The sequence below is a fragment of the Aphelocoma coerulescens genome, chromosome 3 (genome assembly GCF_041296385.1).
Source record: "Aphelocoma coerulescens isolate FSJ_1873_10779 chromosome 3, UR_Acoe_1.0, whole genome shotgun sequence".
Taxonomy (NCBI): domain Eukaryota; kingdom Metazoa; phylum Chordata; class Aves; order Passeriformes; family Corvidae; genus Aphelocoma; species Aphelocoma coerulescens.
The window spans coordinates 76,550,669-76,622,757 of NC_091016.1; the positions used below are offsets into that span (position 1 = coordinate 76,550,669).

The 72,089-nt window shown below is 37.8% G+C and overlaps 1 long non-coding RNA gene across 1 annotated transcript; it reads right to left on the reverse strand.

The window, feature by feature from the left end:
• Positions 1 to 21,540: 21,540 nt before the first annotated feature.
• On the reverse strand, positions 21,541 to 28,212 carry LOC138107309 (uncharacterized). The gene is made up of 3 exons (XR_011149395.1): positions 28,087 to 28,212; positions 24,648 to 24,772; positions 21,541 to 22,024 (listed from the first exon to the last, which is right to left on the reverse strand). It is a non-coding gene; the product is annotated as an uncharacterized lncRNA (long non-coding RNA).
• Between the last annotated feature and the right edge of the window lie 43,877 nt (positions 28,213 to 72,089).

Genomic DNA, 72,089 nt, shown 5'->3' on the forward strand with positions numbered 1-72,089 from the left:
AATGTAAGATTTAATAAGAGCTGCAGCTGAACAGAACAAAATTACCGCACTCTCTAATATTGCAAACATAATTAACTTTGAATTATGTGAATTAACCATGCCTGAAAAATTATCATTCAGCTCTGAAATTAAATTCTTTCATACCATTAGATTTGTTTGTTAAGCTCAAGTAGGCAAAAGTAGTATTTAATAAAGTAATAGTGATGCTCTGCTGAGAGTGTTTTTGAGATATATATGGATTTATCCAAAATAAATCATGGAAGTGCTATTATTAGTTCACTTGCAGATACTGTATAAAGCTGGATCTGCATAATAATATTATAGAAAAGTTTTATGTCACTACAGGTTACTCCATGTCTATCAAACTTATTTTTCTGGTTATCTCTTTATTGATCTGGTAAAACCTCTGTTTATCCATGCACGCAATGCACAGTATAAATATGTTCAACACAGCACAGCATCAGCTCCTGAAGTAGTTATAATCTGAAATAGTTTGGCAATGTTTTACTACTTCAGAGTTATTTCTAACACTATGCTGCATGGAATTGCAGTCCCATAGGTTTTGGCTATATAATTTTTCACCCTCTACCTTCAAACTGACATTTTGATGGTTATCATGTTCCTCCTTCTTCCTCACTGAACTAATATTCATGAGAGAGAATCTTTGCAGTGTTTTGGAAACTTACATCTCAGAAGGATGAAACCAGGACAAACAAGAAGGTTAGAATTCTAATATATCTTCTGAAGGATTCTGATAAGCCTTCTAGATTTACTTACTAAGCCAAACACCAATTTAACCCAACAAGATCCTTTCACAGTAAGATTTTCCATATTCATTCAGTAACAGTCTTGTAGAAAGAAGATGTAGAAGGTGTAGAAAAAGCTAACTGGTGGCATTACAAATGTAATATCTCTTCACTTTGAAGAGTTTCTGATATCAAACTCAAATTAGTAAATTTCCTATCTTGAGAGGCTTGTGACAACCTCACAGTAATCTGGCAGCAAATGCTTCCAAAACAATTTCTGACAGATACCCTTGAAAACAAACAAACAAACAAACAAACAAACCAACCCAAAACCCAACAGAAAAACCAAGCAAAATAAGACCATACGTCTTCATATTTCAAAATCTCTTCAAGTTGTTGGATCTTGTTGCATACCATGCTTGCGAGAGTCACAATGATTACTTCTCATACCCAAGAACTGTTGAATCCCACATCCTTCTACTCCTTGTGTGATAGCCAACTCTTTTTAGCCCCTCATTTCTGACTCATCTTACTGCATCCCATTTTGTAGTTAAGGGAGACTTCCAGGTGTCTGTGTGGAGCTGCATTTTTCCCAGTCATGAGAGTGTGGATAAACCCTTTTTTGGATCTTTTCTGTACTAACTGGCACTAAAGAATAAGGACAGGGACAAGCATTGGATATTTTCTTCATCAGTGATATGTTCTGAAGTAAATGGAAAGGTATTCTTTGCACGTTGATACTGCTTAGAAGCATAGGAAGGAGTTAAACCCTCCTGAGGTTTTGGACCCCACAGAGTATCCCAGAGTGTACTGCCTTGAGAATATTTGTAATTTGTATCTGTCGAGCTGGGCAACACACAGGTAAAGTGCCTTCTGTTACAATACTTTGTGCAGATCTGTTGCAGTTTTGACACCATTTGATGTACTTTTCCAAGCATTATGTAGAAGGGTTGTTTTGATGGAGCAATAATGAAAAGCTGTCTGTGCCTTTCATTTAAGGCTTTTGGCTCTGTGATTCTTTATTCGGGGTGCAGTAATGAGCAGGGAAATCCACTGTTCGGCTTAACAGTGAAAGAACTATGCTTTTTGCTACATGTTTTTACCTCCACCTAACCCTGTGAGACTTTTTCAGATTTTCCTTTTTATTCTTGTCTAGTAGATGATTGCTTCCTGAGGAAGCTGCCTTAATCAAGCAGGAGTCAAGAGAAAGAAAGAGGGGAGTAACTTTTGCCTGTCGCTATCCAAAAAAAGAGTCAACAAGTGTTCTTTTGAAAAAGCCAACCAGCCAAACAACTGTTAAGTAGTTTGGGTTTTTTTCCCTCTATGTTGCTTGAAAGTGTAATGTGAGTTATTTAAATTCTGTGTGTGACTTGCTAAAAAATTCCAGAGACAAGGGCAACAGGTATATTTTCTTTTATATTTCTTCATAATCAATCTGGAAATAGAAACATTGAATTCTGAGATACATACAGAAGAATGACCTATTCCACCCATGCAGATTTCTGCTTTCAGAATTTAATGTGTTGGTTAAAGCAAGAAATATTCACCTATGTTCTAAATGATGGAATACATCAGTCATAAATTACTGGAGTGCAGTATCATGAATGTACCTATTTCAGTGTGTTCAAATAGCAGAACTTCATACAGGCACACAGAAGTACATATCTGCTTATTTAGCAGATGATGTTGTCTTTAAAGTTTTATACTTATTGGTTCTTCCTGAAGTTAAGAATGTATGTTCACAAGAACATTTAAGAGAAATAATATGAAACTTGTTGCTGTTGGTTCTTTAAGTAAAAGTGACCTACACTAACACTCCCACTCCCATCTGAATTAAAAGAATAATTTACTTTTTTTGTTAGAATGGAAGTAAGGGAAGTCTAATTTGTAGTGATCATCAGATAACACAGAAGGACACCAATTTCAGTGGACTGTTAGATCTGTCAAAACGGGTTCTGAGCACAAAAGTGATTTGATTAAGTCTGTGCATATGGAGACCATCAGAGATATGCTGGCAAAGACAGATAACATTTCAGCTTGAAATAGATCAGTGGATTAAAGTTAGTACTGATATAATCTTGTGCTTCAGGTAAGAAGGACATAAAGGTGAATGTCTAATTGCAGAACACTCATCAGTGTTAATGCTGAAGGATAATACCAATAATGGAGTATTTCAGAGCACAGTGGTCAATGAAGAAGTATTTCCAAACTTCTATAAAAGACATTCTCTAACTAATCCAGAAGCTGTCTGTCTAAAAAGTTAATTACTAAACTATCTTAAACTGTAACATTAATTCTGATAATGCCCACTGATGTAATATCTTACTAATAACTAGAGATATATTTCTGGGATGAATATAGAAATAGTGTGTGGAGGTTTCTTACTGAATAACACAATAATATAATTTTTTTCCCCTCTCATTTTATGTACTATAATTTTTTTCCTCTAGCTGGCTAAAGTGCACACCTGTGTAAAGTTTTATAAAGACTACAGAGTCCCTGAGCTTTCATGTTCAGAAAAAAAAGTTTCAAAATCCTTGCTAAACTTGTTTGCCTAAAGCTACCTCCAGCCTTCATTACATTTATTCCTTGGTACAGAACAGTTAAAAAATAGAATGCATACCTTGCCTTGCTTTTCTGATTTTTCTTTTTCTTTTCACAATGCTTATGCAAAGCTAAAATAGTGTTGAGTGGGGAGATTCTTTTAGAAATTCCATTTCCAATCTTAAGGACTTGTAAGTTTGTCAGAGAGGCATCAAGCAATTTAAATTTAATGTATTGGTTTGAAATTAATTGTTCACAAAGGAGCATTGTTCATCTTTGGATCGTTTTTTTTTTCTTCAGATTACATAGAAGGAAGAGGTCATGAGAAATTTTCATTTTCCTTAAACCTTTTTGTGGTAAAATCACAAGCAGTTCTTGGGTAGGATGGAAAATTCCTATACTTTCTTTTGAGACTTTGGTGTGGAAGTCTGAAAGGCAAGGAGAAAGGGTCTCCTGGCTCTTCAGAACAGTGGGTGCTTCCCTAGCACCCACTATGTATTTCCATTTTTCTGAAACAGAGGTCTCAAATGGGGCAGTGCACAGGCAATTCAGAGTTCACTATCACCCCTGTTTGGGGTGGGAACAGACTGGGTTGCTTTCTCAGCTCCTTTCCAAGCTAAATGATTATCATTCTGTGTCTATGATTCAGACACTGTCACTTAACAAGTATAGCTGTGCCTGCCAGCAAATTTCAGACCCATATTTAGAGACAGTGTCTTATTTAGATGCCAAATTGAGCTCTACAAATAATTTTGTCTACTATTTTATGAGTCGTAAGAGGCTATACAGGAAGTAAATGATTAAAAAGGTCAAAATGACAGAATCACTGCTACACATGTATCTCACCCAAACTCAAATGCATAATGCAGTGCAGCTAATTTAGGTACTGCAATTATGTAGCTAGTGGACCTCTAGGAGATACTGAGTTATCTCTCACTCCTTTGGGACTGTAAGGAAACATCTACAGATATAAAGATTCAAGTAGATGAAGGAGTCAGGTAACTTGGGTCTTTTGTGTCCACTTTCTCAGAAGAGTTTCACAGTTAAAGAACTTTTCTAGGAAGCTGGGGCCTGAAATTTAAGTTTTGTTCTTCCTGAGAAAAAGTCAGCCTACTTTTTGCAACCCAGATTTTGCAGTAATCTGCTCTGTGCACCATAATGGTACATCTTGAGTGAAAGCATTCTTGAGAGAAAATAATTATTCTTTTTTCTTTCTTCTCAAACTAGGAGCTGAGAAAATTAAACCCTGCTCTGACTCACATATGGCCCAGAAATAATTTAAAAATCAGGTGAGAAATAAGGTATAAACACTGGAAAAAGTAGACAAAAAGCAAGGGGAGAGGGTCAACTTCAGTTGGGGAGAATTGGCTAAAAATGGATGAAAACAATTTTTAAAAGCTAATTTTGATAAAACTGGAAAACTATTACATCTAGTATATCAAAGACTAATTGTTTAAACATACAAAAGCTGTAAAAATTGATCAGGATCAGAAAAAATTATTAGCACAATTTTGAAAAATTTGAAAATTTCTGGTGAAAACACTCAGAATCAACATGATCTTGCATAAGTGCTACAGATTTTCCTTTTTCTCACTTAAAGTGATTTACCTGAAAGCTTTCAGTCAGAGGTAGAGCAGATCTTGTAATTAATGACATGCAAGTCTTGTTAGGCACACACAGGTTCAACTTGCATCTCACTGCTGAATGGCATTTTTGGAATATTTTCCTAGTTATATTCAGAGCAAAACAGTTCACAGAAATGCTCAGATCAGAGTGCGTTGACACAAATAAAGCAGTAGCAAATTGGAGCTAATAGTCTATTAAACAGCAGCTAAACCCCAGCCAAGACAAATTTTGAGTATTCTGCTCTGAATAGAGCCTGTCACACACTTCAATTATGACATTGATTTTTGTTCAATGATGGTTTATTTTTAAATGATCTTTCAAATAATAGTGAGGTCTATATATGTCAGACCACAGACCAGAACAAAACACCATGTGCATGTTAACGAACTATAATTACATAATTATTATTATTATGCAAAACAGAAAAGCAGATGTCTTTTTTTTTTTTTTTTTTTTTTTTTTTTTTTTTTTTTTTTTTTTAGAAGAAGGCATTTCTGAAAACATCTAAGATAACCTTGTGCAAAATGGATAGAGGGTACCTCATATACCACTCCTGCATATAAAGGATCAGTAAGGACTTCTCTGCAACAAGAAATCAGGATTTTCCCTTAAGGTAAGAAAAACTCTTGACTTAAACTTACCTCACCCTACCCAGCTATGAAGTCTCAAATACCAAAGTGTAGAGAAAAAAAGAGATTAAAATTGACACAGGAAGTTTGGCATCAACAAATCACAAAGGCCACTGAAGAAGCTCCAAAAATGGTGTTGATCTTAAGAAAAACTGCAGAGGCATATACCCTAGCACATTTCCTCCCACAAGACGCAAGAAAACACACTGAGGGAAAGTGCATAAGAACTGAGCATAGACTGAATGGTAGTGCTGACATAACTTCCAGCTTTCTGAAAATAAATTGTTCAGGAATTATTAGCTGAAGATTTTTCTCTTCTGAAGTCTCTTGTTTCTAAGAATGCCTCAAATTTTTCTTCTGTCACATTGTAATTTGGGTACCTTCTAAAACATATGTTTATACATCAATATGCGACTTCAAACAAGCTTTGGTGATGGAACAATCTATTTTTATTTTATGGGAAACTTTACTTTTCCCTTTCTTACCTCCCTACCATCAGTTTGTATGACTTACAGTCTGCCCCATGTCCCAAAATCACACTCTTTTAGTGACGGCTTAGTGGTGGTGGCTGCAGCACACATGCCTTGCACCTGCAAACCTGAAGGGGATGGTGCACTTTGCACTGAGGACCTACAGCACAACTTATGCTAATTACTTAATTGTGATGGAGTAACTCATACCACAAAACTTCATTCTGAGTGGAATGGAGAACAACTGTGACTACTTGCACCTTGTTAAGTTAAAGAAATTCCATGCATGTTGTCCCGGTTTGAGACAAATCGAGGGAAATGCTCTGGGAGGAACGTCCCCTCTAAAGAAGGCAGGTTTCAGCCACCCCTCCCCCCCAGGTAAAGAAAGAAAATTCCTCAGAGGAAAGTGAAAAAGGAAAAAAAGTTATTTATTTAACAAGCACAGTGCACACAGGCACAGGAAAAGAATAATGCTAAATAATAAAAGCTCTTGCTGTGGAGAGAACCTGGGTAGATTTCAGAGTCCTTTGTGGGTGTGGCTTTCTCTTCTCTGGAGCTGGGGTCTGGCCTTGATGCAAAGGCATCCCAGTGAGGTTCTGATGTTCTGGTCTTCTGAGCAGTCCAGAAGAAGAAGAAGCCAAAGTCCCAGGAAAAACTCCTTGCTTTAGCTAACAAACAGAAAGCTAGCTAGAAAGGAAAAGGAATGTAATTCTCCTTCCTGCTGCAGAAGCGCAGCAGGCGGAGCAGAAGAAGCCAGCGAGCTTATCTCTGTTTTGAACACAGCGCCGAAGGAATTCCACCGGCTTCCCCCGCCTTTCTCTTAAAGGTCTGCCTTAAGTTTACAGAAAAGGCACAGGATTCATGTCTGGGCATAAAGCAGGCGATAGGGGATACACATCATAAAGGCACCCCAAGACATGTAGAAAGAAAGCAAGTTCAGAAGAGCTCCTTTGCCTCTGGAAATCGAGGTTGCCAAGATTCACTATTGCCCTGCTGCCAGTAACTGTAAGTTACTGATGATGCAACCATCATCACTTCTTGAGCTGGTTCACAGGGTGGAGAGCCACTGAGAATCATGTCTTAGCTTTAGTTCAACACATCTCCTTCCCTGCATTGGAGTTTACTTTTTGTTGCAAGTACAAATATGAAGGAGTGTTTTCTTCATTAAAGAATTAGTGTGTTTTACTCAGTTTTCAGAGTCAAATGATACTATTTTCTTATTGTTTTTTTAGTGTAGTCATTCAATTTCTTCATAACACCACCCTGATGCTTATCTTAAGATCTGCATCTGTTACTTCCACACTCTAATTGTTCCCTGGCATTCTGTTACCCTGTCCAATTACTGTTTCTATCCACTGCTTATTTCCCAAATATGTGCTCTTCCCCCATCCTGTCCTCCAAACTGCAACAGTGGGGTTTTTTGTTTCATTGGTTTTGGTTTTTTGGGGTATTTTTTTTGGTTTTGTCTGTTTGTTTGTTTGTTTGTTTGTCTGGGCATTTTTTTTGTATTTAAATAGCAATTTTTCAGGGAACACCTGACTCAGGAAATTAAACTCCTGCAAAACTATTAGCAGCTTGATCTTCAATACTAAGTCTTCTTAAGCAATCTTAAACATAGAAAACCCTGCCTTTAGTGCATATTAACTCATGTCCCATTTCCCTTATCACCTATTAGAGAATTTATTGGGTTGTTTTTTCTTTCCTTAGATTTAGCTATCTCAGACTTGCAATACAAGTAAATAAATAACCCAGAACCTCAGCTCCTGTAAACCCAAAATATCTCAGTGATGATAGTGTAGCTGTTCCCATTAGTGCAAAGTGAGACCCACATCACTGCTTTTCTAATTGTTTTACAGACCTGAGAGATTAAATTAAAAAATCTACATTGTCTGAGGCTGCCATTTCAGTGTTCTCTCTCCATTTGCTATATTGAAGTTTCCTAGTGAGTTTATTTGCAGATCATTTCAGCTGTAAATAAGTAGAGATTTCCCAGAGGGCCTACTCACACAGTATTTAAAATGTGAAACACATTACTTGTCCTATCAATACTGTACTGTCTCATCTAATAAAGAAAAAAATCCAGTATCAAACATTTTCCTAATTTTGTAGCAATCTGGAGTCCAGTACCCAACAAAAAAACAAAAACATGAATATTCATTTTTCCTCCAAAAAGATGTTTTCAACTGAAAGGAAACCATAAACTTACCCCAAGAGGCTTAGGAAATGCATGCTTATCTCAAAAATAAATACATCAATAGAAATACTGGTTTGAAGTTTGAATATTAGTAAGGTAATAAAGCAGGGACAGGAGTTTCCTCTTCTGTCACCTGAAACCAGAGGTTATTTTGCTGACTTTTAAGAAACATTATACCTTCACAAATGTAACAAGAAAAGAGTGCTCAAGGGAGAGCTGTCTGTTCTTCAGCACTTTTGGAATACATTTTAGATGAAAAGGTTTGAGAATCACTTTGTAAGTCTGACAAGTTCCATGATACAATCAGTCACATATTAAAATTACACTTTTGGAATAATTATGGCCCCTTGATTTTTCATTGTTTCAAACTTGCAATGTAAGATTATGGGGGAAAAAATCCCCAAAACAACATCTGTTAAGTCTTTAAAATATGGACTTCATATGTGAGCGATATTTGGCTGGAATGATTTTTGCAAGTCCTAATCCTTCCTGCTTTTTAATTTCTCATAAATATGTCTCCATGTGACTGGAATGAGAAATTAAATAAGTAGGAAGAAAATGGACATCCTAGCTTTCTTTTTTAAAATTATTTTTTATTTGTCAACAAGTAAATGTCAGACTCCAGATGACTGGGCTAATATTTATGCACATTTCTCAATCACCTAGAAAGTTGTGATCTCAAAGTATTTCCTTGAGTTTTGAAATAAAGGTCAAGACTAGATTAACATAATGATTCACTCATGCCAAAAATCTAAAAGTGTTCTTCATGTCTTGTTTATTTTTCTCCTGATTAACACATAAAGCAAGTAATTTCTTTTTCAAGTTGTTCACTAAACTCAAAAAGTTAATTTGCCTGTTGTCTAAGTGATTAGTTGCATTAGAAGAAAAAACTCTATACCCTTAGTAAAGGATACAGTCACATTTTTACTGTAAACCATATGTTTGGGTATTTTACTTCACTTAAATGTCTTCTTATAGATGAGGTTCCACTTGATTTTGAAACCAGAAGGCACCATTTCCTAACGAGAAATTTCTGCACTCAGTTACATATAGTATGGACCCATTAACAGTTATTGTCAATTCGGATGCTTAAGACACCTTGCTTAGCTTCCAGCTGCCACTCCAGGGGTTCCTGGTTCTCAGAGCAGACCTATGTGACCTCTACTGGTCTCAGGTGTCCTGGAGTGTCTGCAGTGGCTCTGTTTGTATTTATAGAATCATAGAAACATAGAGTGGCTGTGGTTGGAAGTGACCTTGAAGATTACCCGGTTTCGGGGACACTTTCCACTAGACCAGGTTGCTCAAACAGCCTCTGAATCAAGATTCTCACATTGGAGGGTATGAACCCACTGCAAGTTACCTCAGTGTAACAGAGTGTGTTCACATAGCTAATTAACAATATCCTTTGCGTTTCACCTCCCTTTGTTTAAACTCATCAGGTGAGAGATTATGAAAAATTCTCTATTACAGCTACTGCTTTTTACGTTATCTCTGAACAGTGATTTCTATTATTGTGTTATCTCTATGGAGATATTATCACAGATTATTAAAAGGTATTTTGGACAATGATATATTACTTCTGGTAATCTAAGTTTAAGTGAATAGTATTGAACACACAAATAATAATGAATCAGAGACTTACAAGATTGCACTTCTCAGTAGTTTTCATGCACACTATTCATGTTTTACAATTTTTGCTGATTTCTTGAATTACTGTCCCACAGTAAGCTAATATTTTGACTGTGTGATCTACGCTGTTGTGGTATCTGTCCAAGCAAAGAGATATATTTTTTATGACAGACAATTCTGAGGATTTTTCTTATGTACAAGTTCTGCCTTCTAGGCTGTTCCAGCAGCAAATTATTTTAAAAACTTTTTCCAGATTTTTGCTTTGCTTTGTTTTGTTGTTGTTGTTGTTGTTGTTGTTTTCTTTTCCAATCTTCGCTTTCTGTCTTACCAAGTTTCTAATCTGTGCCAGTATTCTAGTTTCTTTTCCATGACTAATGAATTTTTCATTCACCCCAATAACCATGAAATTTGGATCACATTCCATTAAGCAGTGTCTAATTCTACAACAAGCCCCATTAACTTATATGAGATCAGCTGCAAAGCAAGTTTAATATTCAAAATAAGTAAGGAGAGAAAAATAAATCTTAAATATCTACCAGACCCATGTTCATGATCATTTTACTGTAGGGCAGCAGATTAACAGTTTCAAATGCAGAACTCCCAACTTTCCCATCACATCTATACAGTTTTAAGGCTTTTTTGGAGAGGGCAAATTGTGAGAGGAAAATAGAAAATTTAATATTTAATTTGTGAATTTCCTCATTTCACAAGCCAATAAGTAAAAATATAATATAATAAATAAATAAATAAATGCCCATATACTGCAGAAAGTTTATACAGAAAGAAGTGGTATTACTACCTATCTAATGACATATAAATCTAGTACGTCCTATCTATAAATTATTACACTCAATAAAATTATTGTTAAACATTACTAATGAGGTTTTTGTTTACAGTGCTCAGCATACTGACAAGACTAATGTAGTTCTTCAGTTACAAAGCAGAGAATTAAAGGAAGTGAAATTCTTAAAATTCCAGGTAAGCCTCAAATTTCTTCCTTCATGGAAAGGAAAAATTGCATTTGTATCTGATTTGTATCTACCACAAAAATCTTAGGATCACTTGCAAGTACTTGAACAAAATACAGAACAATAACAGTCAAAAAGTGGATTGCTTTTCCTTCTGCAAATTCATTTCTTCCAAATACTGATAAGGTTTAATTTTTCCCTCATTACTTCTTTTGTCAGGAAATCAGGAACAGAAACTACGTAAATATCTGTTGTCTGATCTCTCTCTGCCACTGCTGCAAGTGTAAAAAGAAGCTTGGTCCAGAATTAAGTCCCACTTTTTGGCAGCTAACTGGAGTTAAGAAATCTATGGAGAGATGCCATAGCATATACAAAATGTGAATGTTACCTTCTTGAAATGCCAGTCTGTTTGGCAACGCTCATTTATATTCTTTTGTCTTTTCCAGTCATGAGACATATTTCCATCTAAACAAAACTGTGTAAGATTAGACAAAAATAACACATTTCCAAGTGACATTTTTGCAGTGATCTTGGTTTTTTTTCAGTAACTATAGGAATAACATTGATTGCCACGTCTATTAACGCAACAAATAATGCCAGATTCAGACTGCTTACACTTTACTTACATCCCTGTATGCATGCAGTTAATTTTACCCTCCGAGGAAACCACTCCTCTCTTTGATGCTCTGCATCCATACAGTTGATCTGGAGTGAATCCTGCAGTGAGCTGTTCTTAAGACCTTGTTAGGGTTTGCTTTAATGAAATTTCTTTTTCAACTACTAAAAGATATCGATAATGACCACAGAGATATCTTTGAGTCTGCCAAATAGTAAACTTGTAGATGTAAAGCTTTAAGTGGAATTTAGTCTGTGTGAACTTGACTACTACATTGGCCACAAGTACAAGACCCATTAAGGGAAATAATATTAAGCAAAAATAAGTCTTCTATAGTTTTATAAACAAAATTTGCAAGATATAGTATTGATCTGTTCCACAAAAAAGGAAGCACCCAGCAATTTTTTTATTCCCCTCTTCATTGTCAATTAAATATCTATACAAGTTCAGTCAAAAAAATAAACTGATAAACAATAAACAAATAAAATAAACAAGTGATTTTGCTGTTTACAACAGCCTGGTTAGAAATTGGAGCTAATTTTCAGGGGGTAAAATCATTCATAAGTCCAGGTATCACCCTAAAAATGAGGAAAGGTATAATTTTTCCCCCTCTCTGGGGACACAGCAACAAATTCAACTTTAAAATGACACTGCAGCCTAACACATACAAGAGTACACTCAATTTTCCTCTTCACCTTTGCTTTCCAAACTTCCCCCTTTCTTTCCATTTTTCTTGGGTGTATCACATCATTGCCCAACTATATCTGGCTGAAATGTGAAGAAAGGAAAAGCAATCTTTCCAAGTACTTGTAAAAGAAAGTAAGAGATGTGAACATCAGGCAGATGTCCCTGCACAGTTGTTACAGATCCCTCAGGCAGCTATGATGACACTGGCACCAGAATGTAAATACATATTAGACATGGTAATCTACACGGTGCTCATCACAGGACATGGATATGTGAGGGCAGAACAAAAAGCCATTGTCTGTCTAACCCAGTTTTTCACAGACCAAAGAAGCTTTCCCTGGTATTTTTCTCATTAAAAAGATAACCTCTATAAATGTCTAATAAATTTTATAAAAAGCATTAAAGGTTTCTACAGTCCTAAAATGGCACACAACTTCTAACTTTCAATGGGGAAATATAAGTTCCTGTTTTTATCTAACCTCTATTCTTGATCATATATATTTGTTGTTATCAAAATTTAATTCAAATTCTAGCCAGCTTTTCAAGCGTTTCCTCTAAGAGTAATGGCCTAATTTATACAAAAATTTTCCATACTGACTCACTGCTATCTGTGTACTCTCCTAACAATCTATAGAATTATGTCTCTATTTATAGGACATCTCTGGATTTTCATTCTTCTGGGGAAAGAGAGAAATATGGGCTTTCTTTGTACCTTTTACAATAACTTCCACAACTCTTTACATAGTACATCCATTCTTTGCTTTTATTCAAGCAGAAAAGCTTTTACCCAAGAAAATGTGTGTACTGTGCACAAAAATAGAAGGACTAGAGGTGTAAGGTACAGGAGAAGTCTTTCTTCCTTTGCCTTGAAGTTTGATGTTTCACCATTGCTCAGCTCCTATCCCTTTTTCTGGGGTACAGAAACAAGACTGCCAGCTACCACTAAAGGTCACTTAACTGTGTTCCATTTTTCCTCTTTTACAGAATGATATGTTTTTCTGATTATAGCATTTTTCCAATTAAGTCCTATAACTTCAGACTTAATAGAAGTCTGAGCCAAAAAACACTGGGTATTAGTGTAAGGCTAGTTGTCCAGGAAATTTAAAGTCAAAATTCTTGTGTTTGTACAATGTAATTAAATGCCAAATCCTAAGTTTAGCTTTTAAAAGATAAAATTAAGGTGCATTGTGATAAATAACAGTGTTCGATGTGCCTCAAATAACTTGTTCTAACTGATGACTGTATCACAACCTGTAGCACAACATGACCCCACTGAACCAAAACAGAATTTGTGATGAAGATGGTGCAAATAACTAAATGCTCGGGGAACCTTCTGGGATTCTCCTCCATGGCAGTAGAAGACGGGCAATTGATGCCTGAAGTGGCCACCTAAAAAACCAGAGACTAGACAGGAATAAGGGAATAAAGGTAGGTATTTATTTGAAAGCCCTTCAAAGGCACACCCTGGGGAGCCAGAGGCTACTGCCAAGATGGACCCCAAGATGGATGACAGGTCACGAGTTCTTCACACCTTTATAGGTTTGGTTCATTTGCATATCAGGGTTAATTCTCCAATTAACGCTTCAGTTAATGATGTCATTTCCCCCAGCTTCCCCACCCCTTTAGAGGCTTTTGGTTTATACTTTTTGGGCCTAGGACGGTCTGAGTGTCCTTGGAGAGCAGGCCTGAAGAGGCTTTGTTATGTCTACCTAGCATGAGAGAGCAGAAGTTAACAGGCTACAAGAAACTTCAGAATTACACACTAGGCAGTACAGGACTTGAAAAATATGAAAGTTAAAACCTAAGGCATCACAATAGAAACAGTCTGATTTACACGTCATTTTTATGCAGAGCATCTCTTCCTTCCTTGGGGATAGACTTCATAATTCAAATGTTTTTGTCTTAATATGAGGCTTTAAAAACCCAACATAATAAAAAGAGTAGTAAGAAAATGAATAAAATCTGAGGGGTGCAAAATAGACATAAAATCCACTAAGTCTCATATCAATATGTTGAAGACGCAAGGAAAAAAAATCCATTCTCTTATTGCATAAAATATAGAATAGCCTTGCAGTATTCAATATAACTGACACTACTGGGAATTGTTAAGTTGTATTTAAGGAGAATAAAACTCTGACAAGAAAGTTATTATTTTTTACACTATGGCTAACTTAGGAAAACAGGACAAGGTTTATGGATCCGTATCTTAATGGATAAAATATGCATGAAACTGACAGCTCAAAGCAGAAAATTGTGTCTGGAAAGAAGTAACTCTCAGAGGGAACTTTAGTCCAGGGATATCTAAAGGGAGAATGTCAAGAAGTTGGATCTAGGTTCTGCTCAGTGGTGCCAAACAACAGGACAAGAGGCAATGGACAGAAACTGATGCACAGGAAACTCCATCTGATTTGGAGTCAGAACTGCTTTATTGTGCAATGACTGAGCACTGGAACAGGTTGCTTAGAGATATTATGGAATCTCCCTCACTGGAGATATTCAAGAACTGTCTGGACACAATCCTGTGCCACGTACTCTAGGGTGACCCTGCTTGAGCAGGGAGGTTGGACCAGATGACCCACTGTGATGACTTCCAGCCTTACCAATTCCATGATTCTGTGATATGTATTAGGCATTTCAAGCTGCCACCATCAAAGCATCCATGAACTTTCTAAATACGATACAACATCATTTCTTAACTAAAAGTGAAAGAAGAAACCTGTATAAACATTAGTCTGTCTTCCAGCTGTCAGAATTAACAGAATGGTCAATCTGAAAATCATTAATAAAGAATTAAAGATTGAAATGTAATTAATATATTTTGGAAAAAAACCTAAGCTAGTGTCATTTCTTGATTAAAACTTTTTACCCAGGTAGTAGCTAAATGTAAATTATTACATGTCACTTTGATAAATAAAGTATAAAGATGCACATCTTCAACACGGCACGAGGGGATCCTATCTGGATGGTCCCTTGCAAGCAATTTCAAGTCATTTATTATGACATGATTTATTAGAGGAAGGCCTACTATAGTCAAAGATACCTATTTGCTGTGCACCATCTATTTTTCTTCAGTAACCTAAAAAAAAAAAAAGTCAATACTGCCCAAGTTTGCAAAATGTGGCACATTTTAATTGGCACATGAACTGGGAGCAAGCAAATAACACACTTTGGTTGACCACATCTAGAGACAAAGTAGGCTATTTCTTAGTTAGCTCATGCTGAAAATAGTGTCACAGCCCCAGTAGGAGGTTAGTTATGGCTTGGTTGAATGTTCTGCCTTAAATGTAGCAGCAGTGGGCAAGAGGGGCACATGAGGTGAAAGTTCAGTGATCACAGGCAATGCAGGATTTTCATACAAGGTCCTGGCCAGATCTAGAGAGATAAGTGATGGGTGGTTGAGGCAGTGGCTGAAAAAAAAAGCTTAGCTCCTCTGTTCCTTGTGACTTTTAAGGCTAAAGGAGATCAAGTAGATACTTTATAAGACAGAAATTACCGAGTATTTGTACAGTTTTTAAATATAGCCAATAATATCTTCTTCAGTTTAGTAAAGAAAACATAGGGACATGAAATGGAAGGGAAATAAATTCCAAGGAAAACCACATGTATTTACCCTCTCCTAGAAGCGTGAGACCATTTGCACATTTTAGCTAGTTTTGCAGTAAGTTCTCTACCACTTGAAATTTTAAGAGCAGAAGTGTCTCTTTTACTTTGTATTGCATTTTTCTTAATAAAGGAATTTATTTTTATGGACCTCCTAACATCTGTTTTATTGAGAAGGAAAAGAGATAACTGCAGTTGTACCTCTTGACTTCTAAGGTGAAAAACATTTAAAAATCATATTAGACTGCATTAAGCATGTCTAGGAAGATTTATGAAAATACCCAGATAAAATAGAGTACAGTTACAAAAATATGAAAACCACTCTTCTGAAAAGTCTTCTCATGGAAGATATTGATTTACTGCCTTGTCATCCTCTCAGCAAGGAAGAACGGGGTGCTTAATAAGATAGCACTTCCAAATAGCCTCAGAAATACATTTGTACATTTCTGTGCACTCTTCATTGCAAAACTTCAGAAGGCAAGAAGATCAAATTACTTAGTGTTTCTGAGTTGACATCCAGAATCCCAAAGAATCACCGAAAGAATTGAACTGACTTTTTTTTTTTCCATCTGCATGACAGTTCTGTATGACTACATCTGAGAGACTGTACAGGTATGAAGCCTTTGAATTGTATTCAGCGACAAGATGGATTGCCAGAAATTATAATCAAAATTTTATTTAGTGTTAAAAAAAAGCTTCAACTACTTTGGAAGGCTATTCTTATAAGTAGAAGGAAAGTAGGTCTATTTTCAACAATGTGCTTTAATTTTTTTATTCATATTATTTCAGTGAAGTTTATATTTATAAATAGTTTCTATATAAGAAAACCATTCCGACTTTCAAAACATGTAATAACTTCTTTAAAGAATGCTGTTTTGGTTTGAACTTGTCTTGAAGAGACATAAGTATTCATGGTTTGGATTTGACTGAAAGGCTTGATGTGATTTAAGGGTTTATTTCGGTTCCCCACTCCAGCATCACTCAGGACTATCCTAACTGTTATGATCTGAACTCTGAATTAACAATCATATTAAATACATCTGGCTTTATTTTCACCTCTAACCTGCTTGTAATAAAACTGCTCTCTCAACAAACAAAAGCAGTGAGATTTATTGCTGTGTTGTTTTTAAAACCACTGCCTTTGACCTCTGAAGCACAAACATTCCAGAGAAAGAAAAATGAAATAATTTTAGCAATAGAATTATTTTTATACCTTTCTCTAAAAATATGTTAGATAGTAAAATCACATCACTCTTTTGCGTGTGTAATTCACAACCTTTTACAGAAGCTGGAAAATGCCCTGTAACAGGAGAATTACATATTAATTAAAATGAATACACTGTTCCAAGAAAAAGAAAAAAATTAACACCTTGCAAGAGTGGAACTTAAATTTCAAATACAACTAATGAAATGTGGCAAGACACCCAAAATTAGGGTCTTTTGCAGTCCTTACTTCAGCTGGGTGTACTTTTTTAATGAGTCTTAGAAGGGCCAGGCTTTGAGAGAGCTGTAAATGAGGGATGAAGGCTACTGGAGTGGGTACATGAAGAAACAAAGCAGTACACTGCAGTTCAGTTAATCAGGATGCACTTAACATGGAAATTTGCTTAATTGAGATGTGTCCCAAGGAAGCAATTTAAGACTAATGATACCTAATAGCAATAACTGCTGTTTAATAGGGATGGTAATTCTGCTTAATAGGGATACCATCAGGTAATTATGGCCAGGTCTAAACTGCTGACTTCTGTTGGCAAAGCTCTTACCTGTCTGGCATCCAAAGAGATGTGATCCTTGATCAACAACTACAGGGAAGCTTAAGCACCAAATGCAAACTTTCGTATTGTAAATCTGGGTTTTATAGGAAATCCCATGTTGATCAGTAAAAAGATATTGCCTTGTTGCCCTGTTGATTTTAAAATAAGAAGTTTATGTTATTTTTTTAATTTATCTTCAATTTTTTAAATATACATTTTAGCTTAAATACTAAGGTCTTTCTGTGTTTATCTCTGAACACATTGTACTGAGGTCATTAGTTGGATTTATGCACACAACATGTCAGGATATGAACCCAAGTCCAAACTTAGAGGAAAAAACCCTTCTAGAATTAAAGAATTCTAAACTTTTTTTCCAAATTTATGCTGGTGTTTAGTTATTTTCTTTTGGTTTTGTTTTTTTGGGGTTTTTTGGTTTTTTTTTTGGTTGCTGTTTTTTTTTTCCTGGTTTTTTTGGTGGTTTTTTGTTTGGTTGGCAGTTTCTGAGTTTTTTTCCTGGGGGGGGTTGGTGGGTTTTTTGTTTGCTTGGCTTGGTTGTTTTGTTTTGTTTTGTTTTGTTTAGTGTTTGTGTGGTTTCTTTTCTGTTGTAAAGTTACTCCATGCTGGAGATATCTTTTAGCTCACTTGTTCAAATTGATGTTGCTTTGGTACACAAGTTGCTCAAGCTGGAACCTCCAAATTCTGTGCCTTACAGTCAAAGAACAATTGACTGATAGTGTGGCAGTCTTGCTACAGCCTCCTGGAGAGAACATTAGGCATGAGGATTGTCCCAACACAGGATATGGTTACTCTGCCACCGTGTCTGCATTATTAAGGTCTGCTGTAAGTTATCCTAGCTCATACACACGCTCCTTGGGTGTCACTACATACAAAAGAGCTTCCCTTGGCTAAGGCAACATGACTTCATAACCTCTGCTTTCATTCTGTGCTCCTACACCTGCCAGTGTTGTTCATCAGCCTCCCAGGATGATAGATCAACAGAGAGCAGGAAGCAGTAGGTCTGTGCCTAATACCCAGCAATCAGCATCTTTACAACAGTGAGCTCCTGAAAACATGAAAAACGTTCACTGAAAAATAGCAATGAGAAACACAGGGATAAATCTGTAAAGCTTGACAAATATTCTCTATTTCCTTTGAAGTCACCATACTCCAAAAACTTTTGGGAGTATTTCACTTAGATACACTCTCCTTTGAGGAGGGTATAATTTGTCTAAGAGCGAAATGGTGGAAGGGTGGTTCTGTTTGGAAAAGGTGGAAGGGTGGCTAGGGCAATGCAGTCTTCCAGCAAGTTATATTGTTGTAGAGAAGGACAAACTGTTATAATTCACTACCTTAGGCACCAAAGAGTCACAGGAGGACCACGGAAGAAAACAGTTCAACAATCTGTAAAACACTGTGTCTTGGGGTGACTTTAGGATGTGTATCCCATATTGCTACCCTATGCCCAGAAATTAATTTTGTGCCTTTCTATGCCTTTAAACTGAGCCTGAGAGGGGAGAGAGATAAAACCAAGTAAAACTTTCAAAGCAGTTTGCAGTTTGCTTCCATGTTTCAAGGACGCAAGGTAAAACTCTGCGTTCAGCAGAGGCAGGAGTGGGAGGAAGCACCCTGCTTGCTTGCTTTCCAGCCAGCTTTCAGCTTTCCTTTTCTCTGGAGGGAGACAGAGTTGAACTTTTGTTTTCCTGGGACTTCATTTTTTTTCCCTTCTTCGTTTTTGGACTGTTTCAACATCAGAGCACATTGGAACTTTTTCCACCGAGATAGAGGCCCTGGTGGAGGGGGCCCCACCCTGTCCCAGCTCTGAGGAAGAGGAGAGAGGCTACCTATGGAAGGACTCTGAAATTTTCCCAGGTTTTTCTCTCCACAGCGAGAGGTTCTATCATTTAGCATTATTATCCTTTTTCTGTGTTTTTGTTAATTTTGGGCAAATTTGGAAATTTGCCCAAACCAGCACAAATTGTTAGTGGCGTCCAATGTGTGGCTCAAACCCACGACCCTGAGATTAAGTCTCATGCTCTACCAACTGAGCTAGCTGGGCCCACTAATTATTTGTGCTGGTTTGGGCAAATTTGGAAATATATCCTCTGAGAGAAGGCAGATTACAACTATCCCTCCCCCACCAGGTTTGGGGCAAAAAAGAATTTTTTTCCTCAAAGAAAAGTGAAAGAGATAAAACTATTTATTTAACAAAAACACAGAAAAAGGATAATAATGCTAAATAATAGAACCTCTCGCTGTGGAGAGAAAAACCTGGGAAAATTTCAGAGTCCTTCCATAGGTAGCCTCTCTCCTCCTCCTCAGAGCTGGGACGGGGTGGGGCTCCCTCCTCCAGGGCCTCTACCTCAGTGGAAAAAGTTCCAATGTGTTCTGATGTTGAAACAGTCCAAAAAAGAAGAAGGGAAAAAAAATGAAGTCCCAGGAAAACAAAAGTTCAACTCTCTGTCTCCCTTCAGAGAAAAGGAAAGCTGAAAGCTGGCTGGAAAGCAAGCAAGCAGGGTGCTTCCTCCCACTCCTGCCTCTGCTGAACGCAGAGAGAGTTTTACCTGTGTCCTTGAAACATGGAGGCAAACTGCAAACTGCTTTGAAAGTTTTGCTCGGTTTTGTCTCTCTCCCCTCTCAGGCTCAGTTTAAAGGCATAGAAAGGCACAAAATTAATTTCTGGGCATAGGGCAGCAATATGGGATACACATCCTAAAGTCACCCCAAGACACACTGACTCAGGAAAATGGAGTGGACAACTGAGAGTTTATACAGCAAATTTAGACACTTAATCTCATCAATCTGAGCTCTAAGAGGCTATAATTTATACATGCCTATGAAGAAACTGTTTACTAGGATAAATTTCAGACTGCATTGTTGGCAAATTGTTCACACAGTAACTGTTTCTAGTATTTATGCTTTCATAAGTAGGAACACTTCACTGTCTCTCTAATTGAATGATATCCAGAGTAACATTCTGGAGATACTCTCACGGTACTTTCCAACACAGCTTTTCAAATCCTTTAAATAGGATGTATACAATCAAGTATTTGTATGTCAATACATATGTGTATATGTGTGTGTGTTTTGCATGAATGATGTGCTCTTGAAAGAGCCATCGTAAAAAAGGAGAACAAAATAAAAAAAGATTAATCAGAGGATCACAAACGAGATATATGTGGAGATTTGGCCAGAGTAGCATACATCTCTCATTACACGACTGACTACTTTAGCATCTAACTGAACTCAACTGTGCTGTGTTGACAAGGGTCTGGATAACACCTGGAAATGCTGGCTCTTCCTTGGCAGCAAGAGAAGCTTGCTGGTAGTAAGTATCTTTCAAACAGTAAATTTTAAAGAACATATTTGTAACCTCCAATTCCAAAATGTATTTTTTAAATGATCAAATTTTGGAGCAGGAAGGCATTATTTATTGTGTTTCAGCAAAGCTGCTAAATGAATCCCTGCTATTACTGAGGAGAAAAAAAGAAACATTCTTCCTATCTACAAAGGAACAGAAACACTGCTGCTGCTGTTTTCCCAATTACACTGTGTGCCCTGTGGCCTGCCATGGATATGACCTCAGCCGAGACTCTGTTGACACTTCATATTCACTTCTTACACAAGAAAAGAAGAATTTTCCACATTACTGCTGGTAGAAATTTTACACTCAGGAGCCAGCACTATTTTTATAACACAATGTGAAAAAAAAAATTATGTTTAACATAAATTGTAGGAGACACAGAGTGATGAGAAAGTCTAGAGGAATTTCAGACAGGAAAAGGAAAATTAAAAAAGGATGGGAGTCCTATTTTCAAGCTATTTATAAAAATATTCTGTGCACATAGATTTTTAAATAAAGAGACCATGCTGTAAATAGTCATGAAAAACTATAGAGATTTCTACTGCCTCAGGGAACAAGAAGAAAATCTAAATAAGCAAGAAGATGTAGAAAAGCTCCCTCCATATTCTAGATATAACATCTGATATCTAATGCCTTTATATTAGAGACACATTTATTAAACAAACCACACAATAGTTGTTTTTTTTTAACATGTTAAAAAAGAAATCATCCCCACATGCCCCATCTAACATTTTGCTGGTATGTTTTAAAGTAATATTACTCTAATAATACACATTGCAGAATTGTCTGCAGAATACTGTGCCCCAGAAGAGACAGAAGATGCTTCTAGTTCCCAGCTCCCAACGTATTGCCCACAGTAAGCATCTCCAATGAGCAGCATCTCCAGGTCATGCGCCCCAAGGTCAGATACCAGTGAAGGAGAAGTGATCCCCCAGCACAACAGGCTTATATTTGAGGCAGCAAGTTCCATCATCTTGCTTTGGAGCCAGCGGGACCTTGTTTCGAAACAAAAATCTCTCCAACTACAAATTATGGATCACCTTAACTCTCAGTAAGAGGTAGGGCTTCATTTTAAATTCTAGAGCACTGAACAATGTGGGGATGGAGTACAAGGCCTGTGAGGGTCAGCTGAGGCAATTGTGATGGTTCAGCTTCAAGAAGAGATGGCTTCAGAGGCACCTAGAAGCAGTTTTTCTATATCTACAGGAAGCAAGAGACAAGACGGACCCAGGTTATTCACAGAGATCCACAGAGGTAAATCAAAGACAGTGATCACAAAAAGCCAGAGTATATTCAAATTGCACTAAAAAAAAAAAAAAAAAAAAAAAAAAAAAAAAAAAAAAAAAAGAGAACTTTTCACTGGGAGAGTAATTAAGTATTGCAATAGGTTTCCAATAGAGCCTGCAAAACCTCCATCAATGAAGGCTGGAGACACCAAAGCCCAGGTGTCTGAATCCAGTGTCCAATCCACTGTGAGTTGTGAGCAGGAGATTGCAATAGAAACTTTCACATGTACCTTCCAAATAAGATGACGATTTTCTGAATTTCTTATTTGCTCAAACACAATGCTCTACATGCCTAATCTTCTGCACTTTTACATGTATCAAAATATTATGCAAATAGTTGTTGAAATACTTTCACGGCTACTAAATAAACAAGAAAGAGTAAAACTGAATTAGGAAAGTTATAGGAGAATAACTGAAATAAATACAAAATATGAAAGAAAGGGGATAGTCTAGTAAGAGGATTGGGAAAAAACTTTTCTGCTAAGGATAGGAGGAAGGAAGCAGTAAGTTTGGGTCCCAAGCAACACTTTCAGAAAAGCAAAAAAGGAAAAAGAAAAATGTGCAGTGGAAAAAGCAATGTGAAAATTACATTAACAAATTAGCTAGTAGTCTAACTAGCAGCAGAAATACACGAAAGTTTACCTATGATTTGTGGGAATTGACTCAATGCTTTTTAAATTTTTAGAGGAGGATGACTGCTGTTTGAAGTCATTTTAGGTGGGAAAGGGACAATACACTTGTTTGAGCCTTGTATACCATCTCTAGTGCCCAGCAGCCACTAGGTCAAGTAACAGAAAGAAGAGGTAGGACCTCCAGTGCCAGCCAGCTGCAAGACAGACCCATCACTGGCCACAACCAAGCCTTTCAGCAATGGTAGTAGCACCTCTGGGATAATGTATTTAAGAAAGGGGAAAAAAAACCCTAAAAGAGCGACTGCAGCCAGAGAAGGGGAAGAGTGTGAGGAGTCCTCTCTCTAAGGAGGAAGAAGTGGCAAAGACAACGTGTGGTGAACTGACTGCAGCCTCCATTTTCCATTCACCTGCCCTACTGGTGGGGAGGAGGTAGAGAACTCAGGAGTCAAGTTAAAGCTGGGAAGAAGAGAAGGGTGGGTGAAAAGTGTTTTAAGATTTGGTGTTATTTCTCATTATCCTCCTTTGATTTTCTTGGTAGTAGATTAAAATAATTTGCCCAAGTCAAGTCTGTTTTGCTTATGATGGTAACTGGTGAGTGATCTGTTCTTTTCCTCATCTTGACCCACAAGCCTTCTGATATATTTTTTCTCCCTGGTCCAACCAACAAGGGGAGTGATAGAATGGCTGTGGTGGGCACCTGGCATCCAGCCAGGGTCAACCCACCACACCTATACACCACAAAGGAAATTTAAGGTACCTTACGACCAGTGGTGAATTTATTTTTAACAACAAAATCTCTATAAAAAGAGCTCTGCAATTTTCTGCATCATTCAATTTCTGGTAAAAAGAACTGGGAAACACTCCCACAGGAAGAGGAGGGCAAGGCAGATTCATTCAGTATAAATGACTCTCCGATTGGTGCATGTTCTTAGAGTTCCCTTTTGAATCTTATCAAGGGGGGCCCTAGCTACCAAAGCTAGAATCTTTCCCTGTAGTTTACAATATGATCCTGGATGAGCAAATACGCCTCTTCCTCCAGCTACTGTGACTGAGATGAGCCATTCAATAATTTTTTCTCGCATCATATCAGAACACACTTTTTAATAAGGTGTGCCTGAATTAGTCCCACATAGATGCAGCTACTTTAGTATTAGCGTTTGGATCCTTCATGCATTTTCAGAGCAAACGCTTTGATCGTTTCTTTCTCCTGTGCTTCCTTTGTCTCCACATTGTGAACCAATCTCATGAACTTGATATGTTTCTGATGAGAGGTAAGTGGAGATATCTGCTTAACAAGTACCTCTAGGATACTCCCGCTGCTTTGTCGGTTTATTAGACCAGATTGGTGCTTGCCTGAAAATAAAATTAAAAAATTTAAAAAAAAAATCAAAGCCTCGCATTGATAAAAAAATCCCACATTGAGTATCATGTACATATGAAGTATTCAGTAGGATTGGTTTCACTCCGTAGAACTGCTTCTGTTGTTCTGTCCTACATGGTAACATGCATATAGCAAATTAGTCCAGAATTAGGCTTGCTTTAAAGCCTTAAATTGCCAAGTAATATATTAGAAATAAAAAGAAATTAAAGTCCTAGGCATAAAACCTAAATCAAGAAGGACAGAATAAAAGATTCTTAACTGTTTTGCAATACTAGATTTAGCAACTGAACCATCAAAAAATAAAAAAAAACCAAACAATTCATGTGAGATTGAAAAGAACCAATCATCATAAAATACTAACTTGTGGAAAATCTAAGGACATGAGCCTGTGCATCAGATCACCTCCAGGAACACTATAGAAGTAGGTATAATGCTGTTTCAGTGCACACCAACATAATAACAAGCATAATTTAAAAAATGCAGAAAACCTCAGAAGTCACTAATTCTCATTTGTGTGTAATTACCTGTAAAATATCTGGATAAGTTTGAATCATTCAAGCCACTGATGTTGTCCATGATCAACCATTCTTAATAAACATACATGATCAGGAACTGTTCTGCTTTCTTAGCAGTGAGCTTGTAGAATTATCTGCAGAGACAAAAGCAGTAATAGGAAGAGGATATAGTATGCCCTGTGGAGTATTACTAGGCAGTACATTCATTAAACAGCTCTTATGATGCCATAAATGCTTTAGTCATAAGAACCAGACATAAAATCTCAGACTTCCTAATACTCCAATAGGGACTACTTTGCTTTTTGCAATAGACAGTTCCTCTTTTCAGAAAAACATACCAGTACCTATTTCTTTACTAATGCAACTGTTTTTGTTATGGAATATGCTCAGAATGTCGCAATTTTATATATTTTATTACAGCTTTTATACATTAGATTGTCATGATAGGATTTTAAATCATTCACCTAATTAAAGCTATGCTAAAGAAATATCTCATGACATTATAAGGGAACAAAATTCTGAAAGGAATTACGGAATTGCAATGCTGTAACAGTCTGGAGCTGTTTTGCACATAGTGTTTCATGAAATTAAACTGTTCCCGTATTTTACAAAGACAATACAAAAAATATCTCAACCTGCAGAGTTAACGGGGAAACACAGCTGACTCACAAAGGAAGCAGATTTGTCTCTTGTCTAAACAACAGGTGAGCGGTGACTGAGAGAATAATGACTTAGGGGACTCTGTATATAAGGAGTACACTGATCTGTTAAAAAGAGCATGTAAGGGACCAAATTTGCATAGATTATCTCAGCTAATACTCATTTGTTCTTGTAGGAAATCTATAGTCTAGCAGAAACAGTTATGCATGTAGTTAACCACACATTGTAGACTCAGATTTGACTACTACACATGACATTTCCATTAGTCCTTTAAAGTGTTCATTAATTAATCAGTTGCCATTTAAAATAAAACAAAAATGACTGACCAATTGAAGCAGATGAGAAGTGTTTAGAATTTGGCAGTATATAAAATAAAAATCAACATATAAATATAAATATATAGATATAAATTTTTTTTTTAAATGTATGAAATATAAACAGTACCTACTCATCCTGAAGTTTAGTGTAGGTTTTGGCCTAGCATACAACAGTCAGTTTACATGTGTCTGTATTGACTTCTGAGATCCAGCAGCACTAGTCTCTGATCCCTTGTCTAGTCCCATCCCTTCAAATGGGCATGTCCTTCACTTTGGGAGTGTAGATAGTAATACAACTGAGGACAGTAAGCCTTAGTATCTCTGGTTGTATGCATTAGGGAGTTTAGCGAGTGCATAAAGGAAAGTAACACCAAAAAAGCTACCAGGATTGCAGATCACAATGTTATTCAATATGCAGGACTTCTTTCTTCCTCTCAAACCAACTGCTTCTGTTGCACTGTTTTATGATTTCAAGTCAGAGTCAGGGTATTTTGTCTGGGTGGTTTGTATTTCTGTTATTCTTTCAGAAGGAACAATATTCATTGCTTTGAGGGGTTCTGCATCAACTGGAAGCAGAGGTTATAACATATAGTGATATTAAGCATATTTTGGTAGCCATGGAATTTACCATATTTGTTAGAATATGAAAGATTAAGAGTTGGAAATTACAGAGCTTGAAAAATCACTACACAGAAATAGTAATATTAGAATTTACAATAGATTTGAATAAACATATTAAAAACATATTGTAGTCCCTGTTGTAGGATGGAAGAGTTGATGCCTGTTTTCAGGGCTTTCTCCAATAATCGTTTTTTCTTCGACCCGCAAAAGATACATCATGCAGACAACTGCCCCCAAGAGACATTGTTAAGTTAATATTCTCAACTGCTGTGGAAATCAGAAACTCTCTTTTTTTTTCTTGCTTATTTTTCCCCTATTCCTCTATATTGAGCAGACTGGGTGTTCATTAGAGACACTGGTATCTTGTTAAGGTTTTCACAGATTTTAGCTGTACTTGAGATGGATTTATGCTTTCATTCTTTTATTCCAAAGGTGTAATACGGCATTAATTCTTTTCTGGTTGTACCTCATGGGCCAGTCTTTTTAAGAGGTTTTTTTTTTTAAGAGGTTTTTTTTTTTTTTTTGAAAATATCAGAGGGAAAAGGTACTCCAAATCAGTTGTCATTGTGCAGCTACCTTGTATGAAGAGCTATTTGGAGGAATAAGATTATGAAATCTTGCTCAAATTTTACTCAATATTTTTTATAATATTTTACAAACACACTGAAGACTGAATAGTTTCACTATGTTTCCCTAGTCATGTTCTAGCTGATCAACTTTACACAAACTCCTCCTTTAGAACATAGGAAATGTTTCTTGAGTATCTTTGGGATTACTGGCATTATTTACCCTATCCTTCTCCTCTGGGCCTTACCAGTCCCAGAAATCTGCTTCCATATGGATTTGAGATCTTTAACATGCAAGCAAGATACAGATTGACATATCAGTTCTAATAGTGTCGATGTGAAATGACACATTGAAAAGAAAATCTCTGCAATGTATGCAATTATCACTTCTCAGTGGACGGGCTACTATATTTTAGGGCTATGGTCATCACTCAAGGCCGATGTAATACCTGTGCCCTGAAAAAACCCACAAAATTACATGTATCTGTGATTTTCTGATTTTGAAGGTTTTCTTGAATACTTCCTAAGACAAGGTTATTGCAGATTTCCACTCTTTGTTTCATTCTCATATTTTATGATTTTAAGAGCGATTAAAACACTTTCTACTCTTTGATATATTTTCATATGTGGTATTTAAATATAAAAATAAAAACTCTTTAAAATACATGAATTTTATAGACTAGAATAGAAAGAATAGAATATTTCAGTTGTAAAGAACCTAAAATGGCCATTTAGTATACCTGCCTATTTATGTATAAAGTATGTCTGTATGTTTGTCTGCATTTTTATTTGCACATAACATTGTTTTCAGTCATGATTATCCATAGTTGCTTATTCCTAGTTAAATGATACAATATATTTCTTTTTATTAAGTTTATTTACTATGAATAAAATAATAGCCAAGTTCTGTGACTAAGTTCTCTATTTTCAGGATTTGTCCAATTGACTTCAGTGTTCATTGCGCTTCAATAAGTCTCTGTAAAATCAATAATAGTTGAGATATTTCTTCACTCACACTCTTAACTAATGTGATGTTATCACTCACCAATTCTTTTTTTTTGCATTTGGAGCACCTTCATGATTTTTGTCCTTTGGATGCCTAGCAAATAGTGAGATACAGGCAATATTTGGGTAGATTAAGAAGAAGAGAACCTGTATTTGGTAAATCTAGCAAAATGCAGGAAGGCAAATGTCTTGTCTTGAATTTGAGATTTAATTCTGTGGTGATGCGATGTTTTTATTGTATGTTTGTATGTTCTTGGTACCCTAATGGTTTGTCCTTACCTTCCCCACTTCTACTCCCACTTGGTCTGCCCCAGATCCAAGCCGCTCCCCAGGTGCTCCCAAAAATGGTTATCCCCTCCCCTTGTTCTGGTACCTTCCCTGCAAAACACCCAAACTCCTCCCGAAGTTCTGGACTATTCTCTGCCAGTCACCAAAGCCCTCCCTAATTACCCTTATATGGTCCCCATCAATCCCCTGAGACCCTGCCACCCCCCCGGTACCTCCCCTCTTGGAAATCCCCCTAAACCTCGATGCCCCATTGGGGCATGTGACCCCTCTCCCTCCACCCACCACAACCATTGGACCAGATGTGAGTCCTTCCCTCCAGTGTCCCTCCCTCCTGATTCGCCTATTGGTCCCTAGTTGGGTTACTCCCCTTGTTCAACCCCCCTTTATAAGGTATGGTCACCCTGTAACTACTGCTTGTCCGCCGTGGATTCCCTTCAATCCAGTTGGGTTACCTCCTCTGGCAAGCCTCCCTGATACTTTTTATCTTTGCCTTCATCAAGGGCTGCTGGCTGCTGCAGTGCCTGGAGCCTTCACTCCCCTGGGTAGAGCAGAGGCTTCAGAGGAGCAGCTTTAAAGCTCTGTGTCTCCAGCTGCTCCCCACTCCTGCCACACACCGCTGGAGCTAGCCTGAGCAGTGGACAGCAGTGGTCACTGCGACGTAATTCAATTTAGAGACAAAAATCAGCTTGAGGCCAGAACAACAAATTCCCAGGAAATGCTTTAAAGCACTTGGTAGGGTGCTGAAGAGAAATCCTCGGTGCTGTGAAGAGAGATGAGAGTGCATAAGAAATACAGTAACATATATTTTTGCTTTATTTTGCCAGAACACTAATTTCAAGAAGATAGTAGAAATAGAGTGGCAGGTCGCTAATAAGAGCTTTAACAGTAAGGCCTTGTTTAAGCCATTTAAAATGTAAAAGTTAGTAATTGGATTTTATCTAAAAGAAAAACAACTGTAGCAATATTGAGAAATACCGTTGTTGTGAGTCTTGTGAGGGGTGGCTAGGGACCTGGAGGTGTTTATTCTGGAGAAAAGGAGGCTTGAGGGTGACCTTATCACTCTACAAAACTACCTGACAGGAGGTTGCAGCCAGGTGGAGATTGGCCTCTTCACCCAGGAAACCAGTGAGAGGACAAGAGGACATGGCCACAATCTGTGCCATAAGAGGTTCAGTTGGGTATGAGGAAGAGTTTTTTCACTGAAGGGGTGGCTAAGCATTAGAACCACCATGCCTGGAAGTGTTCAAGAAATGAGTGGACATGGCACTTGGTGCTACAATTTAGTTGACATTGTGGCATCTATCTTGGAGGTCTTTTTCAAACCTAATAATGCTATGATTCTATTCCATGAAACTGAAAATTGAGGTCACCATACAAATTAATTAAAAAAAGGACAGATGATGGAATTAAGTCAACTGGACAAAAAAGAAAAATGTGGTTATCATATGAGATAAGGGGAAACAAAAAGTAGAATTTGAAATGGTATGAGAATAACAAGAAAACGGAAATTAAGGATGTGTATTTCGACATTGATCAAGACTTAATATTGGCACATGTCCAGTATGAAATTGGCTGTAAGTGGGAGAAAGAACAGAGTCTCAAAGCACATTACATTTGAACAAAAATAAAATTGTGCAACAATGTTTTATAAGGCAAATTAGAAATGTCTTTCCTCTATTAAATATCTTCATATTCTACATACATTTTTCAATTATTTGCAGCCTCTACAGAGGTTAACTATCCTTGCTCCAATTTCCCCTGCCAGGTGTCTGCCTTGAGGCGACTTTACTTCATGAGGTTTCCAAAAATACACTCTGACCATTTCTGAGAATAAGAAAATACGTTGCTTTGCTATTGATAACAAATTCTTACAGTTATTTATTGAAAAAGCTTAACTTTTTCCAAGCTCCTATCTTCCCTGTTATGCACTGAAATTTTGCAAAAATGTTTTTCTGCAAGCAATATGGTCACTTCCTTTTCTTTGCTGTGAAAAAAATGATCACATTTGGACTTGCCATAAATTTCTGGAATTGTCATAAAAACAATGATTCATAAGGGAAATCTGGTAAGGCAAATTTAGTTTAAAAACTGCAAATCATGACTGGAATTTCTGACTACTGAATGCAAAGGAATATCTAAAACTAGATAAGACTTGATGAGCCAGAAAAACTTAAAACGAGACCCTTTAAAAGAGGCCCTGAAAGGGCAAATACAATGAGTGAAAAAGGTGAGAAATAAAGGCTAAATAAGAGGAAGGTATAACAGTATTGGGACTATGGGACAGAGAGGTTCAGGTAGGACAAGGGTACCCATTAAGTAGAGGAGAGAATAAAGATTGGAAGAGAAGTCGCCAGACCCACAGGCTGTTGCAGAAGTTACCTAACAATAACTGAAGGGAATAAGAGACCTGTACATCCTTTTAATCAATCTCCCTGTATTTTTGTTATGTGTTTTTCTTTCAATGGTTTTCTTTCCTTCCTGCATTATAGAGGTTTTACAGTTAATTGGAGGGTTACAGAAAGATTACAAAAGCAACAGAAAAGTAAAATGTGAAGTAATGCTATAGAAGAAAAATTGAAAGATTGAAAAAAGAAGGGAGCAAATAAAGGAAAGGGGGAGAGGAAGGAAAGGAAGGATTGCAATGGGAAATCTGAGGAGGAAAAAATGGAAATAGTAGTCTTAAGAGCAACATAATTATTTAGATTGGAAAGGAATTTTGAAGATCACCTCTGCTGAAAGCAAGGAGAACTTTGAAATTATAGCAGGTTACTCAGTGTTGTGCCTAGTTAAATCTTTTAAATCTCCAGCAACAAAGGCCCAAAATCTCTCAAGGAGCCTGCTTCTAGACATAACCATGCTCAGTGCAAAAATACCTTTTTCTTTATATCCAGCAAGAATTTCCTTTGGGCAATTTCCATTGCTTCTTGTCCTTACATGGATGAAGGACCTCTGAGATGGGTGTGCCTCTTTTTCCTCTCTAAAGCCCTTAGAGGACATTTATCCCCTTTCCTCGCCTCTCCTCTAATACCATGTGCTCAAGCCTTTTAACCATCTCAGGATCCTTTTGCTGTATTTTCATTATCTCACTTGTACTGCATGGACCAAAGATGGATGTAGTGCTCCAGATGAGGCCTCATGAAGTCAAAGTGAAGGATAATAATGTGTCATAGAATAATTAATTACTGTACTTATGTCCATAAAATAGTGTTAGACATGAGATTCTGGAGCAGTGTCACTACCACTGGAACTCACTACCAAAAATAGTAGATAATCACAATGAAAGGACCCTGAAATTGAAAGTTCATCCAAACAAGGATGCAAAAATCTGCATTTAAAATGTCAGAAAAAAACAGTGATTCACAAAACAAGCACACAAATGTTTTAAACTAATCTAAATTTTGTTTTGGTGAATCCTATTCAACTATCTTTAAGGAAGAAGAAAAAATTTGTCTTCTAGACTCCAGGCTGAATCTGCAGAATCTATTCAATAAGAAACATAGGCAAAATGGGAAGAGGCAATTAGCAAAGGGCAATGGAGAGGAACAGTCTCTTCTTCTGAAACACAGAGGAGTTTTGAGCAGAAAATTGCTGGGTCAGAAATTAACCTGGAGCCCCACAAAGCCATTTCTTAAAACATTGCTTTTTAGGTTGGGATAATAATTCAAGTACCCTTACTAGGAGTGACATAAAAATGAACCGTTAGAATAAATAGCAGTGCTGAGGTTCACCTGATGAGCAGAGGCTGAGCAAGCCATATGTTTACACATAGCTTCAAAACACTGTGGACATTGAAAGTCTCTGACAGTTACGTATTTAGAAAAGAACAGACCTAAATTTCACAGAATGTTCAAAAAGAAGAATAACATGGTGATATCAGCACACATTGCAACAGGCCAGCTGGCTTTTGTCTCTTCCTTTTTTGCTTCTATCTCATTGTCCATCGATAGTGCCACATTTCAAAGGAATTGTTTTAATTCAAATACTTGAAAAAATGAATAGATGTTCCCTGGCCATGACCCACCAACAGAATTCTAATTTCCAAAAATGCATCTCCAAGCACATCCTTTTTATATATTTGAAAAACTACTAGAATCTAATACTTCTTGAGAGACAACTGACAGCAAGCACTGAAGCTTAAAGTGATGTGACAAACATGGCAGCACACTGTGGTAAAACAATTGAAGCTTGTAATTAATTTCTATCTTTAAATTCCCATCAGTAATGCTTTGTTGGAAGACTCTGACAGGGTGGAGCTATCAAAAGAGAGATTTTCAGTTGCAAAGGTTACAATACTGTTTGCATATTTACTATGGGAACCACCAGATAATGATTCAGAACAGTAAGGAAGGAATACATAGACCTGTGTATTTAATGAAATCTCCACAGTATCAGTATTCCTTATGAAATATATTTAATATCACAGGGGCAAGAATCATCTTTGTGTTTCAAGTCAATGGAAGGAGGGAAAAACACCTTGTAACATTCAGTTCAGAGGTATAGAAAGAAACCATAAATAGGTCACTGTAAACATTGTTCTAGGGATTTCCTTCATGAATCTCATCAGGGTGCAACAAGGCTCAAGTGAAAACACTCTGAAAAAGGAGGCAAATATACTGACAGACACAGAATTTCAATTTAATTTCTATTCCACAAGAGGCCAGCTATGAATGATTCCCAATGTGATTTTCCTTTGAACACAATCCTGCTGCCTACCCTTTATAACAATAGGGAAGAATGTGAAGTCAGCATCTTGCTCCAGGTGTCAAATCTCCCATGGCAATGCCAAGCATAAGACACTAATTAAGTAATAAAAAAATCCATTCTATTTTCTTACTAGAAATTTTTTGGTTAAAATTTCTTATTTATTTTAAATGGTATAATTTATAATGTGAAGGAACTTCATATGTACATATACATATAAATATATTTGTGTGTTTCTATACATGTATATCTAAACATATAAACTTTAAAAAAAATGCAAAACCCACTTAGAGGTTCATTTCATTTGTTCAAAACTGAAGATGTGAGAAAATAGTTGAAGTTTCCATCTACTGTATTTTTGTTTGTTTCCTTTTTTTTCAAAAGAATGTGGACTCAGAGCTTATATATGTCTGTGCTAGTTTGAAAACAAACCAATGGGAGGTACCAAGTCAGAATAACAATTTAATGGAAATTAAAGGAAAGGAAAAGATAGTAAAAGAAAACACTGACAGAGTCAAGATACAACCTGAGTCCCTGTTAGGCGGGGTGGTGGTAGCAGTCTGGTAGAATGGTAGCTGCAGTCCTCTGAAGTGGTGATCCTGTGGTAGAAGGGGTCTGCTCTTCCTCAGAAGGTCCAGTGGTGGCTGTGTAGCTCCTGTCCTCTGGAAATCCAGTGGAAAGAGTGTCTCTGGTGTTCAGAGTCCCAGATTATATCCACGATGGGATGCTTGGTTCCTCCCTCTGGGTGGAGCATCTCACAATGGGGTAATGAGTCATGAGGCCAAGTGTTGATTAGGCTCGTTAACAGAAGATAGTCCGGAGGGAGTTATCTCTGAGTCATGGGGCAGGACAATGATGGGCCATTAACAGCAAGATAGTCTGGGGGGAGGAGGCAAGGAAACACCGCCCCACCTGATTTCCACAGCTCATGAGGATGGTAATAGAATACACCTCAACCCAGGACAATGTCCCAATAATAGCTGGAATTAATGGAGTCCAGAGTCAGAAAGATGATAATACAGTCTTTTGAGCTTCTTTGATCCTTTGGCATCTTTGTGTTGTGTGTTTTCATCTATGCTGATAGAGGTTTCAAAATTGCTGCAATGATGGCACCTATCAAACAGCAGTGTTACAGTAGCCAAGATTTGACAATAGGACAATCCAGCTCTGTATGTGTGGTTTTTCCTGGGAGGAAAGCCAGTGTAGACTTTGTCAAGCAAAGTAACATACAGCATAGCTCGATGGAGCCTACAAACCCAAACGAGTCTTTTGCTAGTATTGCTTATTTTTCTCCATTGTGTATAAAGGCTGTTTGAACAACAAGTTCTTATCCAAACACTGTTTAAAGTAAATTAGGCAAATTTTACAGTTGAAGTCTTGTACCACAAAATTGTTCATGCAGGCTGGTACACAGTACCCTCCTTATTGTTACCCATTTACATTTTGGAATATCTAAGATTACTTGCATCTACAGCTCTGTTGGAAGGTTGCTTAGAATGGTGTTATCCATTACTCCCTATTTTCCATCAAGGCATATGTTTATGCAATGTGTTCTTGAGCACCATCTACTGGTACTGTTTCTATATCTGAAATATATACAGTCCTAAAGCAAGCTTATAATATTTCCCCTGGACTCAGAAATCTGTTATTCAGCCACCTTGGTGCAACAGAGTGATGTGGTATTTATGCAAGTGATCTGGTCTCATACTGAAAAGAATGCTAATCTTAGCTGGAGAATGGGGAGAGATAATATTTCCTAATACATAACTGTTACAATAAGGGAAAAGCTTACAATTAGCATCTCTTTATTCATCTCCTGAAATGTAGTAGAATTCATCTTCCATTTAAGACTACCTGTGTAGCCAAAAAGGAACTGCAATTTAAAGGTCATATTATTAAGGACACCTAGAGTTTCATTTCAAATAGGCATAGTTTAGTTCAGGGAAATAAATATTAAATACTTTTTCCCACTGTGAAGGAAATTATTATGCCAGCTTTATAGCAAGAGAAGTGATATGCCTGTAAAAAATGCTGATCTTAACCTGTTGACAAGCCTGGTTAAAATGTGTTTTTAGTATAACAGTCAAGTGCTGCCCCAGAAGACCTCTGCTTGTAATTTATTCATTCTTACTTCAGAAAAGGAGGAGTCTATGTTGAGAAAGGAATAATACATTTTTTAAAATTCTGTCTCAGAGCTGCTAGCAAGAACTTTGATTTATTAAAACTGAAATATATTCAAGCACCTAATTTTGGTGCCCTCAGCATTTGTATGACTTGTTACTCCCATTTTAGATGCCTATAACATTGAAACTATGCTGGCTATTTTCTCATGCCTACAGCTCTGTTCTCACACTGGAAGTGTGAAACTACAAATCCAGAATGACAAATTATTTGTGATCAAATTTTTGGACAAATGTCCCTGCCATATTTGTACTGGTTAAGTAAAATATATAGCCCACTGCTAAAAAAAAAAGCTGAAGATCTGTGGTTTAAGTGAAGGCTTCTTCACTTCTTTGGCACAATGCCACTGAATCATGAGATCATATGTTAAATGCTGTAGTAGTGTTCTTACTGATAGTAAAAGCATTTTCTATCTAGATCTAGATCTAGATCTAGAATGACCTCTTCAAACTACTTGCTGCAGTCCCAATGCATAAGATATCTTATATATTACCCTGTATTTAGGGTTGAACCAAAACTCCATCTCTCTCAGTAAATAACAGGAAATTTTTAGAGTTAAAACAGGATATGAATGTAATGATACAGCTTAGAGTTTTCAAGAACTGGAAGCTGCATCTGGAACTCTGCTCTTTGTATTTCCTATGGAAATATTTTTTCATAAATTTGCCTAGTTGTTTTTTGAATCATTTATGTTTTGGCCTTCGTAACTTTTTTTGGTAATGAAACCCAAACTGCAGTGGGTAAAAATCCTGCTTTTCAATTATTTTAATCTTCTTGCACAGTAATTTCTTCTGTTTTCTTTTCCAGTCTCCTATTACAAACCATTGAAGGAACACAGTATGTTTGTTCTTTTAAGACCGTTCATAGTTTCACTGGTTTCTATGGCGTACCCATTCGACATCATTACCCGTAAGAAAAACATTACATATCTGATAATTCCTGTGTCCTTTCCTGCAGACCCTCTTGTGGAAGCTTTCCTTCCTGCACTATATCCTGAGCTTTCTTTGTGTGCAGACCTACTTGACATGTGCTTTTTCATATCTCTCACTGCCTGTGGCCTGCTGCATGACTGCAGTAACATTGCGATTCTCCTCTTTGTACCTACATTTGTGTATCACACATTCACATGCACTGTTGTAAAATAAAACTGAACAGATCAACAGCTGTGCAGTTTACATATGTGAGTATTAGAAAGTTGAGTTTCTATTTCCCCATCTTCTCCCATTCCTCTCAATCTCATTTATTTTGTCCAAAGTTTTTCTCTCACTGATACATTTCTGGTCCTGTTGCTAGTCAGTGTGAGTTATACAAAGGTCCAAGTTGCCTGTAGACTAAATCTCAAGTATCATTACATTTAAAAGGCCACAGACTATACCTGCAAATATACCCTTCCACTAAGAGGTTGCCATCTTTTCATTGATCCTACATTTCTGTTACTAGTGTTCCGTTGTAGTCCTATGAACTTCTAAACTTTGGTTGGCTGATGTGGAATATGGGCTTATATTTGTTAAAGGGGTTGTGTTACAGTGCAGATACTGTAACATGCGTATCAGACAATGAGGCCCGTGGAAAAGAAATATCTGTGGACTGATTCTTGATAGGTGTTTCAGAGAGATGTTTATTTCTCCAGCCATGTGGCCGGGGCTCTGCTGAGGAGCTGAGGCAGTCACGGGACCCGAGGGTCCTTGCCCGCACAGGGGAACACAAAACAACCAATGGGGAATGAGGCTGACCAGGGGCCAGGGAAACCCCATGTCTCCCCCCCCCCCAGGGCCCCTCTCCCAGGGCTACATGGCAGGGGGGAAGGGACCCCGACATTTCACCCATTTATTTTTAACAAAAGAGATTTAAAACTTAATATTGAAAACAACAAGGACAGTTTCAAAACAAAACAAGCCACCCTCCTGAGTCTTTAAATGTCCAAACAGATTCTGTGGAACATCTTAGGGCTGACAGAAGGGAGACAGAACTCTCTGAGCATGCTTTGTGGGGAAACTGAGGCAGGAGAGGGTTTAATTTCTTCCTTCCCCCTTTTCATCCCCCCCTCAGCATTGGAGAGAAGTTGTAGGGAAAGGGAATTGTATAGGGAAGCCATGGGGTGAAAAATGGATTAGGAATAAACTGGGGCTGGGGTAAACTTAGGAAAAGGTTCATATTGGGTATAGGGTAAAAGGGGAAAGTGGGATTAGGAAAGGGAGACTGTAGGAGGGGCTTATAATGGAGATATTGTCTAACATGACTACGATTTTTAGCATATATACTGCCTTTTACAGAAACACCATCAGGCCCAGTGACCTCTGCTGCTTGTAACCCTTTTCTACCTTGCACAATTTTGAATTCCACCACCTTTCCATTTCCTAAGCTTGGGATGCATTTTTCAGGGTTATTCCTTTTAATAGCAGTTCTATGAACGAATATGTCTTCTTGGTTGTCACATCTTGTTATAAAGCCATAAGTTTGTTTAACATTATACCATTTACTATTCCTAAAACCTTAGCTATGGTGATTTTTTCGTTTTTCTGAGTGGCTGCTGTTTTCTGTCACGCTGCATTTATGCTTTCTCTTTCGCTTGCTCCCGTGTTGGAATTGTCAGGGCTGCTGGTGCCTGTGCTCTCTTCCCGGGGTCACACTCGGGGCCACGCGGGCCGGGCTGGGCCAGGCTGCGCTGCTCAGCTCCTCGCACGCTGCTGCTTCTGCTCTTAGCTGCGCTGCTGCTGCCTGGTGCTGCACCTGCGTCTCGGCCAGGCCCTCGAGCAGCAGCCCCCCTGCACCCTGCTCCAGCGTGCATTTTAGATGGGCGTGGCTCTGCTCCACCGCCACCACCGCCAGCTGCTGCCCGCGCGCCGCCCCTCTTGGTCAGGTGTTCACGGGGCTCGCTCCACCACGCGCTGCGCAGGGCCGGGTGGGCACCGCTCCCGCCGCTCCCACCGTGCCTTGCTCCACTGCCGATACTGCAGCTCACATCACTCCGCCCGCGCGCAGAAATTGCCTCACTGCTGCTCACAGAGGGCTTGGTCCACGTGGTCTGGGTCACATGGACTCTGAGCCAGGCTTCCCTTCACCAAGACACAGCTGACATTGCTCAACAGTCTCGGTAATTAAATAATATTCATGAAAATATTATTCCATCGCCATATATTTTGACTCAGAAATGAACTGTGTCCAAATGGTATTCCAAAAGTCTTTGGTGAGAATTAAATCCCAAGAAACATAGAAAAAGTTCTTAAACAACCATGCCAAGAAGTATTTCAGTTCTTTTTGAGCTTGAATTAAGCTAAAATTTACAAATTGTTGTTTAAGTATCTTTTCAAGTTTAAGATAAATGTCCATATGCGGCTCCGAGAGACAAGAGTCTTTCCACGGTTCCTCCATAGTTTAGATATGGAATAACAAAAACAAGAAGAGAAATCCAGAGTTTCTAGAGTTTACTCACAAATCAGTCGCTTAGGGATCGGGGATCGTTCTGCTAGCATTACCCACCATTTGTTACAGTGTGGATACTGTAACATGCGTATCAAACAAGGAGGCCCGTGGAAAAGAAAGATATATGGACTGATTCTTGATAGGTGTTTCAGAGAGATGTTTTTTTTCCCAGCCGCATGGCTGAAGGTCTGCCAAGGAACTGCCACAATCATGGGACCCGAGGGTCCTTGCCCGTGCAGGGGGACACAAAACAACCAATGGGGAACGAGGTTGACCAGGGGCAGGGAAACCTGATGTCTCCCAGGGCTCCTCTCCCAGGACTACATGGCGGGGGAAGGGACCCCAACAGGGTTGAGGCTTATGCGCACCAGAAGGCCCTGTGGGAAAGGCCCAGCTGCGGACTGCACGGTTGGAAGTCGGGTGAGGGCTGAGAGGCAGTTGCCAGTGAGGAGAGAGTGGGTTGAGTGACAGTTGGCAGGAGACTGTGATTGGCTGGAGGAGCGCGTGGGCAGCAATGAGCAGGAAGCTGATTGGGCGATAGGACGCATGGACAGCAGCGCCACAGCTGTGCCAGCCAATGGGTGCCCTTCTGCTGTTAAGTTCTGTCAGGCATCGGTTCGGTTTTGGTTGAGATTAAGGGTATAAAGAGAGGGTGATTTTTGGAAATAAACAGATCTTCTTTGGGCATACAAAGGGGTCTGTCATCTTTGTTCCCATTGCTGAAGGCTAAAACCTAACAAAGTCAAAATTCATCTTTTATTCATCTTTTTGTGGATCATAAAATCAGTACCATAGTTCAACATGGGTGGGGGCAGAATTTGTTCTGCTGAAGTCCAAGCAAAATTGAATGTCAGCTGCAAATAAGCCTGCACCTACAGAAAAAAAAAAAATATATATATTTTTAAAGGGAAAATCGGGATGACTTCTCAACTACAGCACTCTACAGAGCACACACAGCTACTGGAAAGTGCCAGACATTCATTGGCACTTGATAGAAGACTAATTTATCCTTACCTGGGTGTCCTGGTTATTTGCAGACCACTGACATCTGTAAATCACACTGTGCGGTATAGAACATGGATGTTTTGATTTATTTGTTGTGGCTGAATATTTTCAGCAATCTGGGAAGAACAATGTCAGAGTAATCTTTATATGCCTAACTAATTTGTAACACTGACTGAAAGCCATGCAACCAGGATCTCCTAAATGTGAAATGATATGTCTCAGTGGAGTTTTAACCTGTAAATAAAGTGAAAAGCAATTAATGAATTAAATTTGCATTCTGTCCTGAGAGAGTGAATCGGGTTTGTTAAATTCCATGTGTATGTATACTGTTCAAATGCAGATTAAAATGGGCCAATTTACATTGCTCAAGACTTTATTGTTTCCTGTGGTTTTTGTATCATATTTAGGAAAAAAAATAGTCTAACCCCCAAACATTTAAAGCAACATTGGAGGACATTTTTATGGAGTCATATATAATATTCATATGCTTCTGTTGATTATTTCCTAATTACAATCTTAGGATATTTATTTTTGTTTGTTGTTGGAGAACTAGGATATTTATTCTCTGTGAAAGCTGCCACATTTATACTGGTAACATCCTTCTGAAATTTTAAAAAATGTTTCCCAAACAAAAAATGCATATTTTATTTCAATTGTGACTGCTAATAGTTTTGTCAATTGTGGTAGATTCTCATTGCCCCATTACTTAATAAAGGGTCCCTGAGTTCTGTGCCCAGATCTGCTGTGGATGTTAGTAACTCTTGGAGGCAGAGGACTTACTGAATATTATTCAGCATCACTTCGCATTACAAGCATAAGTTTGATTGCTATAATTACCCTCAACATTTTCTTAGTTGTTTAGTTTTGGTCTGAAATGGATTGGGAATTTTTACAGAGCCAGTGACAATAGAGACCCAAGAATCAGGCTTTGATTGTTTCTCTTCTGTTACTGCCTCTCTTTTCATAAACATTACCTGAAGAATGTCTGGACATGGGTTTGGTGGTCCTAACATATCAAGAGAGAGAAGTGAAAAATGTGTATCATTGTGAGACATGCTCTGGCTGCACTGGGACCACAATAATTATCACATAGTTATGCAAACATGTTTGTATTCAAACAAATGGAAGCTGACTAAAAAAATATGCCTTAAGCAGCAGATCGAATTCGATTTTTGATGCAGGGAGTCTATTGTCAGAAAACTTGAAGTGCACGTAGAGCATCAGGTGAAACCACTTCTCCTATCTTGGTAAAACTCACTCTTAGCATGAACACTGATGAAAATAGTGATCAACGCAGCCACTATTTTCATCATCATGAATTGATGAATGAGCATCATCCCTAATGATGTCCCCTCCTGGGACTTTTTACAAGGGCATGTAGCGATAACACATGGAATAATGGTTTCAAACCAAAAGAGGATAGGTTTAGATTAGATATAGGGATGAAATATCTTTTACTTAAGGTAAGGGTGGTGAGACACTGGAACAGATTGCCCAGGGGAGACATGGATGCCTCATCCCTGGAAACGTTCAAGGCCAGATTGAATGGAGCTTTGAGCAACCCAGAAGGTGCCCCTGCCCATGACAGGGAGGTTAAAACTAGATGACCCAACCATTCAACCCAAACTATTTTGTGATTCTTCAGTTTGATGGGGTTTCTGGCAGGCTGCCCCTCACAAGACACTCCAGCAATTGTTATGGCAGAAAGCCTAATGTTCTTTGTGTTTTGCATCTGATGCAATAGGTAGGGAGATATCAAGTGATTTGCAAAGGATCTCTTTTCAGCTCATGGGATGAGAGAGGGTTTCTCTATAACTGATTGAACAGAGTCTAGTGAGAGTCTCTAGGAGAGGGACTGAAGTGTAACTGAAATGTTCACAGAATAAAGTGAGGGGAAAAATATTCAGCTTCATTTCTTTTCAAGTGTCATGTTTACCTGCTTCCTAGAGATTTGTGACTGGCACTAACAATTTCTTGAGGCAGCTGACAGCTTGTAGAGGTTTTAGATGGGGTTTCCACCATCCCTAGTGTTGATTAAGGTTCAGGCCCAATAAAGCAGAAACACAGCCTGAATCAGTGAAAGGTTCAGCATGGGCTAGGAATCCTTGTTCTATGTGTGCTGAAAGAGATGGTGTAAGTGGGACCACATCACTCAAACTCTTCTAGAGCACACACAGGAGATGTGGGAGAGAGTTTCCTTCATGACACTGTCACTGATGGCTGATGATGAGATGCGTGATGAGATGGCTGATGTTAAGATGCATGATTAAAGGCTTGTCTGCCCAGGCACAAAAGGGCAGAGGCACAGTGCTGTTTGGGGGAAACCAAATCACCTAGTCAGGGACACAAGTTCCTGCCGTGGCCACCTCGGGGCATCTTTGGAGGCCATCATGCACTGAGGGGATGACACCCACCACTGAGAGTCCCTGGGAAAGGCCTCCTGAGCACCTACAGACTGGGAGTCACTCATTAAGACTCAGTAGACTCACTAAGCGGTGTTTAAGAAGATGTCATAAGACTCATTACGAGATGTTTAGGGATGAGTTAAGTGAAGAAAGGGAAGGGTGGGAAGAACTGAGTGCAGAAAAATAGAAGGAATGAGCTGGCTGTGAACAGCTGACAGGTCAGTACACTTGTCTGGCCATGCCCTGTTCCTGGTGTCTGGAGTCAGTCCTGGATGCTCTCTAAAATCCATTCTTACCTCTCTTCCTGTGTGAGGGGTTATGTGTGCATATTTTTGGGGGTGAGTATGTGCATGGGGGTCTGGGTGTAGCCCCTGGAGCAGGACCAGGGCTCATACCAACAGTGCATCAGCACACAGAGTGACTGGGGAGCATGCAAATTGTGGGCCAGCCTGTGGTTGTGTATGAGCCTGTCTCTGGGAGGGAGACAATTGGAGGAGCTGGATACCAGAGGGACCAGGGCATGCTGGCTGATTGACAAGGAGACCTTGGGGTCTAGGATGTTGACTAAGAGGCACTTTTGCATACATCTGTGTATCTCTGTGTGTGTGCATTCATGCCTTTGGGGTAGCCCGTGGCTGAGGATCCAGGGCAGCTACTGATGATCTGTGTGTCTAAGCCTGTAGACACAGTGCATGTAGGGGTCTGCACTGGTGGCTACAGGCTGTGAACTCAGGAGCTGGCCCAGATGTCAGCAACTTGGGATACTGTGATCCAGGGACAGCTACTGGACAAATAGTGGCAGCTCAGTTGCTGGAGGATCCACATTGTATGTATGTGTTGTATGTGTGTTTAAGTCTCTGTGCCTATGGGCAATACAACCTTAGCCATGCTATTGGTTGGAACTGGACATTTGGAGCTGCAGCAGTCCAACTCCTGTCAGGGTCCTGGACTTGGCAACTCCTAGCAGAATCTATACAAATGCATTGTCACAAATGAGAAACAGCAATGCCAGGAAAGGGATGTGGAGTTCTGAATATATCCATCACTTTTTTGGCAGGAAATAAAAAGACTCTTTCAGCCCTAGCAATTCACTGCACCTAGAGAACCTAGAGGTATGTGAACAGATCCTTAAGGACATGTCTTCACCCCAGCTGATGAAAATTCTGCATAGTAGCCCCCTTAGAGAAACAGACCTTGGGTTTGAGTTCAGCTGCTCACCTTATCTATCTATGAGAGGCATCATACATTTTTCAAATCTTGTTGAAGCTACAGAAATAATAGCTTTTATCCTATCTCTATAGATGCAATCTGTTTGTTCCCTTTACATTGTATACAGAAGGTGATGTAAACCAATTGTCTGAAAAATGTATGGCAATTAGTCTTAACTGCTACCTAGGAGAGATCCATACACATAGTGTAATGACAGTTCACAGTAAAACTACTGATTATTTCTGTTATTGCACTATGAAAGAGACAGGCCAGCACTTTATCTGTGAAGATTTTGATTTTATGACATTTGTGATGTGCAAGTAGGTTGTAAAGGCTATATGTGGAGACAAAAGCACATTGAAAGGGTTTCTTTTTGCTTTTTCAAAGGAACTTCACCTAACAATTCCATACAGTGTGCAGCTTGTGTAGATGGAGGAAAATCAAGAATTCAAGGCATTCCCATATGGTACAAGAAAATGTACATTCTTACTACTTTGTGCCTTGCCAAGGCAATTACACACCATGAATTGAGTTTCAAGGTTGGTCACCTCCTGCAATTCTATCAGAAGTGTTGTGGTATTTGTCATCTATTTTTTAAACCAACTCCTACAGTCTATTAATTGTATGTGAATCTCTGGTTTGATTTTGAAACATATGTCTTTTAGCTCACCAGACTGTAGCAATAAGTCTGAGCAGTCAACCTCATTTCGGAACAGCAAATACTCATTCAAGGAAAAGACTCCAAACTTACCAGTAGTAGGTCTGCCTTTAAGCACTGTGATTTGAGGGAAAAATCTTATTTAGAAAAAAACCCGAACCACCACCAAACCACAAACAAAACCCCTTCACATTATTTTATTATTAGCTTCACAATAGCAAATTTTGTATATATCAGGGAGTCCATGTAGTATTTGCATAGGCAAAAGTTCACTAGTAGAGTAATTTAATTACTGTAATAGGACATTAGCAGACCATGACATGTACATCTCATGACTGCATCATTTGCTTCTTGGAAAGATTTGCTGTTCATAGAGTGGCAGCTAACTACAGAACCCAGCCAAGTAGTTCAGAGGTGGTGAAAATGTGTCCCTTTGTCCAGTGAAACTGAACACAACAGCTGTTTTTAAATAAAAATATGGAAATAAGTAATTCCTTTATCTACTGGACATAGAAATAATGGCCTGAATTTTAAGAAAGGGGATATTTGACTTGTAGAGAGACCCTTTGTAAAGATCTGAATACAGCACCTTATGTTTCTGTCTCCAGTTCTTGGATTTTTATCTCTCTTCTATGGACTACTGCCCCACATCAGATGAGATGGACCAGAAGTGTGACACATCCTAAAACATCCTGATTCAGACTAGCTGCTTGCTTCAAACTACCTCCTACAAATGCTTGACTTTATACCATGAGTTTTTAGAAGGTACTTAACCCAGCTATGGTCTCTCTCTCCTCTGATGTAATTGCACTACACACTGGAGTAGAGTTTTGGTTGATAAGTCCCAGAAGATTTAGTTGTAGGAAATGTACCAGCCCCAGAAAAAGGCATTACTGGAGTTGCTGCATTAACCTCAAAGTTCCCACCTGTGTCCATCAGGCTGAACTGCTACAAGTCTGTCCTAAATGATAACACCTTCAACTGCTGTAAGTAATCTGCCCAGGCTCTGAGACTTTTAATCATTACATTAATGGTATCAACAGCTCCTGACAGACACTCAGGTTGTATTTTCAGGCTTTTCTTTGCTTTATGGAAAGGCAGAAGAATTTTTCTTCCTGTAGCAAAAGGCTGTTGACACTCTAATCCTATCCTGCTGCTGTGAGAGCTAGGGCTAGGGAATCTGGCTCTGAGGATGAACCTCCACAAACTTGTGCCCCCAACACAAGCTTCACGCCCTCAGGCACATGGTCTTTGCTCAGACTCTCCCAGAACTATAGTCTTGCCTGCACATTTTCAGTACAGTGCTGCAGTGTCTATACCTCTATAGCATGTGCAAATGCCATTAAACCTTCTAATCTGGTGATTGGAAGGGGAGAGTTGCTGGAAGAGAGGAGCGTTCATTGACCTCTATTGCTCCTGAGCCCTGCAACTTCTTCAGGGATTTCACACTAGAAGGAACCCAAGGGATATCCTCCAGATGCCACATAGTTCTGTGCATCTTTATTGTTGTATAACTTGGCGTGCTAGATGCATCACGTCCTTTAATGCATGCCTTGTCGCACAGCTGCATCCTCAGAAAGTGAGGAAAATCAAGAGCTGGTAAATATTTCACAGTCTTATGCTGACAATGAGATACAAAAGCAGTCTCCAACTCCCTTCTCAATATGTAAGAGTGCCCTTCACTATTGGTGTGAAAAAATACATACAGAACTCTCAAAGATGGCATTTTATTCTATCTTTTAGGCAGTCTTTAGAAATCCAAATGCAATGATTTTTTTAAACTTCAGAGTGACTCTAATTCTTAAAAGACAAATGTAAAAAGAAGAGTTACAAAGGTAATTGCTTTCAACATAAGGCATCTGTTGTCCAACTACAGTACACTCACAGTTTTTTATTTCAAATATGTGTGAAAAAATGTTTGCATGGTTCTTCCTGACAAGTGGCCTTTTCCCTGTTTGAATAGAAATGTTGTGTGTATTGGAGGATGGGAAAGGGAATCGATGGCTTGATTAAAATTTTAATTATTACAGAAATCATTGTGTTTTGTACAAGCTTCTCCATGCCCCACCCTTGGGCATTATTTGTTCCTCTTTAAAAGTACCCTGCAAATGCAGCTTTGGGGATTCATCGTATTTTTATGGCAGCTCTTTAAGCAACTCTACAATTATTACATTCTGGTGTGTGAGAGATTCAGTATTATCTCTTAGGCTTTTACGATCTTGTTCCCCAATCGGAGCTTTTGTGTAACAAGCCAGTGAAATTAGAAGTATGATTAGAAAAATGTGACTACATTATCTAAAACTTATACACACTTTTGTATTGCTTCAGCTTTTTAAGTCCCAAGGGAACTGACAGAGATTAGGATCTATTTCTTGTGAAGGTACTGTTGGGAATAAGGCTGGTTTGAATAAATGAATCAACCTTATTATGACAGAAGCTCCAATAGAGATGTGCATTAGAGTATATTGAATTCCACTTTCAAAACCATGGGAAACCTTTGCATAAGTACGCACATTTCTGCCTGGACTAAGCAAGTAGAGTACTGTAAATAAATAAAAAAAAAAGCACCAAAAGTCCTTTCTATCTCTATAGTATCACACAGTCAAAAGAATGTTTTTTTTCCTTTGTGAGGGTAACTAGGACTGGTATAAACCTTTAGCAACATGGTTATTCTCTTGTAAAATTCTAAACCCATGTGTGAAAATAGTGTCTTTTTTTGCAAGGCTACAAAAAATATGCTGCTTCTTACTGTGGACTAAAGTAAAATAATAAAAAAAACCAAAAGCAAGCCCAATTAAAAAAAAAACACGAAAGAAGCAGGATGCAAATTTTACTCTGCCCGTTTTTCTGTTACAAGCAGGTCAGGTATCAGGGGACCACAAACATGGCCATATCCACATGTTTGCATAACATGGTTCACATATTTTTAAAATGCTGATATTATTTCAGTGAGCATAAATTAACTTTAGCATGGATGAAGGGAGAGCAGGAAAAAAAAAAACAACACCAACCAACCAACCAAAAACAAAACAAAACAAAAATAAACAAACAAAAAAACCCCAAACCAAAACAAACAAACAAACAAAATACAATAGAAGCAGTATTCCTAAAGGGTCCAAAGAGAAAGGTTGCTGGAATTAAGGACTGAGCCAAATAGTCTGGAAAGGAATGAGCATGGCCTGGCACAGATATTAAGTCAAAAATGGAGGCTCTGTGAAGAAAAAAGGTACATGATTTGCAACAGCACAAGACTGACAAAACTGGGTTAAGCCAAAAGTCCACCTCACCTTCTGGCTTGACTGGGCATAATATTATCTCAGAAAACAATATAATAATGAAGGCATGAAAGGAACAATCTCACTGCTGGCACACCTTACCTGTTTCCAGCAATCAGCATTTTATCACCAATATATCTTTATCACGATGTTTAATAGCCACCAATATATATAATGATGTAAATTATGTGTGTATCTTCCATGTAGCTCTGAAATCTGTTTCCAAAACTAATTATCCCTTTGGCCCTCACAACATCCCAGAGCAGCCACTTTCACAATGTATCTATTATCTCCTTCTCCGTGCTGCAAAGGATTTCATTAACTTTCTCATATTCCTCCTCAACTGCATCTTTTCTGAACTGAAGAAGTACTACCTCTTTTTTTTTTTTTTTTTTTTTTTTGGTGGAAGACATTTGTACCTCCACTCACACTGCTCTGTTCCTTCCTCAGTTATGCCATATTCACCTAAAGTTGTAAGGACCAGAACTGCAGCATTAAAAAGACACCTGACCTTTAGTCCAGTACTGCCTTGATGATTTATACGTTCTAAATAAGTTGCCAGCTAGGGTCAAGGAAATGAAAGATGACTGTGTAGATATTTGAGGAAATGACTGCTGAAGAAGGAGGGATGAGTAATCAGATGTGACACATGGTATACAATAACAAGGGAAAACAGAGGTTCTTCTCCTTGTTCAATTATGAACATGCAAAGCACTTAATCATATCCTAAAATGTAATTTAACAGTTCATTTTATAACTTTTTACTCCATATTTTATGGATATTTAAAAATCATTACTAATTCAGACATGCATTTCTAAACAAGGTAACTTGAAAAATGTATTGAAGATTGTGAGAATGTTTGCATAGAAGGAAGGAACTGATACACTGAAGATGTTTTTAACGAGCTCTTGCTCAGTTGTCAACATCTAGATGAATTCCTTCATTTCCTTGCAAATATGCCTTCAGTCACTATTGGGGTTCCCAGAGGTTCAGTTTTGGGGCCAGTTCTGTTTAATGATAATGATGTACTAAAGGTCTGGAAAAGGGGATTAAGTGCACCATTAGTAAGGTCACAGATGACACCAAATTGGGCAGGAGTGTTGATCTGCTGGAGGGCAGGAAGGCTCTGCAGAGGGACCTGGACAGGCTGGATTAATGAGCCAAGGCCAGTTGTATGCAGTTTGACAAGGCCAAGCGCCAGGTCCTGCCCTTCAGTCACAACAAGCCCAGGCAGTACTGCAGGCTGGGGGCAGAGCAGCTGGAAAGTGTCACAGAGGAAAAAGACCTGGGGGTGCTGGTCGGTATCCAGCTGAAATTGAGCCAGTGTGTGCCCAGGTCGCCAGGATGGTCAGTGGCATCCTGGCTTGTATAAAAAATAGCGTGCCCAGCACGACAAGGGCAGTGATTGTCTCCATACACTGGTGAGGCCACACCATAAATCCTCTGTCATGTTCTGGGTCCCTCACTACAAGAAGAATATTGAGGTGCTGGAGTGTGTCCAGAGAAGGGCAACAAAGCTAGTGAAGGGTCTGGAGATTAAGTCCTATGAGGAACGGCTCCTGAGGGAGCTGGGGTTGTTTTGTTTGGAGAAAAGGAAGCTCCAAGGAGGCCTTATCACTCTCTGTAAATACCTGAAAGAAGGTTGGAGAGAGGAGGGGGTTGGCCTCTTCTCCTAGGAAACGAGCAACAGGACAAGAGGACACAGCCTCAAGCTTCACCATGAAAGGTTCAAGTTAGACATAAGGAAGAATTTCTTTGTGGAAAGGATTGTCAAGCATTAGAATGGGCTGCCCAGGGTGTTCAAATAATGACTGGATGTGGCCCTTAGTGCTAGGGCCTAGTTGAGAAGGTGGTGACCTGTCATAGGTTGGACTCTGATCTTGGAGGTCTTTTCTAACCTAAGTTATTGGTTGGTTCAATGACTCAAGCATATTGTAGGCAGACAAAAAGGATACTCCACTGCAACACAAGCTATGTGTTTTGACATGACCGATACATATTTCACCATACTCATACGTACATAGCGTACTCAAGAGTTCAACCACGCTTGTTCAAAGGATCAGAGTCATGAATATTTCATATTCTTGTGCAGTTCCTTTTCCACAACTTATGATGTCTTCTTTTCTTGCTTTTTCCTTCTTTTTAATGGGAAGACAGCAGTGTAATTCTACCATGCTGAATTCCCTTATATATACTTTCATTTGTCCTATGGGTACTTAATGATTTCTGGAGAGATTTCTGTAATTTTAAGGAACTGTGTTAGAGCTCACAAAAACTTACATAGTAAAGGAAATGAGGCACTTCATCTGTTCTTTAAATATTGTTATGTCCACAAATGCTGTTCTTTTTTGGGCTGCCACTGCAAAGTGCTGTCTCTGTACAGACAAAAGCCATGTATATGAAATTATGTGAATTTTCTCTCCTAAGGCTGCCTGGGGTAATGGGATTAGCTGAGAACCATTTTTCTATCTGTATTTATTGATGCACCTACCCTTTTTTCCGTAAGTTCTTCTTTTTTTCTTAAGCTTCAGTCCTATCTCCTTTTAAAACCGTTCTACTCCAAGATAGTATTTCTCTTGTGTTCTTAACACTTGCCTCAAAGAGCTTATTAAATTCATAAAGGAAAGAAATATAGTTACATAAAAACATGTGAGCATAATAAAAAAAGCAGATGTTTTAATATGTATCTCATAAAAGCAAGTCTATTGAGAGGGGGATGAAGGAGGAATGAGAGGAATCACTGCATCAGCCCTAGGGGAAAAAGTGGACTAAATTAAAAAGGCAATTAAGAAATGCTGAACCTCCATCGTGTCAATGAGCTTCCATGGTAGAGAAAAGTGTGACAAAGAACAACACACTCATGCCTATTGTTTTAGAACAATGAAGTGTGTCCTGCTTGTTATGCTGCTGTTCTAAGCATATCTCATAATATTTCCCTTATTGTGTGTAAGTGCAGCAAACATGGAGGATAGACAAGGCGTTTTTGGCACAAGGACAAAGAACATTTTGCTTCAGCTAGTAACAAATTCCTTTCATTAAGAACAAATGATCTTGGAGCAGTTTTCTGCTGTATGGTTTCCGCAAGATGTCAAGCACAAATGGTAACCCAGTGTTTCCTCTAAACAATGGAATAAACCTAGATGGAGGCAAGTATATGGCTTGCTTTAGGACATGTTCAGTCTTTCTGTAGATGGGCAAAAGAACTTGCAGTCTCCATTCTAAAAATAACTATGATTAGGCTCTTACTTTTACATTAACTAGTTTGGACTTGAATTAAGACTGACCATTTTAACAGTTAACATAATTAAAATGGAGATTTGTTCAGGATACAACACCATTTAGCAGTATCCTGGTTCCCTTTCTTAATGTACTTTAAATGATGTCTTTAGTGATTTTTATAGAGATGCTGTACAGCAGCTCTTGGCTGTCCTAAAGCACAATGTCTATCAGCATTCCTTGTCAATCTCTATTTTCAAGAATGGGTAGTATGGCTTAATACTTTTTTAAAATACATTGCCTTCTCTTCATCATGAAAGAAGCATTCAGCTGATATGCACAGTTGCTGGTTAATAGGTTGTTACCAAGCAGCTATGAAGTATAAACTTTTTTCTGTGTTGCTTGTCTCTCTCCTTATGTGTCTCCCTCTTTTTTTTTTTTTTTTGGTTGGGTTTTTTTTTTTTGGTTGATTGGGGTTTTTTATTATTTAATTTGAAGTGATTAACTTCACACTTAGAAATGAGAAAAAACTGTCACATTGTAACATGAAATGTGGCTTTGGAATATTACAATTTAGAAATGACTGCAATATGGTATTTAAGATTTGAAAAATTGCTTTTGATCACGTGTTCTATCCTCTACTGAGAATAATATTTTGTGAAGTATATTACCACATTACTTCTTGACTATGCATTTGTAATCTTTATTTTGAAAGTTCAATATCTTAGCTTTATAAGATCACTTTAGATTTCAATTCCAGATGCAAATATCCGATAAATCTAATAAAAATTGGGCAGGCAAGGGTATTTAAAAGTCTCATTGGTTCTGCAACACAGGCCTAATACAAACATCAGAAGAAAAAAGATGGAAAAGTCAGGCAGCCGGCTGGCTCAGCAGCATCCAAGACTGCATATTTTCTTTCTGCTAACACCAGAACTATAGAGCACATTAGGGAGGAAAGAGATGATATGTTATGCACCAAAGCATGCCTTCTGTGCTTCCATTCACAACGTAGCTGATGTATACTGAATAGCCTAGGGTTAAGTCTGATGCTTTTTTCTAGTGAATATTACCCTTATATTTATTGTTTCCCACATAGCATATTTCATAATTGCATTATTAATGACCCAGGGAAAACCAAAACCAATCAATTTCATTGTCAGGACAAAAGGAAGCAGAGCACTTATCTTTATGAAGAGTAAGGAAAAAATATTTTAAAAAATCATAATACATTCAAAGCCCATTGCAATGGCTGTTTAAAAGAAAGGAAAAAGGTAACCCTTTCTTTCGGAAAGGTAAAAGCTGAATCTCTTGTAAACATAGAGCTTCACAGAAATTTATAAAACAATACAGTGATAGGCATGAAGGCCAGAACATGCAAATGGGAATGAAATTTGAACCCCTAGGAGCTTCAAAAGTTAGTCCAATGGTTCCAGATGATGTAAAAAGACACTGAAGGACATATACTTGTAAGATAACAAGAACTGGTTATCATAAATTAAAACCTGACAAAACCCCCTGGATATCAATTATTATATTGTCTTATTTTCCAAGCCTCTGAAGGATAAGCTTTCACTATATTTTAGGCTGAAGCCCCAGCTTGGACATACCAAAAGCATTGGCAATCATTCTGCAAGCTAAACTTGAAACAAAAGGGCATATTGTTTTGGACAAAAAAAACAGGGAAAACATTTCTTTCCATTTGTTTTCACTAAAGAATAGCTGGGAAGTGCCCAGGATTATGTAACAGCTTGATGTGAATTGTGATGGCTGTGTGTGGCATGGAAACCTGTGGACATGTAGCTGCCCGCCAACAGCTTTTGAATTGCAGCTGGGTTTTGTGAGGCCACCTAATGTCTCAGGGTACACAAGCTCAGCAATCAGGCAGCATGGCTAGGATTATGTTCCCTGAGGACAAAGGAGTCTTTGAAGTCATCAAACTAAATGCCTGTCTCTCATCTGAAAGTGCCTTAGGAGAATAGAGTGGCTGAAATACTGGAGAGATGTTTCTTTTTCCTTCCAGGAGCTGGAGCCGAAGAGATTCCTCAGGAGCACTGCTGGTTCCTTCCCATGCTTAAGGCTGGAGAAATATTGATGTACTTCAAGAGGAGGACAAAAGAATCAAAAAGACAAACTGTTGGTGAAAGTAAACTTTTGGGACTGACAGAAAAGTCAAATACCCTGGGCCGTGGGACATGGGGTGTTGGCTCAAGAACAGGTTGATGGTTCAGAAGATGAGCCTGAACTACTGGAGTGAAAATCCAAAGTAGTACCCAAAGGCTGAAACAAAATATATACAATTTCCCCTTCACAAAAACAGACCAACCAAGTTGTTTGGTGTTGATCTCCAAAGCAGGGCTTCCTACAGAAGCAGTTTTTATTGTGTCATTTGTGCTGATACGATAAATAAGCAGCAATTGTGTTTAAAATACAATGGAAAATTTATCATATATATCTGAAGGACTGACCACCAAAATATCAATAGTACTGAAGCTGTGAAAAGGTTTTGTATTTTTGGTGGCTTTTAAAAAAACAAAACAAAACACTTGAGAACCTACGGTTACTGAATTTATTTCAGCCAGTGATAGCTGTGCTGTGAAGTCAAGCACTCTTTGCAACCTTGATGATACACCCTAAATTAGAGGTGATGGAACCTACTTGGACTTCAGAAGCCAAAAAGACAGAATTCTGTACTAGGATAAATTCCCAAGCACCTGGTGACTTTCCAGTCAAGGGGAGTTTGGCCTTTGTGCCAGGTTTTTTGTAGAGAGGGACATTCATTTTTATTTCTAGTCTATCCAAGTATTTCCTGCTGCCAAAGACTGTAGTTTCTGTTGAACAAAATCACTTCATGAGAACTGACCTCAATTCATTTACTCAGAACATTAGCTGCTAAAAAATGGAAAAATAATTGGAATGTCTTCCCCTTGTAGCATTCCGTGCCATAAACAGAAATTTCTGGCATTAAGGACTGATAACAGATAACAGATGACAGTACCAGTCCATTATTGTCCTAGTAAAGTGTGGAACCCAGCCAACAGAAATCTAAGAAATTAGAAAGTAACCAATATTGACTTGCTATTACTTCATTAGGGGGTGACTGGAGAAAGGTTAGGTATTTGTTTAGATCATTTATTTATCAGCAATACATGATCAATGCATTGGAAGTTTGCAAGGTATTTACAAGGTAATTGGGTCAGGTGTCATTTGCACACAAGGTAATAATATTGCACTGCATCTCTTCCTGTCTATAAAAAGATTTGTACAACTCTTGGAATATATTTAATCAGCCATCCATTAAACACTAAAGAGTGTGAACGGTCTAGAAAGAACCCCACTGAGAATGAAGGGTGATAACATTCCCCTGGACTGCTCATAGGAAAGTATGCATTAAGCATTTGAAAAAATTCAAAACATAATTCCTGAGGTACTGATCTGGATTCTTACAGTCAGCACAGCTAGATTTTTTTCCTGTATCTCTTAGACTTTTGTATTTGGCTGCACTGTAAATTTCATCTAGGCTTTCTGGACTTAGAACCACGAAATCATTAAGGCTGGAAAAGATGTCCCAGATCACCAAGTCCATCCTTTGACTGAACACCACTGTATCAACTACAGCATAGCACTAAGTGCCAGGTCCAGTCCTTTCTTGAGCACTTCCAGGGATGGAGACTCCATCATTTCCCTGGGTAGCCCATTTCAGTGCTTGACAATCCTTCCAGTACACTTGATCTCTTCATCCGGATCATTGATAAAGACATTAAACAGTAAAATGTTTATGTTTACAGTAAGGACTTCCTGGACTTTTCTTTCAAAACAGAGAGTTGAAGATGTACATGGCAGTCTGTTACTCGAGTTGAATTGTACTGAACTTCCTTTATAATAATAATTTTTGAACTTGCTGAATGTTCAAAATACAAAGCTATAAATCCAAAACAGTGGTGATGTTTCAATATTTGTTTTATTCAGAAAATCATCAGTAGAAACCTAAAGTGCCACTTTTAACTAGCTGGCTAGCAAAACATGCAAAAAAGGTTGAACTGTGTCAATCATTCTCACTGTGTGCATAATGCAACATACTTTTTTTTTTAATGTTAGCATAGATGGTAGAATTTGAGAAGGCAGTATGTAAGAGTATAATCGTGTCTGTGTAATTTTCCAGAAAATATAACAAGGTATTTCAACTCATTCTGAAAATATTTTCGGTACTTATTTGGAATGCTGTCATCCTGTGATTCTCTGGGAGGGAAAATGAAATTCAGCTATGTGACAGATTATATCAAAAGCACAGAATTATCATACTAATGCACAATAACTCATATGTGGAAGCCAAGATCAATGCCTGATAAACTTGATTATTATCCTAAGCTTCAAGTGAAACATGGCACCATCTGAAATAAGAGAATTCAGATACCCATCAGAAGAAGGAAGTTTGAGCTTGTAAGGTTTCTGTGCTTCTGCCTCAAACATGATAAACCACAAAAAAATCAATTGCTAAGTTTTCAAGAATTCTAAAAGACTTCTTATTTCAAAGTAAGGAAGAATCAGTGAAAATAGATGTCAGAGAGTATCCTACCTTGCCTCGGCAGCAAAGATGAACAGTGTTCACCAAGAAGTAAGTGGAACTCAAATTCTCAAATCTGTCTGTGGCCACACATGAGAAGTACAACCTTGACACAGGCTGAAGGAACTGGTTCTCCTCTCCAACAAGATGACAACACTTTTGTATTAAGAAAGAAGTTAGTTCATAAAATTCTTAGAGCGTGACAGTTCAGATTTCTCTTAATAAAATGATTTCACTATGAATATGTCAAGGATAAGTAAGACTCACAGAGAACTAAGAAAACTGAGAATTGGTTTTGGTTATTTAAATGGCATTTAGAAAGCAACTTTCTCAAAGCTTTTATAAACTTGCTTTTTTGCAGGCCTTGAAATCCTAAATTTTTGTGTTGTAATAATGTCCCAAATTCCATTTCAGGCAATCATTTCTTTTAACTAAATTACAGCAATTGGAAAACTATAATATTAAAGAAAATAATGTCTGTGTCACCACTTTGCTGCAAACTCCAATCTGAAATTTTACAGGAACAAGAGGAGGAATAAATGAGAACTGGAAGGCTTTTACCAGTATAGTGGTGATTAAATGATGAATTTGCCCTGCATATTTGCGTAGAACATTAACAAACTGGAGGACAGAAAATGCTTCTTCATATAATGTTAGTGTAGTTATGCTTATTGCTGTTTCTTTCATAAGTTACTGTGCTGTACACAGAACACCTATTTCTGAGAGTATTTGATTTAATAGAAATACAAACTTAGCAGCCAGAAGAAAACGGAGGGGTTTTCTCATTATATGATAGATATGCAAACACAGCCATACAGTGCAATTGATGACCTACTACTGATGAATCCATCTGTTTATGTTTTACCGAGGGCACATTTTCATGTCTGCCTGCATGCCTGCATCCAGCCTCCTTGAAGCTGTCCCATGGGTGTGCACAACCCTCTCCGTGAGCTGCGCAACACAGGTTCTGGCACATCTGCCTCTGCAGTTTCCCTGCCAGTAAGAGCAATTCTCATTTGAAAACTGCTGAACTCAGACAGCAAAGCTCCTGTGCCCATGTGCAAAGATAATACAACATTAGCTGGAGCAGGATAAATGGATCCATGTACCTCCAGCACTGATTTGTCAAAAACAGTGCTAAGAAATAGCTTGGCACAGAGAAAAGTGCTGCTGAAGGCAGCACTGCACAAGGGCAGTGATTATCTGAGATGTCGAAGTGGCACAGTTGCAATTAGAGCAGGTAGGATCTACCTGTGTACTGTGTAAATATGAAAAGCCATTTTATATTTTCCCACAGATTTCCTCTACCACCACATTCACCTGGAAAGAGGGATAGATAAACACGGATCTTCACATGACAAAAAGTTACACAAAGAATGCTTGTTCAAAAAGCCTGTGGTTGGCTCTAGCTGTGGGTTATTAAGTCTGGACTGTTTCTTTATCAGACTGATTTCACAGTGTGGTAGGCCACTGGACTGTGTGACATATATAAGGTACAATTTGCTCAGGCATTTTCTGGAGTCTTCTGATATACTCTTCCTAGAAGTCTCTAAAACTAGTGTTTATTATTAATTGAAGCAAGCCAATTTAAAGATATTGGTAAGCAACAAGATATGACGTACATCAATTAAAAAAAAAATACAAAACCAATAAATTTGCTTAAAAATCTTCTCTTCCTAACTACAGTTAAATTCCTCTGCAGAGGCATTTCTGTTCTCTGAACTTACTTTTCAGTCAAGCAGTATTCAGTTGTCACCAGAAATAAGCTTTACGCTGTGTCCTACAGAAAGGCTGTGCTGATTTTCCAGGAAAGTCTCATTCTTTCTACCACTTCTTAGGACTGCTACAGAGACAGTTTCTGGAGTTAATACATTTATTTTCCCTCCCACCGCCTCTCTGTTTCCAGTACTGCAGTTTTTCTGCTTTCCATGCTAATCTTGCTCTGCCTGTCCTCTTAAAACCTGGACATATTTCCAAAATGGAGTAGCAGTTCTCAGAGAAAGAGCAATTATCCCAAGTGGATATAATTGCACCAGAATGCAGTTGGCAATGGAGTGCAGGAAGCCACAATAAACTGTAAACAAATCCATTAAATAATCATGCTCTCTATCACAGATTGGCTTCCAGTGTACTGACAAACCTTACAGAGTTGTTGAATTTTACACAATTATTTCATATTCTACTTAGTATTAGCATTGCTATTTGGTTTTTCATGACCATTTAACCAGGGAGTCATGGCTCTGAATCTTCAGGGTTTGCCATGCCAAATATCAAGACTGAACAGATGGGCATCATACTCATGTGTCAGGTCATGTTCCAGTATCTGTAAGAAATGTGGACTTTTTTTGAATCATACTTTTCCCTTGTGAACAAGCTTGAGTGCTGCCCTACACAACCAGACATCTACTGGAGCATATAATAACAATTATTTCAGAAGCAATATAGAAAGCAAACCAAGGAAATCTACAGCAATTATTACACAAAAAAAACAGGACAGGTAGCTGTACCTGTACTTGTATAAGAAAACTTCAGACTTTTCCGTTATTTAATTTCTTGTGAACAAATTATTATTGATTCAAAGAGACAAACAATTTCAATACATTATGAAATGTGCTTTGCAAGAAAGAAGAAAACAGTTCATGAATATCATAAAGTAAGCAGCTATTGGTAGTAGTCATAAACGGTTAAAATAAACTGTATGTTAAAGTAGCATTGTAAAAATGAGTCAGCAGCCCTAACAATAGAGCTTTGAGGGCCATTTGATATTTTCTCATTGATCTCTATAATCTACTGTAGATCTGATAATTTTATCATGAACAAATCATTTGCTGATTTGATCATGAACAAGCCATTGGCTTAAAAATCTAAAATATTTCTCTTGAGGGCTCTGTGACATGAAAGACAACATCTCAGTCAGGATTTTTTTCTTTGGTAAGTCAAGCAACTAGGTTAGTAAAATAAAAAATCTTGGAAGATTGATCAAAATCAACTGAAATTTTCTAAATATTTGGAAGCAAAAATTTCCTTACTTTTTGTTTTTCTGCTTTTCACTTGGATCCAGTTCAGGCTCAGAAAAACACGCATCAATGTCAGAGACTTCTAGCAAGGGTTTTGAAGCTTTTTTAACCATCACAATTCAAAAAATTTTAAGTAAGCATCCTAAAAATGGTGTTCATTCTATCTGAATTGCACAAGTTTCTCTTGTCAGTAATTGATATCCCCTTTGCTTTTAAATATTGTAATAACATTAAAAAGGTAAAATAAGTTCTATCCAACCATTAACACTATTACATTTCCCTCTCATATACCTAGCAAGGCCTTTTAATTTCAGAACTATAACATCAGTGGAACTCTGGTAGACTGCAGGAACATTGTGGAGCTGCTGCTCGATTGCAATTTAAAAAAATATTTTGTAGGTTTGTTTTTTTTCTTGTGAGGGTCTCTGTGAGGCATGACCCACTTACTAGACTCATTTTAGTGTTTTTCACTCAGCACTCTGCCCATTTGTGATACCACAATATGGATGTTGGTCTTGATATCTTCAACAGCATACTGTGGTTTTGCAGATATTTGGTCTTGAGAAGCATTAAGTTCAAAGCCAATCAATAGACTTTTTTTTTAATTCCATGGTTAGGGAAGTTTCAACTAAGTTTGACTCTTTTGCCAACATTTATTTTCTGGTTTTATCATTCCATCTGTAACATCTTCTTCTTCCTTCTACTTTTTTCCCCTCCCAGCACACATATTGGAGAATAATCAAGACCTTTGACGCACTGTAGTGGATGGCTCACTGCACAGTCAAGAATTTAATAACTCCTCCCAGTGTAATTTCTGTAAATCAAGAGACTGTTTTCCCTCCAATATGGTATTAAATAGAGAGTTTCATTTAAAAATAAATGCTGAATCTTTCCAAAGACCATCTGATAAGACTAGTAGCTCAAGAGTGAAAACAGTATAGCTGTGCTTTTATGAGAAAAATAGTATTGAAAATCTTCTGCATTAGTTCAAGTGTATTGAACTGAAAAGTTTTCTAGAACAAACATCAACTAAAAAAATTCTTCAATTTCACTTTTCCAGCAGCTTACTGCTGGAAATGTCACTGAACGCAATTGTCCTTGGAGTTCTTAGGGTTACACGCATATTACATCACCTAGCAACAGAAACATCTATTTAGGATACAAAGATCAAGTGCGTTCTTTAAATGTGTTGTAGATCCCCCAGGATATACACAAATAAACTCCCGTAGAAATCCACATAGTTTGCAAGGCAGTCTGTTTCTTTGTCCTTGATGCATCAGTGCTTTTCATTTGGAAGACTTTGACCTTTTGCTAGCAAAACTGGCAACAGTCTCCTTATTTCATTTATGTATTTGTTTATTTATTTATTTCAGGTACAGAATCTGTACTTAGACATTTACTTACTGCTCTTTGTAGATCGTTCCATCCACCTCATTGTCTATTCTTCAAACTGAGATTTTATTGAATTTTGGAACCTGGTATATTTGATAACTAGAGCGGTGCAAACAGCAAGCTTACTGTCTTGTAGGAAACTTCCTTTTTTTTTTTTAATTAAAAAAAAAGTATTTAAGTCCTCAGCAAACAGAAGTTACCAGTCCAAAGTGTCCTCAAACACACTGGCATGTGGTGGGTTTTTCAGTCAATACCAGTGATGGCACATCACAGAATAGTCTTAAAACACTCTCAGGGTCCCTACAATCAGGTGCTTCATTCTCATCTGCCCTGTTGCCATGGATCTTGTAATGTTGTATAATCAGGTCAGACTCACCAGGAATGAAGTGCCCTTCACAGGACCATTCAGAGCAATGAAATGGTTATGCAGACAAGTATTAATAAATCTGGGCTGACTTTAGAAATCCATGGAAAATATCTTTCTGGGTATTAAATGGTGAAATTCATCCTGTTTCATCTTAGCCATCCTTAGTAGTCTGCAGTTAGCTGTAGCTTACAGAATACCACAATGATATATGACAAGTTCCACTCTTCTTACACCATCTAAGTACCTGCTAGACTTTTATTAATCTTATTGAGCTGGAAAGTGGGGGGGGGGGGGGGGGGGGGCAGAGCAACCTGACTTGTTCTTAACATTTAATGACTCTGAAGCAAGTTTTGACTTTTCTGTGTGATTCTCTAAGTGTGTCTTTTCTCTGTGCTTTGTGCTTGGGTTTTGAGTTTGCTTCTTTACTTTAAGGACAGATCTTCAAAGGGGTTAAGCATCTTTGAAAATCTTCCCATAAGGCTGTGAAATTTTAAGATCAAAGTATTTTTCCAGACACTAGCCTGAATTTCTTTTTACTTATTCTTAATTGATAGCTGTATGATCAAAAGCTGAGGTGTAGATAAAGCCAAAGATGGACTGAAGTGGGATTTGAAAACCTATGCCGATGCATAGTGACCCATCAAGACACTGAGTGTGAACATGAATCCTAAATAATTCTAATCTTTCTAGGAATCCATGTGAATGTGCAATCGTAGGGTCAACAAAATTTGGTGAGCAGAAGACCTCATACTGTGGGATTCTGGTGTCTAGGGCAGTGTCTAGTGGAGCTTCCATACAGCACAAAAAACCAGAATCCAGCCTAAGAAGTTCCTGTAGTTTATTCCATCATTTGTATTATTTTCAGAAGTGATGATTCTATCTATGGCATAACCGAAGAATTTACACTGAAGTCTATTAAAAAGGAGAAAAAGTTTTGTGGTTGAGTAATTGACAGCCTTCGTCTCTCAGACGTCCAAACTTTTAGTCAGTCTGGCAAATCTGTTTATTCTACCCTGCTCACGTAATGTAATAATAGAAATAACAGTACTTTAAATTTATTTTACATGGAGGATTATAATATAGTCTAGACGTAGAGTTAGTAAATACATCAAAAAATAGGACTAGTGTTCTAAGCCGAGCACACAAATGTTACTGCAGGCAAACATACTTACAAGGTTGATATACAGAAGTCCCTTGGAGATAACTAGCTGATGTATCAGGGAATTCTCAAAGACTGATTATTAATGCACCAAAGCCATATAAATTCAGTGAAACAATCAGAAGACATTAAAGAAAGGCAGCTTTATGTCTACTTTGGGCCCATTCTTCATATGATATAAGTCAAGACAAATCCCTGTCACATCATATTTTCTTGCTGCGGGATGATGTGAGGGAAATAAGGGGCCCACTTAGCTCTTTTGTGTAGCTCATTTAAAATAACCCAGATTAATGGGAACCTGTCTTTTTTACCCTTGTAGGGAATGATAAATACTAAGAAATATTATTGAAGCCATTCAGCTTTCCATTAATAATACATTAGTAAATACCATATGATCAAATTTCAGCTTGCAGCTGAGCCAAGTGTTAGCTTAAATGCCATCAATATTTCATTCATGAAGGGTAAGGGTCCTGCTAGCATCTACATGTATACAAGATGCAGAAAGGAGAAAAAACAGGTCCCAAAATACCTGAAATACTATTGTATCACAGCTGAGGAAGCATGGAGAAAGTTTCCCAAATGGGCAGAGCACAGAGTATCACAAAAAGTGTGATGGTCCTTCTCTTGACTTTCTCCAAAGCCTAACGGCCCAATGTTTTACTCCACTTCTACAATCCCAGTTCAATCCTGAATTTTGCCAGAAAGAATTCTTTTGATTTCAAGGGTTTCTTCCCTTTACATTCTTTAGAAAGATTAAAAGATAGTAATTCAAATCCTTTGGCAGTGACTACTAATTTTGTTCTCACTCCCTTAGGGACTGACTAATCTGTCACAGATTAGCTCAAAAATCTTAAAAAATTTATATTCTTCCCTGGAGTGGCTTCTCTTTTCGAAAGATCTGTGCTCTTTTTATGACTTCCTAGAAGATCAAACCTTTTCTTTCCAGGCCAACATTCTGTTTTGTGGGTAATGACTCTGCTTCCTTACATCTAAATTTACTCTGTTTATAAGCAATAGTCTGTTGTCAAGTTCTTGCATTTTTTTCATCAGTGACTGTAGGTAACACCCTTCTTCATGCAATAATATTGGTCATACCTGAAAGGAAGCTATTTTTATTCCCACCTTCCAAAGGAATGAGGCAAAAGCTTTCCTTTTTCCTTTTTTTTTCTTGGTATTCTTCAAGTCAAATTAGTGTCTATATATCTTCACTTCTTTATTGGACTGACATCGTACTAGGTCATCCCATTCCAGGAGAAGTCCTGTAGTAGTGTTCACTAATTTGTATTATTCATGTAATTAATTCAGTCTTTGAAACGGTGATTCCCTAAAAACTAACAGGAAAAAACCAACCTGGAATTTACAAACAACGCTGCAGTTTGCGTGTTTTACCTATTGATTATAAAAGTTTGTTATGCCTTCAAGTCTGTATTGTTTTAATTTTCTTCTATTAAGAAAACTTCTGGTTTTACAAATGTCTGTGTGTCTGTGTGTGTATGCGTGTGTATCTAGTAGGTAACACACATTTTAACTCGGGGATTTTTGGAGGCTCACAAAGGCATTTTTAAGAACTGTTGATATAAAGTCCGTGACATACAGATTTTAGATAACTTTCAAAGAGACTTTATTAGGGATTGAAAAAAAAATACATTTGGTTTGATGCAGTAAGACGTAAGAAAATTAGGTATATGAAATTAGACCAATAAAATTTTATGGAAGCATAACTACCCTGACTCAAAACATACTGCAGATTTAAAATCCTCTCCAAAGAAATTTTTTTCTCATTTTCAGTCTTTTTCTGTTTTTTTACAGTTTAATACTATGGCCTACAGATCAGAGATGAAAATCCACTTAGTGGTCATATAACCCGACATTTATTGACCCTCTACATTATGTGACCTACATGTAAATAAAATACTTCCAGTCTCAGGCTCTTAGTTTTCTTAGCTCAAAAGGCAAAATTCTGTTCAAAACTTGCTTTTTTTTTTACCATAACTACTAAGTGGTAAATTTTCTCTGCCTTACTGTTCACATCAAACCAAACAGACAGAGATGGCATCCTGAATAAGTACTTTAATCAGAAAATTCCCCTTGGATGCTATAAAAAAATTCTTGACAGAGAGGTCCCTAAGAGCCTTTTCACCTACCTCAAGGAGTGAGGCATTGTGAGGCAATAAATAAGAGAAGCCTTAGCACTGGAAGGAATCCTGAAATAGGGGGCTCTTCCTCTAATGTGAGTGAAAGTATGTGTATTTCAGCCGCAGGTTGCAGGGCAGGAGAACATAATTCGTTTGTTTTATTAAATACCTGGTCCTCAGATGAGTGAACATGTTGTGTGAAGTATGGAATTTACCCTTTTCTTTTCCAAACTAAAATGATGACCTCTTTCAAATTTTGAGGAGGCACATGGACAGAGAAGGTACCCTCTGCTTCAGTGCATTTATGAAGCTTGTACTAAACTTGACTCCTGCCTCAAGGAGTAGGGGTATAATTAATTCCCATTAATAAAAAAAATGTCAAGCCCTCACTTACATTTGTCTTCACACAAAAATGAGGCTTCATTATGAAGACAAACAAGAACAGATATTTAAAACCTCATTAAAAATCCCCACAGTGTTTTCAAATTCCTGTGTTAAAAGAAGGAAAAAAATACATCAAATAAAAAAGCATTTAACACATTAGTTAATAATTTAACCAGAACAAAATCTGCTACATTAAAAATAAAACACTTACAATATCCCTGAGAGTTTTCCAAACATTAAATTAACTATAAATCTGTTGAACTTGTTTTTACACTATAACCCTTCAGGAAAACAAATGTAAAACTTTACAAAGTCTACAGATTTCACATAAATCATAAGGTTGGGTGATAAAAGATCAAGAGAGTAAATTTTGAGAGATTGCAGGACACGGGGAAATATATTCTTCTAACCTGAATTTTAGGAGGTCAGATGTACCTAATTAGTTTGTCTCCTGGAAAAACCTTGTGAAATGTTCTAAATACACACTTTTTTGGAGTTCCTCTTAGCTGATTTTGTATACTTCCTGAAAGAGTCCTATACAAAGTATACTTTGTACACAAGGTATGCAAAGTATACATGTATAGTTATAGTTATCTTGAGATGGCTATAATTTTGCTAAAGGATTAATGGATTAACCCCTAGTTTTGCTTCTTTTAGCTCTTCCTGAAGCCAGGATAGATGATTTATTTTTCAGTTGATGTTCTGTAATGAAATTATAACTTAGCAACCATAACCATTTCTAAAACATTACTCATCTTAAAAGACAGAGTGTTACAGTGTTGGCATAAACTCCTGGAATAATTCACCTTGATTGATTAAAAACTCTTATTTTATCCATTGTCCTTAAATATTATTTTATTCCAGAGTAAACAAGAGCAGCTAATAGACATGGTATCTCACTGCTGTGTGATTGAAGACTAGCTTTTAGGACAAGAAATAAATGGAGGTCTAATCTTTCTAGTGCCTTTTAGAGGTACTTAACATTGGTCTACAAAGAGCATTGAATGAAAAGAATTAGTAATGGAAGAGACCTACAAAGTCATTTGTTCAGTCCTCTGCCAAAGCAAGATTGCTTGTCTATGATATACTGTGTTTTTAAGTGTGATGTCCAGTCCAACCCTAAATTATTCATCTGATCTGTTACTGTTTCCATTATATTCTTAGACATACCAGATTATTTTATACTGTAGCTTGGATTTTATTTTTCTTTATTTAATTTTATTCCTATAATAGCATACTTTGAAACAACTTACACGGTCTTCTTTCCCCTTTTACTTTTACTTCTCAGATGCTTGCTGAGTTAGCCAAGCTACACCAGTGTGATCATTTTCTTTGGCTATTCAGGCTGTGAAATAACCCTGCCTTGCATACAAAATCACAGGCTTTTACACCATGTTGAACTTGAAGGTCAAATTTAATTTACTATTAATGTAATATTGATAATATTGATGACTAAAGTCATCAAATTTTATTATGTTCTTACATGTTTCTAATGGTAGAGAGATCTTCTATGTAATGTTATTTTCATATAAGTTATCCAAGACATATTTGTAAACCTGTGCATTTAATGCAGGAAACCTGTGCCAAGGGAGAAAACTGCCCTACACATACTGAGTGAAGTTCTGCTTACTTTTTTGAACTATGTATATTTACTCTTTATCTCCATAGGTGACATATTGATAAACTTTGCTGTAATCATTGCTATAATGTCCCTGCCTTTAAATATCTGCAGGTTTATTGTCCCTCTCTTCAATTTTATGTTTTAGGAGATAATTCCTTTTTTCTTTAAAATTTCTAACCTAAAATAACCTAACTCTGATTCAGAAAAAGCAGTGAAGAAAGAACACCTTTATACTCTAGTTTAGAAGAACCCATTGCATACCCTATCTGTGGCATCATTAGGTCTGCCCACACAAAGGCAATTGAAATGAAAATTCCAGGGAAAAGTCATTGTCCAGGATGGTGATTGGAAGCAGTATAAGACGAGTTTTTATCTTTCCTAAAGCATTCTGGGCAGTGTCCTGGGGTGATATGACTTGAAGGGCTTTAACCCCTTATCCTGGAAATGTATATGAGAAGCCAGCTGAGGAGAAGGAGGGAAGGCAAGAGCAATGAGATGCAGCATGCTGGACTTTTTCCAGATGCCACTGTGCCCAAAAGAGATGACATCTCATTACTAGTTGGAAAAGGTCCTATGTAAAATGCCAGTACAAGAAAGGAAGCCAAAAACCTGAAAATAAAGCCAAACCGAAAAAACCCCCCCAAAACAAACACAAAAAGCAAGCAAGCAACCAAAAAAACGGATTCCATTAATAAACTACAGCATTCCCAACTACCAGAATCAATAATGCTTAACAGCTACATGCTAGTGAAAACTAATAGCTATGTATTTTTCTCTTCTAGGATAACTCTTTGCAGGGTTTATTAGAGCGCAAACTCTTTTTTCAAAATTGAGGATGTCACCATTGATCATGGAGTGCAGTATATGTGGAACATCAAAGCACAAAAAAGCACAGAAATCTTTCTTTAATAGCCTGCTTCTCTTCACTTATGGACATTTTATAAATAGAGTATTCAGCCCTCCTCCTTTTGTACATTAAAAATGCAGAGTTTTGGGTAGCAGTCACACACAGCAGTAGGAAACCTGTTTTAATAATGTAAATTTACCATGTTGATTCAGAGATTTCAGCTATTTTCCAAGTTTGCCATTCAAGAGATTTTTCACATGAGCTCTTAACATGCTCTTAAAGAGTATCATTTTTTGAGCTGCAGACTACATATAATTGCCAGTCACTGCAATGAACAGTCCTATACAGTATCTGTCCTATAACTGTACATGCCAGCTAGATCTAATTCATAAGTCACATAAGAGAGTTTATTGGGTAATAGTTAAAAGCAGAATATTTACATTGATTTACATCATCCAAAATTCTGATCCAATGCCTCGATAATTGAACTGGAGGGAGGGGTGGAGGGGTGCAGGGAGTAGAAGAGAGGGGGATGCAGGGGAAGAAGAAGAAAACAAGAAATGGTTGTTTAATTGTGCAGCACTGATAACAATAAAAAATAAAGTGGTTATAAAGCAATAGTTGGGTTTTTAGCAGTACTCACCAGTATCACTCTGCCAGCCTTTAAAAGAGAGAGGAAAAAAACTATTATAGTGACCTTAAGGAAGGTGTGAGGAACAGCAGAAAGAGTAGTATTTCTCTGGGAATAGCTGGACTGTGGAGGGCACTCTTTTCCTGCTTCTCTGTCTTTGAAGGTCCACCTTTGTCCAGCCTAGCAGAAGATTCAAGAGACTGTCTTTGATCACTCCTGTAGTCAAGGCAATGATGATGATTTTTGACTTTTTATTGCTCAGGAGAGAGTACATGCAACTTGTCCCATATCCCTGGTATTATTGTATTTCCCAGGTATATACATGCAGCAGCTGCAAATGCTTTATTTACTTCCTGTAATGGCCAGTTGCGGGAATTTGCTTTACTTATGCCTTTTTTTGACCTTTAAATAATCCCTTGATGGTTTTGACCATTACCAGATAGCAAAAATCAGGCTAAATTACCACATGGTCAAGTAAAGCAAGTATCCTTTTCAACATATGCTTTTAGTGAATAGCTTTCAAAATACTGCGCTTATGGGAATTTGAAATGATTAAGTAAACTGGAACAGAATAAAGAAAGCAAAAGAGAATATATCAAAACCAGCTTACTTTGAATTATGGCTATCACAAAGAAACCTGAATATAATCTGTTTTGAGAAGTCTGAACTTCAATCACTTTATGTGATGGTTTTGTAAAAAAGTGAACAAGGAACTGTCATTTGTAAAGTAATATATTTTTCCCTCTCTGAAAAAAAAAAAAAATCATGGTCACAGAAATTGTTTTAATTAATTATTAATACATTGTGTCATTCTAGTTTTGCAACTCTGTTAATAACCCAAGCCTTGATGGCAGCAAGATGTTCTAGCAGAGGATAACTATACATGGGATTCTGAAGTTGTATCCAGGAGCATCTGTGTTTGAGGAGAATGGAGGAGAATAGATTACAACCAGAATTACAGCACCATACAATGCCTACCTCCTGAGAGAACTGGCAAGCCCAGTAAATATCCCCAGCAAGTTTTGTTTTGCTTCTTTTCCATGTGGCCTAACACCTTTGCAGCAGGAATAATTCAATGCTGAGAGGTGTACCACAAAGAGAAGTGCGGCAGAAATTCTGTTCCTAATTCAGTTGTCTGCCTTACATGATGCCAAGCACTTCTGAAATCTAAACAATTAGCTCAGCTGGTAACAAATGTAACAAAGGTGAGGAAAATGTTATCTGTAGCAGATAGGAAATGGAAAACAGAGGGGTGATGGATGTAGTAGGATTTGGTGACAGAGGGCAATGTGCTTTGAGGAATGTGATCGGGGAGCAAAGAGGAATGAGACAATGTAAAAACAACAGCTCTGTAGAAAGAAGTGAGGCAGAACATAACATTATTAAGCTAATGGTTTGAAGCATTAGAATACTGAATTCACTTTGGATGGAGGCAGTAAAACTATGCACAGTATGAATCAGAACATTATGATAAAGAAAAAGGAAGAAATTAGAAATCCATCCTGAAGGATTAGGTTATTTGTTTGGATGAATGTATTGCAGTTTTTAGGACTACATTTTCAAGCACAGAAATACCATTTATTTCAAGAGTTGTCTGCTACATACAGAATACATTGATATGTTTATTTATTTATTTATGCACATATGTATAGATACAAACAATGACTTTAGTAATTTTTGACACAGAATGAAGAGAATGTGACTATGTTTTTAACACACAGATACAATGAAGATTATTTTCTGGAAATAATAGATTCTCAAAAAGGCTGAACACAGTTCCCAGAGTGAGACACTCTGCATGTTTGAATTAATGTTCCTGAGTGCTCCCTTGTTAGTGCTAAGCACATAGTTTAAATAAAGAAATCACATTCCAGGCTCCAAATACAATTTGTCAGCTTTGCTTCTGGGAAGTGTGAAAGCAGCAAAAGTGAGAGTCATTTATTCACCATCTGTTCAGCAACTCACCTCTTTATCATACAGAGATGCAGAAGATACAAAGTTTAGTAAGTTTTCAGACATCAGGCTGGTAAAAGTGAAGACAGGGCATTTTTTATTAACCTTATGAACAGAGATTCACTGGGTTTCCATATGTTCCATAACTTAACGGGATCACTAAAAATATTAATCATATCACCCCGCTGCATCTAATTTTTACAGTAGTATGTATTTAATATCTTAATATTTACAGGGATTAACTGCAAAATATGGCAGTTGAGTGATTCGGGGTATATTTTTTTTTAAGGTTTAAGAAGTGAGAGAAAGGGGAGATCATGAGAGAGGGAGTGTAATTCAGAAAGGAGGCTGAATAACAGACAGGTGCTCACAGCTTGCTTACCGTATAAACTAGGTTGCACTACTTCTTAATGCAGGTGATAATACCATTCATCTGTGTATGTAAACCTAGAGAGTACATCTAACTTACAGTGTCTGTCTACAGATACTTCTTGTGGAGTCCTGATTACTGGCTGTCATTTCTATACATTCTCATAATAAAAAAATTATAATTTTTATCTTTTATAAAAGTGGGTTTCTTTGCACTTGGTAAAAAAAAAGATTAAATATTCTAGGTTTGCAGTATTTCTCTATATACAATGTATATACAAGTTTCACAAAACTTGACAGAAGCATGAAAAATGTCTTCTTGAAAATTTAGCATTACTGCAATATAAAAGAGTAACTTGTTGCAGTAGTGGAAACACGTTTTTTCCCTATCCAGAGTACTGATAATAAAACAGATATTTATCAGAAAAATGGAGTGGGATGCCTCATATTTATATAAATTAGTGACACTCTTCTTGTGTTGTCACAGTCTCCCCAGACTGTGCAATACAGAATGAGAGCTTGCACACCTCTGCACTCAGACTTAATCTGCAGTAACTTGAGTGTTTCCACAGGAAATGACAAAATCCAAGAGTGGTTCATTACCTCACAATGATGTGAAGGTTAATGGGTGTCGTCACTCTACTTGTATGACACTCAGGTTTACAGATCAGTTTGAGTGCAAACTAAACATCACAGTCAATAGGAAGTGACCTCTCTTGCCCCATATACCTGGTTGCATTGTCCACGTTATTGCCGTTTTTATACTGTTAACACTTTTACACTGCTCTTTGTTCTTATGATTAATGCACCAGCTTCTCTTTCTGCTGGGAATACAGACTTCTGCATCCATTCCTGGCTGATCAACTTTGTTGCCTGTTCTCAACTGAATGTCGAGGATGAACAGGCAGGGTTGAGAAGCACCTCAATCTCAGACACAATGGGAGAGGGGAAGAAAACCACAACAGGGAGTCAAAGAGGCACTCTTGTTCTGCGGCTGGGGAAGTGAGAAGCAGTTCTTGGACTCCCACACAAACAATCTCACAGTCTTCATTGGGACTGCTTGTGGAGGATAATCAGGATCAGAAATTGGTCACATAGACAAAAACTGTAACATATAGTGCAGTTTGAATCCTTAATGGAAGCTACAGGGCAGCAGAGCTGTACTGACCTGCAGATGAATTGTACAGAACCCTCCCTTTGCCACATCCAAAACATCAAACAACACATTTGCCCTGATACTCCAGAGTAGCTTCCAACAGAAAACATTGTGCTACTTGAGTTACTGTTCATCTCTGCCTCTCTCCAGTAGCTAAAAGGAGAGAGTAAATCATGTTTAGCCTCTGCACCTGCCAAGCAGTACTACCACTTTGGGAAACTGCCTGTCGCATCTCCTTTTAATGAGCACAGAACTCAGAGCTCCCGACCTGGGAGCAGCAGTATCAGCACATCCCCTGATGCTCCTGCTGGTGTGATAGACAGTGAAGTACCTGCTAAGTCTTGTGGCTGCGTGCCAGCATCCAACTACAGCAAGTTCATATTCTGTCAGAATACATCTCTGACCAGAAACAAAATAAATGTGTGAGTTTTGAGAAATGAAAGAATGCAGGTGATGTTATCAGCAATTTTCAGTACATTGAAAATAATAGAATTTTCAAGAAAATGAGGAGGTTGCCCACTTGTTTAAGTCCTTTCTGCATTCTGTCGAGCAAGGAACTGTGTCAATGGCCATTGATCCTGATAAGCCATGAGGCAGCTGCCTCAGCTGTGTAAAGCTTCTTGCCCCTGGCAGCAGAGAAGGCTAACAGCATCCTGGTTTTAATACAAGGATCGTAGCCAGTAGACTGAGGGAAGAAATCATAACCTTTCACTCAGTGTTTTGAATATATTAAAAAGAGATCCCAAGAGATAAAAAATCCCAACAGAACAAGAAGGCTAGTGGGGAGACACTAAAGTTCCTACATGAAGATCTGAGATCAGATGAGATGTGAATACTTGTTTTGCTGCTGAGACACATGACTCTTACAAGTCATTTCTAGAAAGACTCAATGATCTATCTTCTTTAAGTGCATTCCTCCGCACTGCATTTATCTGTGATAATTTGGGATAACCTTATAGGGTGCAAGCCAAAGACTCCTCCTCTCTCTCTGGTGAAAAATTACACCTCTGGAAAAAGGCAATGAAGCAAAAAGACAAAATTGTATTAAAAAAGTAGGTTTATTTTTCATGTGCCTGTTATTAAACATTAACTTTTCATTGCTTGAAAGCTTTACCCTAAAGTCTAGTAAATATAATCAAGCTCTAATTAAATGTTAATGTAGAGTTAGTGTGTTAAAAATTCATAAGGAGTGAGCAGATGCTGTGTTTCAGTCAGCATGGTCGAATCGACAGGATCAGATCCCAGCTGTGGAAATTCTGTCACTTGACACACCAGCAGAGCAGCTCCTGTTGGCTGCACATTCTGAACCACTTCTGTGGGTGGCAGCACACTAGTTTAGGACACAGAGGCAAAGGTAGAGCCACCTCTGACCTAGAGGCTGTGTTCAGCCCACACTCCAGTAGCTGGGCCGTGCTGCTGGCAGCTGATGTAAGAGGGCAAAAAGGCAACTGATGAGCTGCGCCTACTGACACACAGTGCAGACTCTTATATCTCACTTATGCATCTTAACAATCAGTTTCAAGTTCCAACTCTGAAAATAGAAATCCTGCACTATACTTCTACTTGACATAATTATCATTATTTCCAATAACATTTTTATGAAAAAATGATTTCTCATTAAAAAAAATAATTTTGAAGCTGTTAATAAAAAATGACACTGGAAAAAGGTCAGATTTTCTCTTTCATAAAAAGTACTGATGAAATGCCAATAAGAGTACAAGATTAAGTTTTCACAAAAGCTTTTATTGTTGTGTTTGTCAGTTCTAAATGAACACTAAATAAAATTAATACATTTGTCACCAATGGGAACTGACTAAACTATTACTTCCTCTATTATTGCTCATTTACCTGTTATCTTGGTCTGATTTTAGTCTACAATTTAGGTTAGATACGTCACTGAATGCCTTGCTAGGCAGTGCCACCATGGAGCCATAAAATTTCTTCTATGACATCTTTTCCCTCCTTCTTATAATTGGGACCTAGAACTATACCTGACCCTTTTGTGCATGCTATAAAGATGAAGGAAGTTTCCTTACTCCTTGCCACAAAAAGCCTGGCCATGCACAAAACAAAGTACAGCTCTTCCGCAGCCATCACAGCTTGAATAATTAATTATCTTGGTGGGAATAACCCTGACAGCCATTTTTCTTGACTCATGACCTTGTGCTGTGTCTGCACAAACGACACTGTTACAACCAAGTCTCTTTAAAGTTTTATGTTCTGCAACAGTGCTGAGTCAGGAAGTGGTTACTATTGCAAATGTATGCTGTGTGCACATTTTTCCTACTGTTTTTGGGTCCATGATGTAAAGAAAGGCAAAACTCA